This window comes from Rattus rattus, chromosome 4 (genome assembly GCF_011064425.1).
Source record: "Rattus rattus isolate New Zealand chromosome 4, Rrattus_CSIRO_v1, whole genome shotgun sequence".
NCBI lineage: Eukaryota > Metazoa > Chordata > Mammalia > Rodentia > Muridae > Rattus > Rattus rattus.
Genome location: NC_046157.1, coordinates 3,370,072 through 3,440,900, shown reverse-complemented (window position 1 = coordinate 3,440,900; position 70,829 = coordinate 3,370,072). Strand labels below are relative to the sequence as shown.

The 70,829-nt window shown below is 54.0% G+C and overlaps 1 protein-coding gene and 1 long non-coding RNA gene across 2 annotated transcripts; one reads left to right on the top strand and one right to left on the bottom strand.

The window, feature by feature from the left end:
- Window positions 1–27,483: 27,483 nt before the first annotated feature.
- Window positions 27,484–52,338, bottom strand: Rtn4r (reticulon 4 receptor). The gene is made up of 2 exons (XM_032899897.1): window positions 52,096–52,338; window positions 27,484–29,160 (listed from the first exon to the last, which is right to left on the bottom strand). Exons 1-2 carry the CDS (start codon window positions 52,115–52,117, stop codon window positions 27,761–27,763), a joined length of 1,422 nt encoding a protein of 473 aa, XP_032755788.1. The 5' UTR covers window positions 52,118–52,338; the 3' UTR covers window positions 27,484–27,760.
- Window positions 52,339–52,437: 99 nt separating this feature from the next.
- Window positions 52,438–57,889, top strand: LOC116898661. Its single transcript, XR_004387652.1, has 3 exons — window positions 52,438–52,491; window positions 56,684–56,873; window positions 57,250–57,889. It is a non-coding gene; the product is annotated as an uncharacterized LOC116898661 (long non-coding RNA).
- Window positions 57,890–70,829: the final 12,940 nt, after the last annotated feature.

The following is a 70,829-nucleotide window of genomic DNA, read 5'->3' as shown; positions in this document are numbered from 1 at the left end:
AACCTTGTGTGGGCTACACGGAGCAGGGAGGCCACACTCCCATCTTAGCGCATGATGTGCCCAGGGGTTCCACAGGCATTGCAGTTCCCCGGCTGTGAGCTGTGCATAACGGCTCCTAGGCAGCCAGAGTGTGGCCCCACTGTGCTCACCTTCTAGCCTGTCTCTGTGACGGTTTGCTTTAGTGGATTTGCGAGGAAGAGCAGGTAAGCCAGTGCCAAGCCTAGTCTCTGTCAAAGGATGCATTCAGCTTGACCCAGTGACCCAGGGTTTTTTTCAGGTTCATGGAGGCCCCTGGTCATTCAAGACATGGAAGCGCTGAGCTGGAGAAGCAAAGGGCACTGGGGCCTGAAGCAGTAACTGCTAGGAGCTGTAGCTTTGGGGTGCTGGGAAGGAGGACCCACCTCCCATGTCTACTCAAGACACAGGCCAGACAGTGTCAGGTGGGAGCTGAGGGGGGTCCAGATGTAACCCATCTTTGCATGAGCTCTGAGCACTGAGAGGGAGAGAGAGAGAGAGGGAGAGGGAGAGAGAGAGAGAGAGAGAGAGAGAGAGAGAGAGATTTTCTCACATTCTGTCTGCCAACTGATGGTCTGTTTTCTCTTACGTCTTCATCCACAAAACCAGCATGGCTTCAACATCAGGGCAGATGGGCTCCTCTCCTGCCTCCTACTGGTGTGCTGTTGGTGGGCTTCAGTCTAGGTAGAAAGTGGCCTCTGGCACTAGCCCTTTCCTGGCAACTCTGGGCTGAGACAGCCATGGCCATGCCTGGTGCGTGGGCTCAGTGCAGGGAGATGGGCTGAGTTTGCAGGTGGGCTAGGCTGGGAGGCCCAGAGGCTGAGCAAACATAGCACAAACTTTGTAAATATGCCTGTTTGCTCTGCTAATCGATCGGCCTCTCCTGCCTGGCTAAGGATCGGCAGGGGCTGGGCCTGGAGTCAACTAACCCAGGAAGGGGCACATTCGGTAGAGGATGGGTTGAGGAGCCCCAGCGCTGCAGCTGGCTTGTCCAGGTGCTTTTTTTTCCTGGGCCCAGCTGAACCCACAGCTGCCGTTCTGGGATGAGGTGGGGACTAGGAACTTCTTGGCTTGCCACTGCTCTCTTCCCCTGCTTGCTTTCCACGGACCATCTGTCCCTGCCCACTAAAGGTCTCTGCCCAGAAGGCTCTGGCCAAGTGGAGGCTGGGCTGCCCTGGCAAAAGAGAAAAACCTTAAGGCTGAGCCTCTGTTCATGGTCATACCTTCTGCAAGCCAGCCAGCTTAGAGCCAGCAGGCTCATGCCTCCCTTGAGAGAGCCTGGGTCCAGCAATCTTCCAGGTCACATGAAGCTGGCAGCCAGCAATGCAGAACATCTAGTGCCTGTGACTGAAGCTTGTGGGTATTTGTGAATGCACGGCTATAGCTCAGATAACGTCTTTCCCTTCCCTTCCTGGCCTTTGCAGGCATCATAGTCTCCTAAGCTGCCTGTGAGGTCAATGAGGCAGAGGGCGGGGATGGAGCGTCCTCCCCTGCCTGGGCTTACTGGACATCCTGACGCCGTCTGAAGTCTGTGAAGGCCTGCATGTCCCTCCGTTGGATGACCAGGGAAGCCTGCCCGATGAACTCCTTGGTCTGGCTCTGGAGTGTTGGGGTCCCGGGGACCAATCCTAGTTGTGGGTACCATTCAGTTTTGCCGGCTGGGGGCCAGAGGTTGGGGAGGGATCTCTAGAGAGAAGTTTTCAGAGGGCCCAGTTCGTGTCCTCCACCTATGTCAGCCCCTTCCCATCTGGATGCCTGGCCTGCATTGCTCCATGAAGCCTCTCCTAATGAGGTCGCCTCTGTACATTCTCCTGTGGAGATCTCAGGGATGTGTTTCCTGTGGGAGGGGACATTGCCCACTCTTGCTGATTTCTTTCTTTCCTCCCACAGCGGAACCCCACCTTGGAGCCTTTCTAGTTTGTGTCTTGTCGTCCTGCACCAGCAATGGGCTCAGGGGCAGTCAGGCCCCAGGGTCTGGTTCCCACTGCTGTGTGGCTGTCCTCCTGACTCCCACCCATGTCCACCTGGGGCCCCAGGAAGGGAAGGCTGCTGAGAGCCCAGCCTCTTGGGGCCCAGTCGCTGCAGCACTGAGCCAATAGACAGCAGAACAGAACCCTGGCCAGTTATCGTCCTCCTGCTCCTGGGTCAGCTCCAGGGTCCTTTAGATAATCAAGCAGATTTGTATCCTGGGGAACAGGGGAGGGTCCCGAGCAATGATCTGAGCTGCAGGAGGAGGCATTTGGCAGCAGTGACAGGCCAGGGTGTGGCCTCTGAATATCAGCGAGGGATCTGTGCAAATGAGAAAACAGCACGTGTGAGTGTGAGAATTGCGAGTGGGCATATGTGTGAATGTTAGTGCTGGTACGTGTGTGCGTATGTGAGAAGGTGGGGTAATCACGTGAAAGCATGTAGTATATGAGTGGTCATGTGGACAAATGGGAGTAGCCAGGAGAACACAAGTGAGCATTCAGTGTGTTGTGAGTGTACCGGGGTAAAATTGCAGCTGTGTCTATGAGAGCTACATACGTCGATGGACACACAAGTGTACATGACCACGAAAGTGCATGAGCATATGTTGAATGCTTGTGCACATGTGTTTGCATGTATCTGAATGCCGTGTGTGTGTGTGTGTGTGGTGTGTGTGTGTGTGTGTGTGTGTGTGTGTGTGTGTGTGTGTGTGTGCAGATGTTTGAATGCACACCCTTGTGAAGGTTTGTGGGCTTAGCACCTAAGACGCTCCAGCATCAGTTCAGTGGTAGTTGGGCTGGAAATGCTTGCTAAACCCGGGGAATTTTTTTTTTAATTTTTGAAATTATGACATAATTACATCATTTCTCCCTCTCTTTTCTCCCTTCTGCTTCACCATGTACCCCACCTTCTTTCTCAAATTCATGACCTCTTTTTCTTTGTATATATATACACACACCTCTATTCAGGGCAGTCTTAAGGCAGGAGCCCTACCCTGCTTCCACAGCCTGGGCAGCCAGCCAAGGTCCTCAGACTGGAATCTTGGACATCCTGGAAAGGTCATTACTAGCTCAGGCGCTAGACTGGAGCTCTGGGGGTAGAGGACAAGATACCTCATGGTAGCCTGCAACTTTACTGAGACAGGAACCAGAGTGAAAATTGCATGTTGCTTATGAAATGCAACCCCACAGAACTTGCAGCCATAATCTCCTTCTGCCGACCCTGACCTCTGCTGGCCAATGTCCCACTGCTGGCTGCAGCACATGGGCGCTGCTCTGTGTCCTTGTAAACCAGGAGGTGAGAACAGCTCACAAGACGCTGGTGTTTCACATGCACGGCACGTGTTCCTCACACCCGTGGGTGTGCAGGGCTGTTTGCAGTTCCATGACGATTTCAGATTCAATGTGCTGAGCTGCGGCTGAGCAGTGCTCAGGAGGAGGGTCCTGGCCAGGAAAACAGGGCATGGGCAGTCCTGAACCAGTTTGATTGTTGGGAGAGCTGGGTCACACATCACGGTCCTGTGCACACGTGGCTTGGATGTTTGGTTCTGAGGCATCGCCCATGGCAGCCTGGAAGAACGCAGGGGTGGGGGTGGTGGAGGGTGGGGAGGATTGTAACTTCTAGAGATACATTGTACCCTTCCTGACAGCAGAAGTCTAGGCCCACCTGGCCATACCCCTGACGTTCTTTCCATTGAGGAGAACTCTTGTCTCTCTCCAATTTAGATAGCCCCCGGCGCTGCACCCCAGTCCACCTCCTTCACAGCTATTCCAGCATCTCTGGGTGGGAGTGGGAAGCCGGATGCAGCCAGCTCTGTTGCTGTTTTAGGAAAAGAGGGATTGAGGCAGGGAGGGCCTAGCCCATGTTCTAGTGAGGTTGTCTGTCTGAGGGACTGCACCTCGCCCCTGCACCCCTCCTCAGGTTCTTGGCTCCCTGCCTCGTGCATGAGGTCCTCTTTTCCTGGCAGGCCCAGCACCCCCAGCCACCTCCCGCCCTGCTGTGGGTGTGATTTCACAGTGGCGTTCTCCTCGCCAGCTTGTGTCTCACATAGGGGATGTTTCCATTTTTACAGCAAAAAGAAGATGATTCCAGGCGCCTTAGCCACAGCCAGAGCACAGCGCCCTCCCCCAAACCCCCAGAGCTGTGCAATGTCAGGTGCTTTGGGGGGTGTGTGTGTGCAGGCTCCTCATTGCCAGTCTTGGCACTAATTGCTGTCACTCAGAGAGCCACCTCTAGCCCGGGATGGGCAAGAGCAGGGTCTCCAGCGGAATCAGAACTTCTGTCAGAGTCTAAGAGCCCATCCCAGGTCCTAGCAGCACCTCTGTGCCCAGTGGGGTGGGTCTGTGACTACAGGACAGGGGTTTCGTCTGAGGGGCTTAAAACATGTGCACAGGGGTATCCAGGGCAGGCATTAGCCCAGGTAAGTCTGGATCCCAGCACTCTTCCTTGCATAGTCTACCATGGCCAGAATAGGACAGATACTGCCTCCACTTCTGGCATGGGGTGTGCTCATGGTGATTTTGCTGCCAAGAGCACTCAAGGGCCATTCCAAGGGTCGGGGGAGAGGACAGTGTCCATTGTCACCCAAGTTTGCTCTCAGGACTGGTCTGCAGAATGCACGAACAAGGCTTCCTCGGAAGGGAATGTACACTGTTCAGGGTGCAGTGCAGGCCCATGAGCTTGACATCCAACATGATCACAAACCAGCCCATGTGCAGCTCTGCTCCCAAATCTCGGGAGAACGAGCGGGACAGACAGCAAGGACACGTGCAGCAATCTACAGAGAACACAGTAGGAACTCTTGGGCAGCAACACTGAGAAAACAGGGTGCCGTTTGGCTCATCACATTGCCACCAGGGGGCACACTGCTGCTGGGGGTGGCAATGCTACAGCATCAGACTTATGGCCCCAGGAAAGTGGAGCAAATTCTGGATTAGATCATCTCTTGCTCATTTGTTCATGGGCTCTGAGAGGAAGAGAGGGTAAACTGAGGCACATAGTGCCTAGGGTAGGCATGGACTATGGGCTCAGCTGTGGAGAATCATCTGACTCGAGCCCTAACAGTCTCCCATGACCTATCCCTGGGGCCCAGACTCTGGGTGGATGGCCAAAGGTCTTTTGTGGTTAGGACAGTATAGACGTGGACATAGTGGGACCTGTGGACTTTGACACGGAATAAGGCACAGAGGAGGCCTGGAGCCTTGGATGGGCTGTGGTACCCTCTCATGGAACTTGGATGGTGGGAATTTGGCACAAGTTCATCTTCTTAGAGCTCCTATACACCTAAGGCACGTTCCCTCTCTGTCTTGTCTCCCTGCCCCCGTTCTCCCTGGGCGCAGCTGTGGTCGGGCACCCATGCTCCTCTCGATGGCAGCCTCCATTACTGTGTGAGGCTTCTATTTGGATGGACCCCCTCCTAACTCACCTGACCCTTCTCTGCCAGGAGGATATTTTTCTTCCCCAGAGAGCCCAGCAGAACGCGGTGAACAAGAGACATGACAGGGACCAAGGGACTGGCAGCTTTTCCTTCCCCACGTGGGCCTAGGTGACAGGGGCTCATCTCTATTCACGAGAGGAATGTGAAGAGGTAGGGACAGAGACGGAGACAAGCATAACAGGACCTCCCACACAGAGTGGCTGAAGTCTCACATGGAAGGGACAAGGGGAAACGTGACCCTGCCAGGGCCACATGCCATACTTGGATTTCTTCCCAGAAAGTCCCCTTCGGTGTTCCCCCTCATCTTCATGGGGAACAAGCATCATACCCAGAGCACTGCTGGGGGCAAGAGTCCCCCAGGCTCTCCCTGGGCATTCAGAGTCAGCGTTCCAGAGATGAGCTGAAATGCTTGAAGTCTTGGCCAGAGCCTCAGTTTCTCCTTGTTAAGTGGAGGGCGGCCTCCAGCTGGGGCAGGAGAAACCATCTGTTCTCCAAGCCCAGGCTTATCTCAGACCTTAGCAGGCACGTGCTTCTCTAGCTATGCTTTCCTGCTGGGCTGGCAGCTCCAAAGCCAGGTCCTGTCCTCAGGCGTCTTGGCTCTGTCACTCATGAAACAAAGGATATGTCCTTTGTGTCCAGACTTGGGGCACTACCTGGCTTTGGTCTTCCTGAAACCTGCTCTGGGCACAGATTCGGTGGAAGGTCAGCCTTGGCCCTGCCCACTTGGCAATCAGGTCTCATGACGTTCCCGGTACAAAATGATACAAGAGCTTCAAGCACGATGTTCTTCTACAGTCCATCCTTGGGGAGACCGCCACCTACAGGCAGAACTGCATGTGCAGGAACATGCTTCATACACACCCATATGCAATACATACACACGTGAATGCATGTACAGCTGCACACGCAGGTACACACACACACATGAGAGTGGCACTGAGGGCAGGCAGGGCCGGTAGAAAACCTTAGCTAGCTGAGCTTCAAGCTGCTTCGGCACACATGGGTGCTCTCTGGAGGCATGGGATCTAGACCTGAGTGAGGGAGTCTGGATGACGCCTGGTGCCACCACCTGAACTACAGGGTCATGGAGGAGGTGTGTCAACCCACTGAAACCAGCTTGGAGTCCTGCCTGTGCTGTACTGTACCACCCTGGCTGGCTAGAAGTCCGTGTGTGTGATGGGGTAAGCCTTGCCTGTGATGAGAACATTCACAGCAGCGGGGGACCACAGTCAGAGTCCCCAAAGTGCTCCTGAACACGATTCAGACTGTAAGTCTGTCTAGGAGTTGGTCCTGCATGGGATTCTAAGCTAGGACCACTCTAGCTCCCTTGATACCTTGCTGATATCCATCCAGACTCTGTCTGTGTCTCCAAGAGCTATCATCCCAGGCTTGGCTTTCCGGCTATGCTCCTCCTGCGTGTGGGGCTGAGTCCAAATGCCCCACCTGCTGGAAATGCCCCTCCACCAAAGACTGAGAACCAAAAACCCTCTGAGAAGCCATGGGCAGGGTGCAGGGCTAGGCTACTACCGCCCAGCCGGCCTATCCCCAGACTTCGACTACACGCTCTCGTCGTGTTGCTGGTGCAGCCAGAAGCACATGTTCATACCCCACGCCTTACCCTGTCCTCACATCTCTCTGTGCGTCTCTCTGGCCCACCTGTTTGCGGTCTGCCTGCAGCCTATGCTCCTAGCTTGCTCTCTGGACATTCGGGCAGTAGGTAGGCTTGCCCTCTAACCCGTATGTTTATTGCCAGTCTGCTAGTCACCTTCCTATCGGTGGCTTTCTGCCCGTCTCCTATGCAGAGACAAATTCTCCCATCTACTGGGCCCATGTTGGGGTGATCCTTGGGGAAATTGAGGCTGTAACTGTTGTCTGGCCGATGATCACCCTTTTTAGCCTACTCACCTGCTTGGCCTTGGAGATAGCACCTGTCACCTGGACAGATGTACCCAGAGAAGGGCCCATAGTACATCTGGGGCTGAAGTTACAGAAGTTCTGTGTCACAGCACAACACAGGAAATCCTCAGGAAGCCCAGCAGTCGCAAGTGTTCAGTCTATGACCAGTGCCGCTGGTCTGAGGCCATGCTCTCCCTGAGCACCCCATAGGTGATAAAGGGATTGGGTATCGAGGCCCGGAATGAGATGGGTGGCTGCAGTGCCCCTGCCTGGCCCTGTGCTGCCCAGCCCCGCGCCTGGCTAGCATCATTGCCCTGGACGTGCCTCATGCTTCCTCAGCCCTTTTGCTGCTCTGTGGTGTCATCCTGGACACTTGGAGCCGGTGATGAGGTTGCCTGTTTTAAAATAGATTTTATTGTTATTCAGGTAGGAGGAGGGCGACAGATCAGAAGGCAACTGCCCTTGAAAAAATTCGTTCATTACTCACAGTTCCCAAGAGGGGCGCACATACCACAGGCACATGGACAGTATTAGAGCCGGTCTGGGGGGCAGAGGGGGCAAGGGGACCATATGGGCAACAGTCTTTATGTGGCGTATGTTGGCAGCAATGGAAGAAACGGGGTAGGGGTGGGGTTTAAGCAATTGCACCAGGCTTGTGTCCCAGGGCCTGTTCCTAGTTGCTAAGTGCCTGGCTCTGGCATGATCAGGCAGGGGCTGGTGGCCTGGGGTGTGAGAATCCAATAAAGAAACGGGATTGCTTTGTGGGTTCTGGGTCAGGTGACTTACACATTCAGAAGTGCTTCCAGTGAGCCCCTTACTGTCAACGCAAGTGTTCAGCAAAGCCACAGGATGGCAGAGTGTCAGAAATAGACGAGGAAAGGACTATGCTGTTGCTTCTTGTCAAAGGGATGGGGCACAACCCCAGCCGGTCTGACAACCCAGCCTCCAGGTGGCAGGGCAGCTCTGAGGTCTGCCCTTGAAGTCCTGGAGTCAGTGGAAAACCCCAAGATACTGAGAATTACGGGGCGGGGGGGGGAGGGGAGCGTGTGGCCAGATCTCCTGTTCCTCCCTACCCCAGACCTAACTTTATTCTGGTTCTTGTGTCTTTTCTTTACCATAGTTGCTTGGAGAACTCAGAAATATAAGTAAAGGCATCCAAAATGCACAGCTCTCCCACCTACAGACATACTCGATAGTTAGTGGCCAGCATCTATTTCCTGAGCCCCTGGATCCTTACCTGCCTATGATCTCTGGCTGAACCTGACTGCAGTGCCAGGCTGTTCAGTGGGCCGGGACAGACTGTCCCAGGGGTGATGGAGCTCCTGTCCAGGAAGGGCTTCTTTGACACTAGTCCTTTGTGACTCTTGCTTCCTGTGTGTGGCTATGGCTCTTTGAGAACGCCCAGTCCCTTACAGTAGCCACCGTATGCACAGGCCCAGCACCAGCCCCGCATGCAGAGGCCTCCCAGTACAGTAAAGAGATGAGCACGTTGCCCGTCTGCCTCCCTGTGGGCCTTACTTGGTGCTCTGGCCTGGTCTTGGTTTCCAGTGAGGCCTCTTAGAGGGCGTCTCAGTGCTTTGACTGGGCCGTGGCATCTGTCTTCTACAGGGTGACCAGAAACCTTTCATCCCAACGGGACTGCAGCCATGTCCTGCTTCAGTCCTTTGGTTTTGTGTGTCCCATTTTATGCTTATTTCCTTCTTGTGTGTTTCCCCCCCTTTTAACTAAAATGGCTGTTTATTGTACTAAAGGTTGTCTATTCAGGACACCCACCCCGCAAGTAAGCCCGCATCATAAGCAATAACACGAAACAAAGAGCCCAGCTTCTTCATACGCTAGAATATTTAACAGCATAAAGGCTGCGGTGAACTTTGGGGGTTATCCATTCTTTGGCTGTGGTACCATGGCCTTAATGCAAAACTCATCATCCTAACCCTTTTAAAAGTGTGCCGTTCAGTGCCGTTGTGTGGCCCTGCATTATTGTGTCCGTAGGTCTTTTCATCTTCTCAAACTGAAACCTTGTGCCCTTCAAACATCTGCTCCAGCCTCTGGCCACTCTGCGTTCTGCCCCCATGAATGTGCCCGGCTGGGGAAGGTGAGATCATACAGCCTTGTCCTTTTGTGACTGGCCTATTTCGCCCTCCTGTCATCTACCTCTCTGCTGAATGATGTTTGGGCTCTCCATGTTCTATAGCTGTGGGATGTAAAGTGGATGTCCTGCTTTTAATTCTGAGAGCTCACTTCTCGGTTCTCAATAACACACTTTAATCCCTGGTTCTCCACTTATCAAGCGTTCGGTATGAAATGATACCGGTGGTCTCCAATATTGTAGACCTTGCCAGGGTGCAGTCAGGTAGGTGGCCCTGAATTCCTCCTACACTCCTGTCACTCGGCAGGAAAGTCCGTGCTAGAAAGATGGCTCGACAGGTAAGAACACTTGCTGTCCCTGCAGAGGACCAGGTTCAGCTCCCAGCACCTCTAACTCCAGCTCCAGACGATCTGACACAATACCATCTTCTGAGCTCCAAGAGCACTGCACATATGTGACGCACAGATATGTGTACATGCTAAACGTCCATACAAATAAATCTTTTTTTTTTTAAAAAAGTAATGTTGAGCTATTAGTACGTTTGTATTAATTGCACGTCCCTAGATCCCCCTCCCTAGAACATCCACACTGTGCTGTAAGCCCCCACATTTGTACAGGGGAGTGTTGGATGGATGTTAAAGTCACAGGCCTGACCTTAACCTTGCAAGGATTGTGATGAGATTGGATAAAAAAATTCAAAAGAAGCATTCTTACTGCTTTAGCTTAGGTCATGTGACTCCTTCCATCTACTCAGTGTGGGCAGGAGTTAAGGTGCTGTGATTGGCTAAGTGTGGGCTATTAGCCTGGCCCTGGTTGTCTGCTGCAGGGTGACCCTCCTATAGCCATTACAACCCTGCAGAGCTGGCAGTTCTGCTTTGGAGAGGAAACAGGTGTCCATGCGAAGTGGCCTAAGATACAACTTCATGGTGACACTCTCCGACCTTAGCTTGAGAGAGCAAAGGTTCTGCTGGTTCACTTTCAGTGGCTTTAGTTCTTGGATTCTTGGCCCCATGAGCTTGGGCAGAGCAGGAGGGCTTGGAAGTAGGAGGTAGAGGGCAGTTCATTTCCTGACCAACTAGGAAGCAGAGAAGGGATGATACAGGCAGAGACCAGACCAAGATTTGGCCTCAAGGCCGGACCTCCCTCCACTGATTGTTTCCTCTGAGCAGACCTTCTCACCCACCAACACCGTCCTATGAATCCGTCAAGCCTTATCCTTACTAAGTCAGGGCTCTGGTGAGTGAATTGCCTCAAATGCCCTCATACATCCAAACAGAACTGGTTTCACTTCCTCTAGATAGTTCTTGAGCCAATGACACCTATCACCACACCCTGTGATTCTGGGTGTCGAAGCTGAGGCCCAGAGTAGAAGCGGCTTCACTGTGTCCTATTGTGAACTGTTGGTACAAATGGGTGCCAACATGGTGGTCCTGGCCCGCTCAGCACCAACCCTTTCAGGAAGCCTTCCTGGCTTTGCCAAACCAGGCCCAGGTTTGGTGGTGGCTGGCCATATATCTGAGAGTGGGGTGATGGCCTTGTCTTTGGTGTGCAGGGCAGGGTCTCCGGCAGGTGCTTGGAAAATAGGTCCTGGATTCAGCTAGTAGGGCATGCCAGTGGAACGGGACTGGCGCATTCAGCCGCCACCCTCCTGTGGACGTCCCTGGCCAAGTCTTTGCTTTGTGTCTGAGTCTTCTGGAGCCTGTGGAAGGGCTAGGCGGGTGGTGCCTTGCCAAAGCCAACACTGTCGGTGTAAATGACCGGCATGTCTAATTCCTAACGGAGCCCTGGAGGGCTGCGGCACACAGAGCTGGGGAGTCAGGGCCATACGAGGAAAGGACACCCTGAGTTGAGACGCCCCGTTACAGAGATTTATGCCCATCCTTAAATATTAGAGATTAATTTTTGAAAACATCTATAAAATAAGAAATTATATCTAAGGCGATGCCATACGTGGTGACAGGAAGGGATTAGAACCAATTTATTCACGTATTAGTCAAAGAGTCGATTTCATATATTGTGCAGAAAAATTAAAATCCTTTCTGCATTTTATTACAAATTATGCATTCCCCATATATGGAGATAAATAATTGATAGCATTACAAATACTTAATCTAGAAAATATTTATTAGGAACAGACAACTCATTTTTTAATGTGTTTTGTTGAGGACGATATTGCACACTTTAAAAAATTAATGACTTCTTTTTCGCAAGAAAAAGAATAAACACCCTAATTCTTTTGTTTAGTCTCTTGCCCAGGCCCAGGATAAGCTGGGCAGAAGGACACCCACATGGTTGCTGTTGGCCTCAGATGAGCTGCAGGGCTCTGGGACCTGGCTCTCTGCCAGCCCCTTGGCTGCAGCCTAGGAGAGGCCTTGGAGAACACCACCATATTTTCTTCTTCAAACTCTCTGTGGCTTGCAATTTTAGAATAAGTGTTTCTGACTTAATCTTTGAGAAAGCACCAGGCAATCTGATTTGTGAATGTGCTCGAAGCGCCAAGAAATCAACGCTTCACAGCTCCCAGACAAGAGTGTTGTGAGGCTGTAGATGATCGGGCTGGGCTCAGGCTGCACTTCAGAGACAGGTAGCACCGATGCTCCTTGCCTTTGGTGGCCCTGTGAGGGGACCCTCAGCATCCTCCTCAAACCTGTCCGTGCCCTGGGCTCACCCAGGCCTCCCATCTCAGGCCTGCCTGTCATGAGGGAGATTGAGAAGCCAGGTGGGCTCTCTGCACCTCAGTCTCTTTACACCTACGCCATGCTTTGGAGTGGGCCTGTCCCTGCTCCCTGCGCTCTGTGCTTGCCGTGGGTATTGGTGCCTGGGCTGGTGGTTAGTGAGGTCCGATGGCAGCGCCTTGCTGCCCCATGCCAGCCCACCCAGGGGAGCACCTGAGACTGAAGAAATAACTACCATGTTTATTAAAGAATAAATTTTGTGCCTAACAGAAGTGCTGCTTCTATACATAGAAAAATGTTTAAAATAAAAATCAAAACAGTTTTCAAAGGCCCCATGGCATTAATAATTCATCTTTCACTAATGAAAACACGCCTTTGCGGGAGGCAGGCTCCATTTACTCCACATGGGGGCTTACGGGGTCCTGGGAAGGCTGGCTTGGGAAAGGGTGGCTGAGGAACTTGGGTGAGGGCTCTGTATGGCAGGAGCCAGGACCCCGGGAGGGAGTAGGTGGCTTTGAGTTCCAGTGTCCTTTGAGTGAGGAAGGAGCAACCACATTGCCCTCCTGTGTCTACTTGGTGAGTGTGGGGGCCGGGCCTGCCGTGAGGTGAGGGTCCCTTTAGAGGCTGGTTCAGAACCTTGGATCCAGAAGGACGAAGGAGACAGCCTGACCAGCAAGAATGGACACTGGCCGCCACACAGGCCAGGAAAGGGACAAAGGCTTTTGATCTGATCAAACTTTTCAGTACGGGGACAGCTAAGTGGCACACCTGGAATGGCCGTTTCTTCTCAGCAGTGTGGCCCTAAGTCCTGAGGGCTGACTGAGACTGAGCAGTTACTTTTCAGCCTCACTGTTATGGGACTCAAGTCTACAGGAATTGGTTGGTCCTCCCCCCTCCCCACCCCCGTGGCCTTTCTGCCTGAGTGTCCTGGCAGCCCTACATCCTTCCTCTGCCTCCATTTCTGGGTTCATTGACATCTCTTATGTCTCTAGGTGTCAGAATGGGACACCTCCAAATCAGGGAGCAACAGAGAAAGGTCCCAGACTAACTCGGTGTTGTTTGTTCCATGTCATTGGATTTCTAGAAATTCTAGAATCTTCTAGGTTGGAAGTAGAAGGAGCCTGTAGTTCATACATGGCATGCCATACTCTTACCCAACTCTAAGGCCTAAACTACTACACACACACACACACACACACACACACACACACTCACATACACACACGTGTGCACACATACACACACATGCACTCACACACACGCATTCACATATGCACACACACACACTCACATACACACACACTCACACATTCACATATACACACATTCAAACACACTCACATACACACACACTCACACACATACACACACATACATACACTCAAACACACTCACACACATATACACACATGTGCACACACACTCAAACACACATACACACACCACACACACACTCTCACACATTCACATATACACACACTCAAACACACTCACATACACTCACACACATACACACACACATACATACACAAACGCGCACACACACACTTAAACACACTCACACACACACACACTCACATACACACACGTGTGCACACATACTCACACACACATGCACTCACACACACACTCACATATACACACACATACACTCACACACACACTCACACATTCACATATACACACATTCAAACACACTCACATACACACACACTCACACACATATATACACACATACATACACTCACACACATATACACACACATGTGCACACACACAAACACACGTACACACACACACACACACACAGTGCTGGTCTTAGAGGGCTGGCGGGGCAGTCTTAAAGTGCTTTAAGAGCAGCAGCAGGTGTTTCTATGACCATCTGGGTCCCCTCTCCTCAGAGCTTACAGCGCCCCTGGCCCACCACCAGCAGGTGCACCTGGCCATAGACATCCCAACCTGTTGCTCCATCATCCGGTCTTCAAGGCTGGGGCTGGGGCTGCAAGTCACAAGGTGCTAAACCTCTTTGTCTCATGCCTGGGGCAGTTCTAGGTTGTGTGCAGACTTGGGACACCTGTTCTTTCTCATTCATTCATTCATTCATTCACTCATTCACTCATTCATTCATTCATTCATTCATTCATTCACTTATTTCTACACCCATTCACTTACAAACACTACCCAACACCTCAGACATGCTCTGGCAAGCAGGTCTCCTGGGAAGGAAAGATGCTGAGCCTATCAGTCATCCTCAGCTCAGGGGCCTGGGGAGCCAGAGGAAGCCTCTCTGATCTGTACTGACAGCCAAGGGTGGGGGTGCAGGTGGTATCCAGGGCAACGGATCCCCTGGGAAGAAGATGAGCTGTGCCCTCAGGCAGCGGCAGCAGCAGGGAAGGGCCCCCGTAAGGGGCCTTTGAAGCCCTGTCTGCCTGTGGGGTGAGGGGCAGAGAAGGAAAACTCTGGGTAGGGCCAAAAGGGGAGACTCTGCTTGGTTAGAGAGGTGTCCCTTGTTATGGCCTCCTGTGGTAATGCCTGCCAGGGTGTGGATAGAGCCTGAGTTTCTTCCAGCTCCAGCCAGGACCTGAGCTCCTGGTGCTGTGCCAGGTGTCTCTTGGGAGTGGAAGTAGCCAGGAGGAGCCTGGCCATGTGTTGGCCCAGCATAGCTCACTCAGAAGATATGCGGGGCTAGGAGCCACTTTTCAAGCTCCCCTGGTTCCCCTCCCACCCACTAGCAGGTCTGACCTCCCTGGAAGCATCCCTTGGCCTGGTATGGATTTTCTGTCTTGCTGAGGCAGCTGCACCAGCCAGAAAAGGGAGCCAACGTGTTGGCCAGGCCTGGCTGAGGGCAGAGGCTTCAAGGACCCTTCTAGAGCCTCCTCTTCCTGGATGTTGCTCTGACTCCTGGGCATAGTGTGCACTGTGTGGTCTAGTCTACAGCATGGGCATTTGTCTAGCCCAGACCCCACCTTTCACCACAAGGTGGGGGTCTCTACTCACCCCCAGAACGAGAGAGGAATGACCCAGCACCAGCTCAGAGCCCCTTTCAAGGCCAGAGTGACAGGAACCTAACCTCTGAGCTCAGCTGCTGTGTCAGGCACACATGGTTTCCACAGGAGGTGTGGGACTCAGCATGGTCATCCGGCAGATGACAGAGTTACATGCACTGTGTCTGAGTCAGACGAGCACAGCTCTGCATTCTAGGGGCGACTCTCTGGGTGGAAAAGAGGAATGGCAGAAGGGGAAAACCTGGAGCGCAGAGCAACATGGAGATGAGGGTGCAGATGTGAGCTCAGAAAGGTAGACACATGGAACGGCAGGCAGCTGTGCACACACATGCTCACACGCGTTCACTTGTACACATTTGCAGCATCCTCATAGACACGTGTGCCTATGAGCATCAAAACAGTGTAAACAGATACATATGTAATAAATATGTATAAAAGCAGCTTGTTCACAGACATACTGCATATATGTAAAGCCAGAGCCTGTGCATGCCCTCCACGGTGAGCACATTTCCATATACATATATGCTTAGAACACGATGCACAGCCCGCAGCAGACATGTTAGATGAAGGGCTGGCTGTGGAATGCTAAAAACATTGGTTCCTGGTAGATGCACCTGACTTATCGTACCTAAAGCCAAAAGGTGGCTTCTAGTCCCTGATTCTGGGAAGGGGTCTGTGAGCTCCCATACACAATATGTAGTTGGCAGGAGGTGTGGGACATAATGGGGCTCTGCAGTGTGGGCTTCACCTGGCCAGGTAAGCCCAGACTCTGAAAAGGCCTGACTTCCCACAGTGAGAGACCTGGGTCCAGAAACTGTAAGTAGAAGGGCTTAGGCACCCCAGGGGGCCTGTTTGGCGTTCCAGTAAGGGATGAGTGGGACCTGTCATGCCCTGAGGGAAAACCCCTCCTATTGTGACACTTTATTTCAACACTTTTATCTCTACAGCCTGTGGTTTCCATAGCTGTCCAGGCTAGAAGAGCTTCGGGCCTCTAGCATGGCGTGGGAGCTCCTGGAGTGCAGCCTCTGGCTGTACGCAGAAGAAAACTGCTTTGCTGTTTACAGTCAGCATCGGGGGTTACCTCTGGGTTGATGGACACAGGCAGCCTTTGGTTGCCAGTGAGGAATGGCCAGTGCGAGGCAGGCAGAGCAGGCCACAATCTTCCTAACCACATCCATGTCCCATCAGCCTCCATCACCGCCACGCTGGGAGAGAACAGCAATTTGCAAAGTGTGATGGCGTCTTATGAGACTGCAGCAGAGTGAACTGGGGCTGCAGGGTGAGGACCACTGTAAGGAGGGGATGGAAAGGAAGGTGCTGAGGAGACCGTGTGGCGACGAACTGAAGGAGGCCCAGAGGTGGGTTCTGGAGACGCCAATGGAGACAGGGTTCAGGCACCCTGGCTTGCTCCAGCTCAGACAGGTTCCAGGAAGACAGCGTAAAGTCTCCCTTAGCTGAATGCATATGCAGTAAGCACTAAACACTTGCTCCTTTTGGAAAATGTCACTGGGGCCTGCAAGATGGCTCAGCTGGTAACAGCATTGTTCCTAAGCCCGACAGCCTGAATTTGCTCCCCGGGACCCACACGGTGGCAAAAGAGAAACAATTATTTCAAGTTGTCCTCTGACCTCCATACATATGCACACACACACACACACACACACACACACACACACACACACACACACACGAGACAGAGGGGAAGGAGGAAGAGGGGGGAGGGAAGGAGGGAGGGAGAGAAAGGAGGGGGAAGGAGGGAGAGTGGGAGGGAGGGAAGGAAGGAAAGATTATAAAACAAGAACGGTGTGATACAGTAGAATCAAGAACACTGAGGCCCAGGTCATGCACACAGGAGGCTCTCCTGCAATTTTTCCAGCTGTGGGGTGGTTTCCAAGTACAGAAGGAGGAATTTCCAGGAGTAGAGCTCAAAGATCCCAAGATATAGACAGAGGGAAAAACACCCATTTCAGAACACCTCTGAGATTCAAAGTCCCCAGCCTGCTACAGAACTCCAGAGGGGCTGACTGGGACTGGCCTTTGTTTCCCTGGTGTATACCCTTTGCTTCAAAAGTACACCCTGGATTTCAGGGGAGGTCAAAGTCAAGGAGCGAAGTTTGGTCTGGGGGCATCTTCCGGGCAGCAGTGAGCTGGGTAGCTCGTGCCAGGATACCCAGAGATTTTCTAAGGGATCTGTTGAGGTCAGAAAGACTGGAGTACAGTGAGGACCAGTCAGAGACTCTCCTCGAAGTCCTGCCATTGAGAATCCAGCCGTTTTCTCTTAGCCAGCATGTTACCTACACATCCTGGCCAGGCCATTGTGCTGACTTGAAAAAGTTCCCAGGGTCTAAGCCTGCAGACTGGAAAGATGGAGGCCAGGGCCTTCAGCTACTCATTGCACCAAGACCCACTTTTCTGGTGAAAAGAAGTCAGGTCCTTGCTTTGGATGGGAGAAGAAACTGTCAGGAGGGACAGCTGTGGCCCCCTGACCTGACATTCTTCACTATGCACACTCGTCTCATCCCCAGGAGGCCCGTATGGGTTAGAAAGAGGACAGCCAGACTTCTGTGAGTCCCTTGAGGCACAGCTGTTCCTGTTCTGTCGGTGAGTCCTAGATACCCTGTAGATTCTCATGATCACAGCTGGTCCCCTCCTGCTACATCACAAGGTGTCCATCTCCAGGTTGGCTATTTCTGGATGGTTTTGCCCCGAATCCCAGCAGGGTGCCCCCTTGGGGCAGGAGCCTTGTTTCCAGGTTCCTTCTCATGTGTTGTAGGGCCAGCATGGTGGTCACTGCTCACTTCCCAAGTCTGCCTCAATGTGGCTGCTCCTTCAGGCCAGGCCTGCACTCCTCTAGAACCCACAGAGCTTGAGAAAGGTACTGTCCGGTAGGCTGGGATTTGCCGAACAGCGACAGTGTGTCACACAGAGGAAGTGATGTTTGAGGGTGGGGCCTGCTGCCTGAGCCTTCTGATTCTAGGGACCCCAAGGCCAGATTGGCTACTACCAGGAAAGATGTCTGAAGTCACTGCTTCCTCATCAGAGGGTGGCCGGCTGCTGGGATGAAACTCACCCACGGCCCTGTAGATGGGAGGCTGCAAAAGTGGGGTCTGTCTTGGAGCTGGTATGCCGGGAATACCTCCTCATGTAGCTAGGTACCAAGAAAGGAGCTGAGGTCCTAGAACTGGGACCCATCACAGGGACACCAGCAAGGAGTTATGACTAAATGAGGGGTGGGGCTGGATTTAGTACAGACTGCTTGGCATGAGAATGAAGCCTGTCCAGGGGACACCTGCTAGGGGAGACCTCAAAATAGGTCAAATATGTTGAAATCAGGCTGGTAAGACAGCTTAGCGAGTACTGCTGTCCAGAGGACATGGGTTCGATTCCTGCATACAACTACCTGTAACTTCTGGCATCCTTGGCTACCTGTATTACACACACACACACACACACACACACACACACACACACACACACACACACACACACAAATCTTTAAAACTATGTTGAAATCTCAGTCTCAAGAGAGGAGAAGCTTGGCAACATGGAGGCTGGTACTAGGATTGCCCAAGCATGGCATGCATGCCTGGGCCTGGACCTACCCTTTATGGATGACCACTAGAGCCCAGTGTTCCATCACTGTGGGTCCCAGGGCCTCAGCAAGTATATGAACTTCTCAACCTCAGGGCTCTGTCCTTGCTGGTTTCACTGAGACTGTCATATTGCCTTGTGCTAAAAGGGTGACCAACCAGAGGTCCTTGTCTCTACTGCACCTCTCCTCTTGGCCTTGATTACTCTCCGAGTAATGTTGAATGTGTCTGAAGCTTGCATCCCATATGTACCCCGCATAGGAGCCACCCAGGGCATTAGCTTTCTGCCAGACCTCTAACAAAGTAGGCTGGATTCGTATGTTAACAGGAAACCAGAGTCTGTGTGAACCAGGTTGGTGGGGTTGGGAGAAGGCACTCAGAAGTGCAAGAAATCTTGTGACGTTCTACAACTTCCAAAGGTAGGTGATTTGGGTCCCTTGAATTCTGCCACCCAGGCTGTCCCAGTCCGAGCTGGCAACATACACTGGATTGGTCCCATGTTGACTCTCTGGGGCTGGACTCTGAGCGGGGGGAACTGCAGGGTCTGGCCAAGTCTTGGCCCGAGTTAGCGAGGCCATATCCATCTGCCACCCGATCTGCCCAGGAACAATCCTTACTGTACCTACTGGAGGGCTCCCAGGGGCTGGGAGCTATTTCAGTTGCTCTAGCCTCTTTATAACCACTAGGATTCAAAGAGTAGATTGTGCCAACGTCAACAGAATGAGAATGAGAACAAGACAGCCTCGTGGTACTCTGTCAGGGAGAATGCCCAATTAGGAGGGTAGCTGTGGGGGCAGGGCATGCTGGGCCTATGACACAGGGAATGCTTGGGTCCAGGAAGGTTACGCACAGCCGTCAGCCATGGCTGTAGCACATGGGTTCCACAGCCCTGCACCGTGATGACAGTGAGGAGTGACTCAGGAGGTCCACCTACAGGTGCACTGGACACAGAACTCAGGACATAGAGAGCTTGCAGCCTGTGACACCAGTCAGCAGCAGTGTACACTGGCAGCTGCACCTCACCTGGGTTCTGAGGAGAAGCACATGGGTGAGTGTTAAGTGAAGATCCACGCGGTTGCAGATTTTGACAGACTCTGCCACAATCCAGGTAACCGTGGGGTTCTAGGGCACAAGTAAACCACAGAGATTCAGGGTTGATGATGTCTATGTTGTCCTAGGCAAGGCCTGGGAGCCCCTCAGCTCACCTACCCCAATTACAAGTGAATTTCATTCTTTTTTCAGGCTGAGTGTGCAGAGGAGAGACTGCATTTAGCCTGTAGCTTGGGAACTTGAAGGGAGACTTCAAGACAGATCTCTCAGTGACTAATGTCCCCTTCTGCCAGCTTAGTTCTCTAGAACTATCTGGAGATGCAGGGTAGTGAGGTGGGGGAAGGAAGCTACTCAGACATTGTCTGACCCTGACCCTGCCTTTCCCTGTCAGAGCTGGTCCCTAGGGTCTGAGAATCTGGCATGAGTCCCAGGAAGCAGGCTGTGGGGCCTCAAGAAACAGCACAGACCATAGGACCCTGTGGACCTCTGCTTCCGTAGGGATCAACATCTGGCCTGGGCCAAGTGTCCCTGGGGTGCTTAGCACAGAGCCAGCAGAGCTGCTTGGTGCTGTGTCTCTGGAGGACACAGCAAATCCTACAAGTGGCTACATGTAATGGCTCTACACGTAAAGGTTCTAACAGGTATCCACATGCCTGGGCATGTCTAGATTGGAGCCAGCTACAGAGGGGCAGTGGTAATAACGGACAGAGACAAGCGCCAAAGTTAACTTGTGGACAGTGGGGTCTAAGGAACAGAGGCTTCTGCTACTCCAAATCAGAGGTGAGGCGTGCAGGAGCGAGCCTGGCGGACACCAGCCCCCGGGTAACGTGAAGCTTCTCCTCGGGTTATGTCTCTGATATTGCAGAGCCAGAACTGGCTGCTTCCTGCCTCCGTGGACAGCTGGTCAAAACCTCCAGCCTGGGCTGCGCTCTCCAGGAGGAAGCAGAGGAGGGACACACTGCTAGGTGCTGCTGGCAATGAGATTCAGGCAAAGGCGGTCCTCACAGTAGATAGCCCCACACAGAGAAGATGCCCACCACAGGGTGTCACTTCCACAGGCTTCACACCTGGCTCTGCCCTGGTGCAAGGTCTGTCCAGTGAACTGGGCCTGCTCTACTCCTAGTGCAGCACTCTTTCCCCATGTGTCACGATGGGGTCACCCTACTCCAGGACAAGCCCAGCTCCTCCTAGTCCAGAGTCCTCAGCTGACTTGGAGCCTGGGCAGCCCTAGGGAGGTGAGGGACTGAAGGGCTGCTGAAACCTCTCTCCTTGGAGCTGAAGACCAGCAAGAGCAACACGCGGAGTCCCGTTGTGAGGGACAGCCAAGGCAGGAGGATATGGAAGACAAGATGGTGTTGGGGAAGGTCCAAGTGCTCTGAAGGCTCAGGGAAGGGAGGGGTGGGGTGGAACTCTCTGGATGGTTCTAGATATTCCAACCCCGGTTTTGTCCACCTAAAGCGATGGGCCTGACACATGTGGACTGTGTTCCATTTCCTGTTGGGGCCAGAGACCTCACAAAGCTGTGTCACATCACGGTAAGTGGGGAGGGGACCAGGGTGATGGGATCAGGGTCTCTGAGCACTGCCTCCTTCGCCCTTCTTTATACCGGGTAACCCTATGTTGTTTCCCAGTATTAATACGGCTTTATCCCTGGCCCCTCTGGCCCATCATTAAACACTGTTGTCCACTGACTCTGTAAGGAAATTCGACATCTTCAAGCTGCTCCTTCTTCATACACGGTGAGCCAGGGCTGGTGGAGGCAGAGAAGGGGCTGTGGTGTCTGGCACAGCTGCTGCTCAAGGAGACCCTGAGCCATAGGCATGCAAGACCCTGCCTTTCCACCTGGCCCACACACGCCTCCGTTCCACTGTCACCAAGAGCCCACTGAGGGTAAATGGTGTCATCATCAGCTCTCCGAGGATCAGAAAATCCTCTGCCCAGCCTGCCTCTTGGAGCCTCCAGGGGCTTTGCCAGTCTGATTCCCCTCACATTTCTTACTGTCTGTCCCCATAACCTCAGCCGGTTGTATTTCTGTCCCTCTGCTGGTCTAGGAGGGCCTGTAAATAGGCAAATGGGACCCCTTCAGGCCCCTGGTGGAGGTGGGAGTGGGGGTAGGGGTGGGGCAATAACTCTGAGTGGTGTTTGTATTGAATCTTCCATACTGGGCCCGAGGTTCAGGGCTGCCTCTGTAGTAAGTGGTGGGCACAGTGTGTGTGGCCCAACTTCTACTGTGTAGTGTGGAGCTCTAAGGTGTTTGTTCCCTGGGACTAACCTGTTCAGAGTAAACCCACTGTGGTGGTGACAGCTGCTGACCTGAATTCGGGAATGGTCTGGGCGTAGCTTTTCTCCTCCCAGCCAACCCCCTCTCTCACCTATGCAGGTGAGCTAACGTTTGCCTCACTTGAGCCTCTGAACAGGCTAGACCCAAATGTGAGGTCAAGAGAGACCCAGGGAACTAATGTCATAAGTTTTTTGAGGATAGCAGTAGGGACCACAGCACAACTTCCTAGGCTGGAACCCTACTGTGGGACAGGACTCATCGCCAACTTGTCCCTCTGCAGATCTGGGGGGTTTCATGGGTGGAACTGGGTAGGACAGAGTCCTGGAAGTTACTGGCTGAGGACGAAGCAGTAGGAAGGTCATGGTTGCTCCATGAGAAAGCAGAGCCTTTGAGGGAGAAATAGGAAAGGGCTGGTCAGTGGAATAGATGGCAGGTAGACAGACGGACAGGCCACCAGCTTACACAAGCTAGTCAGAGGTAGCAGACGGAGTGCTTAGCTGTACTGAGGCTGACAGTGATAGCAGTGGGATCCTGGGTAGAAGGGATGGGACTGGGAGCCAGGGAGAGCTGGCCAAAAAGTCTCAAGGGATAGGTCTGGCGAAGCAACCCCAGAGAGGAGACCTAAGAAGAGTCCTGCAAGCCTCTGTTGCCCAAACCTCACTGCCTAGCAGCACATGGACTGCTACCCAGAATCCCACAGTCCGACCGACCAGAGGCACACGTTCCATCCTCTCATATCTCCCTCCCTCTCTCCCCTCCTTCTCTCCCTCCTCCATCATTTTTCAGAAATAATTGTGAGGCAACTGTATCAGACAGTGGCTGGACCTTGCCCCGGAGCCCGGGGCCCCAGATCCTCTCAGGGTAGCCTGCCTGGTGGCTGGGTGTAGAGTTGGCCGTGCGAGCTCTTCATCCTTCTCTAATTGTCCACGCTTACTTCTCTCCTTTGTCAGCAGAGCTGCAAGCCTTGGCGGCATCATTAATGCAACTCTAGCGCTCTGGTGTGAGGAGGGGGCTGCCCGGCTGCCGCTCCTCTTCCCGCCCCGAGATGGATGTTCCTTTATTGCCCATAAATCTCTTCACTGTCTCTGTAAAGACAAATCGGAGGCCTGCTAGTCCCTGGTGTTTGTTGGGCCGGTAGGCTGTGGGTTTAATTAGGCCTCAGCACTCACAGGAGCAGCTCTGGAGAGTTGAGGGGGCAGGCTACGCCATGGTAGGTCTTCAAGAGAGCAGGATCTGCACGGGAGCAGAGTCTGACCTCTTGCTTTGTCTGGGGGAACTGAGGCTAGTCCACACGAGGGGATCATGTATCACTCCTCCTGCCAACATCTGTCAATGTGGGTACCACGTGCCTGACCCTGCAATGTGGTCAGCTCTTGCCCATGTAGCTCTGAAACAGCCCAGGCCTGGGATTGTCTGGGCAGCCTTCAAGAGTGACCGTCAGCCCTTAGAAGTCTTCCTTTCTGTGCCTTCTGCTGGAACACAGTCCGTATCTAGTGGATGTGTGCAGTAGATGAGTGGGGCCCTGCCTCTTTCTGCCTGTGCTGAAACATGAAGCATTTCTCCAAGCCCAGCCACAGTACTGGCTGGGAGGGCAGGGTCCAAATATTCCCAGCCTGCCAGCCTCCCTGTGTCATGTGCTATTTGAGGTAAGTAGGTAGGTGTAGCTTGGCCACCCTCTGTGTGTGTGTGTGTGTGTGTGTGTGTGTGTGTGTGTGTGTGTGTGCTTTGTTGGTGTGCCCACAGAAGTGAGGTTCAGTCCAGTTCCCATCTATCATTTGCTAGACCTTGGGGGCCCCTTGTCCTACCCAAACCTAGAGTGTGAGGGTCAAGAGGATGGGCCTTGGTGATGGCCTTGGTTTGTGTATGGTTCAGGGGAGAGGACTCGGGCACCACGAGATAGTAAAATCCACAATGGCTAGAAATGACTTGGGACCATCTGACAAGACAAGTAATCTTGGTGTTCACACATTTACCATGGCCTAGAGTGCTGTCTGCCCTCCCAGAGGACATCCCAGGCTGCCGAGCACAGGAGAGAGGTCCACACCTAGAATCCTATGACATTCCTGTGTTCCAGGGTATCTTAGGCAAGCCTCAGCTCATAGCCAATTATGTAAATAAGAATGACCTCAGGTACAACCCTAGTCAGACAAGTCTCTTCCTCACGTCAGGGACATCGGTAGTGTCCCAGTGGGCCCTTGAATGTAAGGTTCCTACCCCATGCTGAGGAGGCTGAGCACCGGAGCATGGTTCATGGCTAAGGCAGAGTTCTCCTACTGTGAGGAGGGGCTCTCCGCCTGGTTAGAGCTGTGAGTAGCTCTGTGTCCAGCTCGTCTGAGAAAGTCTCACTTCTCTGAACATGCATGCTCTCAGTCTCACCAGACATCTACTGCCGGACATTCTGCTGCTTCTAATATTTTAGAACTAATTTAAGGATTAAAAAATGATTCTCCCAACTCTGTGCTAAAGCCCCACCCACAAGATAAACAGGGCTGATCTTCCTTGAAGTCCAGATATGAAGCCCTGATGCAGATTCTGGGACATGGGGACCTTCGAGGGGTCCTGAGTGACCTTAGGAGATGCCAGCTCTGAGCCCAGTGCTTCCAGGGCCGCTTGCTACAGACAAGTTTCCCAGAGCACCTACCTACCCACTGTGAGTCAGGTTCCAGCCATCAATCTCCAGAAATTAGGCTCAATGGTGTGGCCTTGGCAGGGCTTGGGATACTGGGCCAGGCCTGTGAACAGGGAAGGATTATATCACAGGGAGCCCTGTGGTTGGCCTAGAATCCTTGGAAGGGAGCCAGGTGTGTCTATGGTAAACCAGCAGTGGACACGGGGGTGGGGGGAGGGTTGGGGGGGTGACATACTCCACAGTGCTTTGCATGGCTTTAATTAGCTTCCTGCACAGCCTCAGGGTCCCAGAGACCCTGGTTGGACACTAGCCAGAGGCCAAACTGATGCCCAGAACCTGACCTAAAGGATCCTGCTGAGCCAAAACCAGGTGGGTAGAGATAAAGAGAGGTTAGGGTGGGCCAGAGCTTCGGCCCAACCCCCCAACCCCTTCCAGGTCCCTCCCCATCACCGGCCGGTGATCTCATCCATTCCTGGGCTGTAAATATCACCCAAATGCTCACGACTCCCAAATGTGTCCTCCAGCCGGGCCCCTCTCCCGAGCTCAGCCTGCACAGCCCACGCGACACCCCCGCCCAGATGTCTCCTGGGCCTCAACAAGCGCTCCTCCTGGCACCCCCTCCTTGGGGACAGGCGCCCCTTGCCGGCTGCTTAGGGCAGACGCCTGGGAGCCCTGCCCACCGCCTCCAACCATCCTGTCAAGTCCAACTTGAAACACATCCCCTGCCTTCTGGATCCGCCACCCCTAAGGTCTGGCCAGAAAGTGGCAATTCCATAGTCTCTGCCTGTGTGCAGACCCCACACTGCGCGCCGCTGCCAGAAGAGCCGTCTTGGAAAATTAGACCCTGCCCACTCCCTCTTGAGACAGCCTAAAAGGATGCACACCCTCACACATACATACCTCTGGCCATTGCTTCTGCCCCCCGCCCCGTACCCCACCCTTAGCTTCGACACTACCTTCACTGGCAGCCTGGCTAGACCATTTTCCCCACTCTGTAACATGCCCCTAGACTCCTCTCCCTGGAGAGGGGAGTGTGCAGAGCCTCGAGGTACAGGGCCGGGTCTGTAGGATCCAAGGTTTGCATCTCAGGCCGTTAGCCTGGTTACGATACAGCATGTGGCCCGGAAGCCTTCTCTGCCATCACCAGGGGCTGACTTCCAGTTCCCACCTGTGGGCCAGCTGTTGGTAACAGAAACAGAAAGTGGCCTGAGGCCAGACAGTGCCTGTCAATGAGGAGCAAGCTCAGCAGAGGTAGTGAACACTGTTCCTAAGGCATGTGGACGAAGACGGGACCCTCTGTCCTATAGGCCACCAAAAGCACCAATATCTGCTGCAGATAGCCAGCTCAGGAACCCTAAGGTTCTTTGTCAATGGAAGCTTCTGGGTCCTGAATTATATTTGGGAAGACCTAGCCTTAGCCCTCAGCACTGCCCCTCCTGCAGACTCAGCAGGCTGCCTTGATCCTCTCAAATAGGCGGAGCTCCTTGTTGTAAGCGGTGGGGATGGTCCATGAAGATCCCTGTCCTGTCCACCAGGTGCAGGCCAGGGCCTCCTAGGACGCTGGGGAGGCCTGTGCAGGCCGTCTTCTTGATGGGTGGTGCACCGAGCTCCTCAGAGGGCTGTGAGGGTGAACAGGGTGGTGGAGAATATCTCCTAAGGAGAAGGGGCTGGGTGAAGCAGTCCTCTCACCCATGAGACCTATTCCAATCGCAGCATCCCCAGATTTCGGACAAGCAACGGTGCCCTGGCCTGGAGCACCGGCTGGAGGTCCCTCTGCAGAGGAACGAACTGCAAATGTAAATGTGCACAGCCAGGTGGGTGTGTGAGGTGGCACAGCAGGCCCAGGCCCAGGAGCAACCCCGGGGGGCTTCCTGGAAGAGGTTCCCTGGTAAGGAAGGACCAGGCCAGACCAGGACCTCAGACTCCAACTCTGCCCTAGGTCTCTCCTTGGCTGCCGAGCACATTCCCCCACTCAGCCTCCTCCCCGAGTTTCCGGATCCCTGGCCGCCCCCATGGCCATCTGGCTCCCCCAATTCCCTCCCCCAGGTCCCTGAATTTTTTTCCTTTCTCCCAGCTCTTGCCCCGGTGGGGGAGGCAGACCCCTTCCAGTTCCCCTCACAACGACTCTCTCGCTGTTTTCTGTCCAAGTGGTTCTTTCCCTCCTGTGTCTGAGGCCTTTTCAGCCTTCTCAGCTCAGGCCTCAGAGAAACCATACATGCATCTTCTTGCCTGTGCTGTTTTAAGCACATGCACGCAAACGTGTTGTCTGTGTGGCTCCTGCTCTGCCATGTGTGTCTGCTCTGTGCTCACGTGGATTCGTGGCCACACGTATCCTCAAGGGCTGTGGGGTGGCACGAGGCACCTAGGCATGAGGGTTGTGACCTGGGGCGCTTGCACGAGCTTGAGCTCCCCTTTGGAGTTAGCCCATTCCTGGTCGCTCCCAAGCAGGGGAAGCACGGTCTTTACACCTCACTCTCAGCCTCCTCTAGGCTGGACAAACCTAGAGTAGATGTCTCCACAAAACCCAGTTTGTTCAGAACCATATACTGCTGAGTATGAAGCCAGCCCAGCTCCCACTTCTCAGAGAAGTTGGCTGAGCCCAAGGATGTCAGCTCTGGGGCAAGCTCACTGGTGCAGCTGGAGGATGGTGAGAATGTCACCTCACTCCCATATGTGAGCCCCCCACCCCCACCCCACCCCACCCCCGCTCAGCCCAAACTGCCCCACCGGTGAGGGTGGGCAGTTCTATCTCCTCTCAGGCCTTCTGTGCAGTGTCTGAAGGAGATGCTATGCTGGGACCCACCCTCGTTTCTCACCACCCACAGTGCCGCAGCCCAAGAGGCCACAGCTTAAGAAAAGAGCTCTTTATTCCACGTCATCCGATATTTTACACAAGTAAAATAAAATTCATATCTCTATATACCGCGATCCGGGTGGGAGGCGGCGTTCTGGAACAAACGCCACCCCCGCAACCCTGTAAACATGATGGGTTGGGGATGGGGGTGGGCTGGTGGGGAGGCATCTGTCAGGGAGGGCCTGGCCTGCCCCTCAGAGCCTGTCCCTGGCTCTGGATGGCGGCGTGGAGGGAGACCCCATATGTACACACACCTGGTGGCTGGTGGCTGGTCAGCAGGGCCCGAGCACTGTCCAAAGTACCAGTGCAAGGCCCAGAGGAGCAAGGCTGCAGGCCAGGGCAGGCAGGGCCCCCGAACCTTCTGCATCCCCAGTTCCACTGCTCCCACTTCCTGCCTGGCCCAGACGGCAGTGGCTACGGGTGCGGTTCTTTCTGGAACAACCTGGCCTCCTGCGGGGACCGGTGGTGGGCAGTCCCGGGGGCTCGGAACCCCCAGGCCGCAGGGCAGTCAGTGGGGGCTCTGCAGAGCCGGGCAAAGTCCCAAATGGGGAGTCATTGATGTGCCGTGGGCCTGAGCCATTGCCTGGTGGAGTGTCACCAGGAGGCACGCGTCCCTTGAGTGCGTTTCCAGCAGACGCCGGCCTCCCGGGTTCCAGTACTGAGGCCTTGTCTGCAGCGTCCGGCTGGCAGCACTTGGGGAGGCCCAGCAGCTCCTCGTCAGTGAGCTGACTGGTCTGGAAGGGACGGAAGGGCCCCGAAGCCACAGCACAACCCTCTAAGTCACTGGCAGCCAGGCGCTTCAGATCACGGCCTGCCAGGCGTTGGGGTAGGTTGCAGGGCACCTCGGATGAGGAACCTCGGAACTTCTGCAGCCAGGCCCAGAGCGGACGTGCCCTGCAGTCACACACCCAGGGGTTGTCATTGAGTCGCAGGTACTGCAGAGACCTCAGGGGCACTAGGACCTCTGCGGGGAGCATGGAGAGGTTGTTGGCAAACAGGTAGAGGGTCATGAGTCGGCCAAGGTCCCGGAAGGCATGTGGGTGCACACGAGCCACATGGTTCTGGTGCAAGAGGAGACGGTCAAGACTGTGCAAGCCACGGAAAGCGTGCTCAGGAACACTGGGGATACGGTTGCCATGCAGAAAGAGATGCGTGAGGTTGCCCAGGTCTCGGAAGGTGTTGTCAGGAAGCGCCTGCAGGTTGTTGTCTTGTAGGTAGAGGTACTGCAGAGCTGCCAGCCCACGGAATAGGCCAGGCCCCAGCTCCTGCAGGCCGCATCGGTCTAGGTGCAGCGTGTGCAGGTGGCCCAGGCCACGGAACGTGGTGGGGTCCACGACACGGAGCTGTGCATTGTCACTAAGATCTAGTTGCTCCAAGAGGGTCAGGCCAGTGAAGGCCGCGGCATCAATCCCGGCCAGCGCATTGGAGTGCAGCCACAGGATGGTGAGATTCCGGCATGACTGGAAGCTGGCGGCGGGCACGTAAGAGATTCGGTTGCCGTGCAGGAAGATTCTCTGGCTGGAGGCTGGGATGCCAGTGGGCACAGCCTGCAGGCCCTGCTGGGGGCAGCTTGTCGTGACCTTGGGCTCATTGTAGCACACACAGGCACCAGGGCAGGGCGTTGCTACCCTCCAGGCCTGGAGCCATAACACCCATGCCAGCAGCCGGCTTCCTGTGGGCAGAGAAGAAGGTGATCAGACAGGAGCCCTGAGAGGTGGGAGTTGATGCTGGAACCAATTCTCCTTGAGTGGGGTCTCCGGGGGGACTGGGCAGACCAAAGGCTGCCAGCCCTGGGAACGGGGATGGAGGACCTCTACTGGGTTGTAAGTTGTCTTTGGAGACACTTCTATACGAGTGATCATGTCTGAACCTCCCCCTCCCCCTGCAGCATACCAACCTGTCTTATACCTGCTGACATGACTATGGCTTTACCCCTCGGTGATAGCCCAGTTGGTCACCAAAACCACACATTTTCTGGGGTAGCATAAATACTAGCTCAGGACTCCAACCCACGGAAGAAACCCGGGACCTGTTTGTTATTTGCCTCCGCTGGCCTTAACTTCATGCTCGGTCCTATTAGGCTACAGGTTAAGATGAAGAGGGGCAGTCTAGCTCTTGGGGAAACACTGTGGGAGCTGCCTGAGGTGCACCCCTAGACCTGTCATGTTCCTTGGCCCAGCCTGTGTGTGTGTGTGTTGGGGGGGCGTGTCTGAGGCTCACAGTCTATGCCCAGCCCATTCCCCTATAGCTCTCGATGACCTCTGACTACGGGGATTCTAGGAGACCCCCTCGTGCTAAAATGGGAGACATGCTTGAATGGGGAATCTGCAGCCCCCGGAGGGCTGCCTTTTCCTGTGGAGGTCTCCTGAGGAGCCTCCTGACGGTAGGTCTTCTCACTAGCACCTCAGCTAACCAAGGAAGAGGAGTCTTGGGAAGGCTGGGAGGGAGGGAGGGCACAGGATCCTACCCCAGGAGCCTCTCTCAGGCCCCCAGGGCAGGCTGCTCCTCCTCCACACAGCCTCCCTTTTAAGCACTTCCTGACTTGGCTGTGAACACTTTCTGCAGCCTCCTCCCCTGGCCTCATTCTCAGCTCCATCCCTTTCCAGCCTTCCTGCCCATCCCTGTTGCCACCCCACTTCTCTCAGTGGCCCCAAGGCACCGTGCCCCATCCTAGTCTCTGGGCCAGATATACCTGGGTGTGGCCAAGGACTGCAGCTAGGGATGGGGTGCCACATCCCTAGGAAACAGCTTCTTGGCCTGTCACTAGAGCCCCATCCTTTCGAATGCCTGCCGAAGGCTCTTTCAGGAGTGAGTCTATTAAAATGTGAATCCCCCTGGGAGGGTTATGGCTTATCAGCTAACACCTCCATTGACAGCTAACACCTGTGCTGGCAGCTAGCTAAGCGCAGGATTCTGCAGACAGGAGGCCGAGGCTGGCTAACGGCTTGGAGTCGGCTTGGAGTCGAAGCTTGAAGTCGGAGGGAGGAGGGGCAGTTCAGAAGCCAGCTTTCCTCACCAAGCCTTGGCCTCTGGGGACTTCTCACTGGACCCCTTACCACAAAGGGTCCTCTTCTAAGTGTGCCAACTACTGCTCTAAATCCTGAGCCCCACAGGCCAGGCAAGCTTAACAGCTGAGCAAGATGGGAGCCTCACTTCTAATACTCAGTAGCCCTCTTTGAAGAGCTTGGGTTTGCTGGGCCTCTGGTCATTTGCGGGCAACCAAGGTGGCAAGCTAGGCCCAGAAGCCCCCAATCCACAGATGCCCCTCCCTGGGCTAGCCATGCGTGGGATGCAGATGAGCCTGAGGCTCTGTCTAGGCAGCTAGCTCCCTCTCACATTCTCCTCTTACACAGCCTTTCTGGGACAGTGGGGCTTGGCCTTGTCAGCACCCCACGATGCCCTATCTGCTGTCACAAGAGGACACTCTACCATGTGTACAGTGCTTCCCGGTCTTGAACTCAGGCTGCGTAAGTGGGGGGCTTTCATGTCCCTATGGCCAGCCTAGAGATTTTACTGCCATGGGTGACAGCTAGGTCACATTATAGCCCAGTTGTGCTAAAGACTGCCCGTCACCTACAATGCCATGCTACTGACTAGACCTCTCCTACACCCAAGGCACCACCGATCTCTTCGTGCCAACCACCACCAGTGGTTGGCTGAGACAGGCTGTAGCCCCAAGGCCTGAGGCTGCCCAATGCTAACTCAGCTGGGCTCAGGGTTCCCCGGGGCTGAGCCACAGTAGGGGGTGGGCAACCAGAGGCCTGGCTATGCTCAGCTTCACCAGGCATAGGAAGGTAAGAGACACAGCTGTGTTTCTGATGGAAATCAACTTCTGAGAGGCGGCCCTTCTCACCTACCCTGTCAGCACAGGGGCTGGGGTAGGCTCTTCTGCCGTAGCCACAGTAATTGGCTCCAGCCTGGCCACCCTTGGGGCCTGCCCACTGGTCTCCATGGCAACTCCTGCGCTGAGCAAGCATGAGGGGGCATCTTTTTATGAGCTAATCAAACCCAACTTTGCGGCATTGCGTGTGTTCACAGCAGGGCTTTGGGGAAATACCCAGACACCTGAGCAGGCGTTGTGAGGGTGTTCCTGACCCCAGCCCTGGGCTGCCCTATTCAGTCTCTCTCTGCCACCTTGCAGGCCTTCCTGGCTCATTCTATGGTTTCTGCAGTGCCCCGCGCTACAAGGCTTCTGCACTTCTGGACCCCTGTATTCCCCGTTTCTTTTTCATTCCCAAGCCTGCCCACTAATTCTCATGGGAGAGGGCCTTCCTTCTGAGGAGCAGCCTAGCCCTCTGGCCTCCCTGTGGCCTCCACCTGACATTCCCAGCCAGTCTTGTTCATGGCCCCATTCTCAGAAAGCCCCTGGCATGCACGCGTGGGCAGAAAGTGGTCCTGGGAGGTCCATCTCTCTCACATGGCATCCACGCAGACTCCTTCAGAACCCCATGTCCGCTTGAGCCACCCTTGTGAGCTGTGCATATAGCTTTTCACATCTCTCTGTCTACACTTAAGTCAGTTTTCATCAGGCCTGTGTGTGGGTCTCCTCCAGGGCTTTCCCATGGGGAGCTCACTGGCTGTTGAACTAGGTCAAGTCAGTGGCTTCTGGCTCAGCTCAGGTCACCTAGGGAGTCACAGGAACAAGCAGGTGACAGTGCAAAAGGACTGGCTTCCTAGTGCACATGGATCTGAGGTTCCCCAGACCCTGGGTTCCTTCTCCACCTGGGGCAGCCAGATCAGGCAGGATACAGCCACCGGGCTACTCATCTGGTACCCACAGCTCTTTTTGAGTCAGGAGCCCATATTCACGTTCATGGATGAGGGAACAGGGAGGGGGAAGAAGAGAGAGATGGGGAGATAGGAGAGTAGGAATGGAAGATGGAGGAAGAGGAAAGAGGAGGGGGGAGGAAAAAGGCAAGGAGAGGGCAGAGGCAAAGGGAAGGAAACCAGGGAAGAGCCGGTGTGAACAGGGAGAAAGGGAGGGGAGGGGCCAGGTAGGGTGAGAGGCTTCTGGGGCCTTGCCCAGCAGCCACTCGAGCCAGCAGGCAGGCACTGCTGAGGTCAGCAGCTCACCTCAGCAGTGAACGGCCAAGCTGAGACTGCCTTCTTTAGCATCTTCCCATCCCACTGCAGTCTTGCGTATACTCCGCCTGCCACCCTAGCCTAGCCTGACATCCCATGGGGATGTCCTCTTGGCCTCACCTGATGAGGTGCAGGCAAACAGACTCCAGACGCTGGCTTTCATCCTTCTACCAGCTGGGTGCCCATGGGTCTCTCAAAGTGCAAATATCTACACCATGGGCTTTGGAGGAGCCTGCTGGATATACCACTTGGGGTAGGAAAGCCTCAGTGCCACCAAGGAATCCGTTCCTTACCATCAGCAGCAGTCCGTTTCACAGACCAGGACACCAAGGAAGTGGGTAGCGAAGCCCTGCTCACATACCAAGGCGGTTTAAAAGGAAGGGAGTGGGAGACAGAGCTACCCGAAGGGCTGTCAAGGAGAGTCTAGCCAGTTCATGAAGGACAACTGCTACGTGAACAGGGCAGCCGATGGGTGCTAGGCTGCTGACTGTTGATAGGCACTGGGACATGGTTCCCATGCTGTCTAGGGCTGGGAGGCTAGCTCCATGGATATACAGAACTGGGGTTGGAAGGACGTAGAAGGGGCTGAAGCAGTCTAGAGGAGACCACAGTATAAGGCAGAACAGCTCAGCATGCAAGACCAGAAATAGCTCCAGGAGAGGTTGGACGGACCGAGGTCATCCCCACACTGCAGAGTCACTCTGCCATCATATCTCCACTGACCCCACCCCCTCTGTACCCCACACATCCACTCACTTCTCACACACACGCCCTCCTTTCATCCCTCATCAGCCACAGACACCCACGGTGACAGCTTGTATCCACACTCCTGGGCCCTCCCCAGAGCACAGTAAGTGGGGGAAGCAGGAAGGTGGTCGAAGCTTCCAGAGGACAGCCCACCCTGTGTCTCCTGAGGGTGTGGTCACCAGCCTCTGCTGCCCTGTCCGGATCCCTTGAGACCTTGTTCCTTATTGATCCTGACTATAGGGCAGAACAAGGCCAGGTCGATAACGGGCAAGGTCACTTGCCATGGTTGGCAGCTATAAGACCCACGCCGATGCACCTCAGGCCAGGACACAGCAGTGGGGAAACTGAGGCCTGGTATGTGTTCTGGCTGCTTGACATATTGCAACCGGAGCAGAGCTGGAGCAGAAGTGGCTTTGACTATGTCAGGTCATCCTCCTGTCCTCAGAGGACCCACAGGAAACCCCCTGCCTCTGCCTCTCCAGTGCTGCATTAAAGGCATGCACCACCATGCCCAGCTTTTTCATCTTCATTTCTGGGACAGAGGGGCATGAAGCTGCCCAGCTTGGCCTTTAACTTGCGGTGCTCCTCTCTCAGTCTCCCCAGTAGCTGGGATTACAAGTGTGTACTACCAGACTCTCCTAGGAGTCCATTTCTTGTCCCTGTCCATCCTTACTTAAGGGGTTCCTGAGCCTCACAGGATACTCACCTCCTTGACCCCGCCCTGTGAGCCCTGCTCTGCAGGCCTATGGCGTCGAGTACCTAGAGGTTCAGTCTGTCTGAAGCCCATCCAACTCAGTGTCCCTCTCCCTGACGGGCAGCTGCCGCCTAATTACCTGCCTCTCACCCCCAGGCCTCCTCTGTGGTCCTGCTGCTAATTCAATCCATCTTCCAGGCTCCGCTCCAGTCCCCAGAGACACTAATGTTAACTAAGCAATGGCTGGCATATCCCCACCATAGACATCCTATGAAACCTAAGCCCCTGCACTGCCACACAAATGCCCCCCACTCCTGCAGTCCTGACGCTGTCCAGGATGGAGTGCTCTGCCCGGCAGGGTCTTTAGTACTGGATTCTGCCTTCTGTGCCTCAAATCTACTTTCGTGACAAGTATCCTAGACAGAGCCCCGGATCACCCTATCCTATCCCTGAATCTGCTATTGATCTGTGAGGCCCTGAGTTTTAACGCACGGAGTAAGTGCAGGTCTCGGGGTGCGTGCGATACTTGTATATACTAGGCCTCGACTGGGAGATAAGAACATATACTAGGGGACAAGCAATTGGGGTGGGGAAGGGCAGGCTCAGGACTGTGTTGTCGATATGTCATTTGCAGTATGCAAAACAAGGTGACTATCTTATAGAAGCCAAGTAACCCTTGGGCACAAGGGCAGAAATGGGTTGTTATGGGGGCTGTGCAGATGTCAGGACCTAGAGGAGGCTCCGCTACCCTGTGGTGGGAGGAGGTAGGTGACACCTCTCTGTGGTTCCTGTGTTTGTAGAACATGATCAACCAAACAGGCAGGTGGCCTCTGCTGCAGCTAAACTCATTCTTCTGTAAAAACACAACGCAGGCCTAGAAGCTGTCATCAGCTCATGCCCTCTGGTTCCCACCCTCTGGGACCCACTGACTATGCCTCTTGGCCACTCCTCAGAACAAAACAAGGTAGACAGGATTCTACTAGAGACGGCCAGTTAATGAAGCCTCAGCACGCCCTCCTAAGCTGGGCCTCCCCAACCTCTAGAGACTTCTGTCACAGAGCCAGTGGTGGCAGCAGGACAGGCAGGGAGTCCCAGTGGGGACAAGGGATGCGAGAGGGAGTATACAATCCTCTTCAGCTAGATGTGCCCACTGGAATCACCCTCCAAGGTCAAAGCACTGAGTCCATGGAGCTAGAGGAAAGGCTGAGGGGGCCCAGGTACTCAAGAGCCTAAGAGTGGGCTGTTACATTAGCAATAAGCTGTCTCCTTGGCATGCAGCCACATCTATGTGCTTGCCCACGACCCAGGGTTGCTTTCGGCACAGTGACGCTGGCACCACACATGGTGTGGCCCACCATGCTGGGCCCTCTTACAGGAAGTTTGCCGACCTGCTTTGTGACTGATCACCTGCTGTGTGCAGTGTGTCTGTCTTAACACTCACAAGGGCTCAGCCAAGGGCACTCAACCTCCTGTCCAAGGCGAAGGAACCCTGCAGTCAGAGAAGACTATTCACTGCTCTGCCGAGCCCACATGGCTGGGTGGGCTGAGCACAGTGGTCTCTCCTTGGTGCAGGGTTAGCAGAGGGGAACACTGGGCAAGACTAGCATTCGGGGGATTGGAGGTAGCATGTGGAAGAGGAGTAGTGAAGTCCTGTTCGGGTTATGGAAAATCAGGTATCTTGCTAAGGACACTGTCAGGAGGCATATAACTAAGCATGCACAATAGAATACGACGTGGAAATCAAAGTGGTAAGCTGAAGCAGGAGAGAGGATCAGGAGCTGAAGGTCAATATAGCAAGACCTTGTCTCAAAAACCCCAACCAAGCTGGGGGTAGTAGGGAACACTTTACTCTTGCAATTGGGAGGTGGAAGCAGGAAGATCAGGAGTTCGAGACCATCCTGTCAAGAACAATCAGGCTCAGGAGAGGCAGCTCAGAAGTTCGGGGCCCTTGTTGCCCTCCCAGGGGGGCCACGTTGGTCCTCATCACTCACTTAGCAGCTCGCAATGATTTTAAATGTCGTTCCTGGGGAGCTCATGTCCCCTTCTGAGCTCTGAGGGCACAAGGCATGCATATGGGTCACACAATATGCATGTAGGCTTAAAGTTTTTAATCTACAAAAAAAAAATAAATAAATAAATAAACAAGCCAAAAGATCAAAACTGTTTTTAAGAAAGATGAACAGCTGTCCCAGGTATCAGGAGGAAGTAGTGAGGGTCACTCCTCTTCTGGAAGGGAAGGAAAAGGCCCTAACAGGGACACTAACCTGGGGGAGGTGGGTTTGGGGTTGGTAGTGACTTGCCTCAGGAGGGGTCTGCTGGTATGCCCGTCCTGTGTAATCACCTGCAGGATTCTGCAGGGCTCTGATGACCCTTTGCTGCAGACAGCTTCAGAAGCTCTGGCCAGGCTCCACGGAGCTGGCTCGAGACATTGGAGCAAGCCAGCACTGACAAACTTCCCAAGACATCAAGGGTCTAGCCTTGGCTAACAGACATTCACAGTTAAGAAAGCAGGATGTATTACGGGCGAGACGACTTAGCCCAGGGAAGGTGGAGGAAGTAACTTTTTGATAAACAGGAAGGTCTGGACCACTTCTGATGACCTCAGAGCCAGCTAATTACGCAGACCCACGGCCAGGATCACAAACCGAAAGTGGGCATCAGGTGTCTTCTGCTGTCATTATCAGGTCGGCATTTCTATCATCATCGCCGTCAACATTGCCGTCACCAGGGATGTCACCGTCACCACTGTCACTGTCGTTAGCATCAACACTCTCGTAATCACCATCGTTACTGGGCCTCGACCATCACTTAACAGTCACGGTCACGTGTTAGTCAGCTTTCTGTCACTGTGACAAAATCTGAGTCAGTTTTCGGAGAGGAAAGGTTCCTTTCGGATCACAGTTGGAGGTTCGGGCCCATAGCGTGGCCATGTTGGAGGAAGTGTGTCCCCTGGGGTGAGCTTTGAGGTGAGCCCATGCCAGGCCTAGTCACCCACTCTGCTTGGGGATCAGGATGTAGCTCTCAGCTACTCTCCAGTGCCGTGCCTGCCTGCCACCATGCTCCCTGCCATGAGGAAATGGACTAAATCCAAACTGAAAGCAAGGCCCCATTAAATGCTTTCTTTACAAAAGTTGCCTTGGTCATGAGTCTCTCCACAGCAATAGAACAGTGACTGAGAAGCCCTATCACACAGGGAGTAAGTGACCATTATTTCTAGTCCAAACAAGGCCCTGAGGCAAATCCCGATAGGATACCAAGGAGACAAGGCACACCCCTTGGGCCCCAGGATCCCTGCAAACTTACCCAAGCCCCCAAGGACCACAGGGCAGAAAGATACAGCTATTCTGGTCTCCTTGATCCCCCACAGCACCTCACTCTTTGTCCAAGCCTTCTTCCTTGGGCTGACTGAGGATTGAGGCTCAAATGTAGGTTCCACCCACTTTTAGAGTAGTTAGAGAAGAGACCGGGTCCCCTAAGCCTGTCACCAACACCAGCAATGTGAGGATCACGCTGGCCTGGCACCACCTCTCCAGGACCCTATAGATTGCCTATAGCCTTGAATTCACACTGAAGTGTCCCTAGCCAGGTCTGGGCTACAGTTAGTGTCCTGCCTTCCCAGAAGTTAGCCTATGGCTTGACACCCAGGACCAGTACCCAGCCTTTATGCCTGACTGTGGTCACTACGATTCAGATGTGGAGTTGGAGAAGATGAGGCACAGAACAACACAGAGGAGCCATGAGAACCCTTTGCTGGGCAGCCACGAAGCCACTCTGGCATGGCCCCTGCTCTGTGCAGAGAACGCTGTGCCTGTACTGAAGGACAGAGGCAGTCAGGCTGTGCCTTCAGCATATTTGGAGCTGTGTACTGCCTTCCCAAAAATGGTCTTAGCAGGCTCGCTGGCCTGTGTGTGTGTGTGTTGGGGGCGGGGTGAGCTGCACAGCACAGCCTGCCACACTCTTCGAGAGAGCCGAACTCAGGCAGCATCGGCCGCAGCAGCTTAGTAACCAGGTATAACTGTTCTTCCTACCCAGCCCATCACCATCACACTCTGTGGGCTACATACAGACCCCTGCTCACTCTCCTCCGGAATGACGGTGACCGAGGCGCATGCTCTGTGGAGAGTCGGGGACAGAGAGACATGCAGAGAAAGGGTCTCTGCTCTTGGCATATGGGGAAGCCCAGGGCAGCCCCTACTCGATGGCTCGGAACCTGCCAGTTCACATGTCCCATCTCAGCAGAACCCTGAACATGCTTCCCCTAAAAAGGTGACCAACAACTCTCACCGCTGTGGACAGGCACCGAGGCAGACAACGAGGAATTCGAGAGGTGGCAGGTGGAGGGTCAGGAACAGCCAGAAACTAGGGGGAAATTCTAATTGGTCCACCCAGGGACAGAAGTAGATTTAAAACAAGAACAGGGTGCTATGTCCAAGGAGTCACCAGAGAACAAGAAAGAGTGTCTAGAAATTAAAAATAGAATCGCTAAAATTAAAAGAATCAATAGAAGGGTTGGAAAACAAGGTCAAGGAAATCTTCCAGAAAGAAAAACAAAAAGAAAAACTGAATGAGATTCAATGGGCAAATGTAGGTCAACTGTGTTTTAGAGCATCTGTATGAAGGGAGAACAGAAAATGGAGGGTAAAAAAAAAAAATTATCCAAGAAATAATACCATTCCTAGAGCCAAGGACCTGGACCGGCACTGGGCATTCACAGCGAACTTGAAGTTCCTGGGCACTGAGAGATTCCAGGAGGAAAAGCTGGGCATGAGCAGTGCAAGGTAGTACTGAAGCTCCCCAGAGCAGCCTACATGTCAGTCGGGAAACTGCAGTGTGCAAGGCTCAGAAAGGCTTTTAAAATATGGGATTCTGGTCTCAGCCAGCCCGGCTTGAACACATTTGCAAACATGAGAGGGCTCAACGGCCCTTCGCTGTCCCTTCCTGACAGGTGCTTCAGCCAAAGCAAAAACAGTCACAGAAGTCAGTGTGCATCCCACGAAAGGAGAAAGCCTCAGGGTAGCAGGACAAGGTCCCGAATGGGACCCAGGGGACAATGGAACACACAGTGAAGAGCTTGCTCTCCCATGAGGTGGGACAAGAGGAGAAACAAATACTCTACCGTCGGCCGTAAGCCGAGGAGAGATGAAGGACGGTGAAAGAGAAGAGAGCAAGTCCTCCTGAGTGGCCAAGCGCAGGTTAGGAAGCAGAGCTGCAAAGCTGACATCTGAGCAGGGAAATGCTGGTCTCTGGGGCGGCCCTAGATCAGCCAAGGGTGGCTGAGGGTGGACCTGGGTCTCTGACCCACTCTACGTTCTCGACTGTGGGCTTCTGCAATGCAGAAGTGTCTCTTGAAGGGATACTCAGAGGTCCAGCTCTGTAGTCACTGTCCCTCAGCCAACCCTGATGCCCCCCACACACCCTCTTTACTGTGGGCCTATGACCCTGATGCTTCCCAGCCACCACTCTCTTCTCACTGGTGCTGCCACTGTACCACCCCGTTAGGTTTCAGCCTCCGTCTCAGGTTGTCTTGGGGTTGGGGAGGCAGTTGAAAGTCAGTAAGGGCCACCTTGCACTGGAGGTGGGACTCAAGCCCTGGGCGTCGGCTTCTCTATTTCTCAGAGCCCCAACCTGCGACAAAGCCCACAGCACACGGGCAGGGGCAATGAGAATAAGTAATTGCTCTTTTATTAACGAGTGATAAATTATTCCTATATGATTGTGTGTGATAACGCTTGCTTATTCGAAATCAATTTGGAATGGAAATTGCTGGCGGCTTCTCACCTGCGCGGGTGGAAGCCAGGCACTACTGCCTCATACAGAAAAGGAGGTCACTGGATTCTGGCTACATCCTGATGCCGCTGCATTTAGGATGCTCTGGCAGGCACGGGGCGGGGAGAAGCTAGGGAGACCAGGTACCTCTAACCTCACTTCTGGGCAGCACCTCAGCCTCTCGGTGGCCTTCCTGCTGTCCCTACCTAAAAACTGAAAATCTCCCTTGATAAAGTGCTTGCCGTGCAAATCTGAGGGCCTGAGTTAGGACCCACAGCACCCTCCGAATAGCCAGATGCTACCGGTAGTATGAGCCTCTAAATTCAGAAGACAGAGGAAAGACAAGGCCGGGAAGACTGGCGCTCACTGGTCAACCAGGCTAGACAAATTAGCAGGCTCCAGGTTTGGTGAGAGACCCTGTCTCAAAAGGAAGGTGGAAAGCTCCCACTACCAGTCAAGGACCCAGGTTCCTTTTGAGCTGAGGAAGGACCAGACTGGGGGGAACCGTGACACAGAACCATGCCTCGTGACAAGCATCCAGTAGGAGTTCCATGTCTGTCTGTCACAGGCAACTACATGCCCACTACAGGCAAATGGCAGACTTCCTGAGGATGCCCAGGGCTGGAGGGACACTGATCCTCTCCTGCTCTGCTCGGGGGAGGCTCCTGAACCCAAGATCTGAGTTTCTGTGAGTGGCCCTCAAGAGTGACTTCACTTCTGTTATGGACGGGTGTTTGTATTGTCCCCCAACACCACCACCTTTTTAAAAAATTTTTGAGACAGTGTCTTATACTGTAGGACACCCCGGGGTAGAATTTACTATGTAATCTAGGCTGGCCTCAAACTCTAGAGGATGCCCTGCTTCAGTCTCCCAAGTAGTGGGCATATGCCCAAAGCCCCAGTCCCCAGTGTGATTTTATTATTCATTCATCTCCTCATTCATTCATCTCCTCATTCATTCATTCATTCATTCATTTGCTCACTCATTAATTTACTCATTCATTCATTCATTCACTCATTTTGAGAGCACCAGAGGATCAGGTTCACTAATACCCTCTTGTATTGGGTTCCAGGGAGGAGAGAGAAGGGGGCCCAGTTTTGCAGAGTCATTAAGACTATGACCAGGAAAAAGGTAAACGCTTTTTGAAGCTTGAGATTGAGAGCCAGGTGTACGACCTGGGCCCTGGGTGTGACCTCTGTGAGGTGAGAGTCTAGAAATAGCCCGGGGCTCTTCGTTTTATCTTCCCGTTTATGTGTATGGGTACCCTGTCGACCACATGGGTACCATGCCCCCAGAGCCAGAAGAGGGCATTAGATTCCCCTGGGACCAGACGTACAGTATCATGTGGGTTCTGGGTACTGGGAGCCACACATGAGCCCTCTGGGAAGGGCATTCTGTGTCCTTACCTGCGGAGCCAGGCCTGGAACTGTTGATCTTTCTGCCTTGCCCCCAAATGTCGGGGCTTTAGGTGTGTAACCTGTACACCCTACCCCTCATATGAAGGCATTTGAAGGGAGTCAGTGGGAGGTGGTTAGGGTTGGATGAGGTCTTAAGGGTGAGGCTTTGAGATGGATCAGCGGCCTAGAAGAAACCCCAGAGAGGACATTTCCCACAGCACGAAAACCATCTGCCAGGCAGGAACAAGTGGCTCACTAGAATCCGACTGAAATGCTGGCGCTCTGATCTTGGAGTTCTAGCCTCTAGAACCGAGAGAAAATTAATTTCTGCTATTTGTGACGCCCAGTTCACGGTATTCCGTTACGGCGGGGTGAGCTACAACCTCCTTCTCAAAACTTTGGAGTATTCTCTTCAGGTTTTCAGAAACGAGCATGATTTGGTAAAATCCAAAAAAAATGTTTCCTGCCTGTTCTGTTTGGTGTCACGTTGATGCCAGAGTAGACAGAAAGAAATACATCAACAGCCCTGTTCCCTGAGGTCCCTGCACAGCACAGTCTATCTTGTAGGGCAGCCCTGAGTCTATCAGGGGTTGGGAGCCCTGGACCCACTTGTATTGGAGGGGTGCCAGGGGTCCCCAATCTCTGAGTTTATTCCTTCATCTGGAAAAAGAGATCAAGAACCATGATGGGGTTCACACCTGGTTTGTGAGGGGCGGCTGCAGTGATACTGCACAAGAAATGTCCAGCCTGCCAGCTCAGAACTGTCAGTGGCACTCCCTGAGGAATTGTCCCCACCCTGTGGAGGAGAAAGCCCAGCACTGCCCTGCCCACCCCTCCCGCAAGGCTTTGTTCAAGCAACTCCCCTTTGGGCAAAACTACATTGTTTCCAGGCCCATGGCCTTGAGGCCCCTCTCTGAGTACCCAGTCCTTCGACAGCCTGGCCTTCGCTCCTGCCCACCTTCAGACATTCAGGGGACTCTGTGCAGCCCTCCTGGGGTCAATGCCTACAAGCTCTATCTATGGGCTATAGGGTCCAGGTATCAGCAGGGCAAAGCAGGTCCTTACCACAGATGTTCCCAGGGGAAGCAAGGACAATGGGTGTCCACCCAGTCTGGCCTTAAGCAAGATCTGGGCTGGGAGCCTTCTCCCCCTGACTATCTGTCACCACAGAACCACATTAGCAAACCCTGCCTCCCTAGGACTGTGGTCACAGCTGATAAAGGTGGTCATAGGATGTGAGGACCTGGGGATCCCTGGGAGTTCATCCCCTGAGGCTTTGGGTCTGGGGAGCTGTTTTGGGAGGGGGGAGTGTGGTGGAGATGCTGGGGCCACCAGAGACTCAGGGGTATATGCCACTGCTCCTGGAGCTGCTAGCTGTCACTGAGGCCCTAGGGAAGAGCTGGGAATGAAGCAGCCTTCAGTGGAAGGGAGGGTTATGAAGAGGTCTGATACCCACCCCCCACCTCGAGGACACTTTGAGCCACCATGTAGCCAGGCTGTGGCTCCAGCAGCAGGTGAAGGATGAAGTACGTTAGGGCCACCATCTGTCTCGGCTGTGACGGGCTCTCTACTGACATCCAGGAGGGATGTAGATGGAATATCTTTATGGGAAGAGTTTTTCTTTTGCCAATTTTCGAACAGGAAGCCAGACACTTGTCACACCTGTCCTCGTGTCAGCCTTGCCTGACATAAATTGGGGCCGAGGCAGGGAGATGAAAGACAGCCCGGACACGGCCCAGTGTGCAGAGACCACGTGTCAGGCCGCGGAACACACAGAGCCACGAGGACATCCTGCTGGGGCCGTGCACAGTGAGTTCCTCCCCTGACCCCTTTCTCCCCCCGGCCCAAAGGCCAGCCTACCCTGTTACCCCTGCCTCCTCTGGAGCAGAGGGACACCTGCTCTGACACCATAGCAGCCAGGGCCCCCTCCCCTTGGCCAGCTTGGCTAGGAAGGGAGAAACACTACAGGGAAGGTGGGCCTCGAGGGGGCGGGCCTCAAGAGGACTGGCCTCAGGGTCCTCTTGCCCCTCTGTTGATGCCCACACTGGACCCTTCTGTCTTGAGATTTGAGGACATCTCCTTGGAGCCCAGAACGGCTTAGGGAGAAAAGATGTTACAAAGATCTCAAGATCTCCACTGCCCAGGGCTAGCCTGTAACTGGTGGTACCAGGAAGACTGCTGAGAGGAAGGAGGAGGGAGAGGCCAATGCCAGGAGAGGCGTTCCTGCAATGGGAACCCACCCAAAGCCCAACCTCCTCACAGTGGGGGCCTGGTCAGTGCCCATCAGCCTTACCAAGGGCCCCAGAGGACCAGGCACACCTAAGACCATGCAGGTAGGCCAGGGATACTCGGTGGAGAACACCAACAGTCCTCAGACAGCGCTGACAGTTTGTGTCTACAGCTCTCAAGGAGCCCTAAAAGGTCAGCCCTGCCAGGCTCCCATGCCACCGTCATGCCCACTCCATACACGCTGAGGATGGGGGCACTGGACACATGTCAACTAGGGCAGATGAAGACTGAGAGCCCATCAGGGGGACAGGGGCAGAAGCAGCCATAGTCACGGCAAACGGCACATTCTGGGCTACCTGGGGTTGGCCCACAGCCCTTTCTGGACTGCTCTTCTAGAGGCTGGCCAGGCTCGGGACAGCAGCTACCCTGTCTCTCTATGGAATTCTGTTTCCATCTCTGCCTTTAGAGTCCACTGCCTGAACTGCTTCCAAGGACCAGGTATGAATACAAGCAGCCCCCATCGTGTCCCTGCAAGCTGGAGGGACAAAGGCCTCCAAGCTCCTGGATCAGCCAAGTTCAGGAAGTCAGGCCCCTTCCCAGGGGTCACACTGCACCTCCTATTTCTCAAAGGTATGGAGACCCTACTTCCCAGCTGCATTTCCCAGATGCTGGGCCTGCCTGGACCCTCCCTCACCCTCCATGCCCTCTCAGTCCAGTGACCATGAGCTAGAACATCACTCCATTCAAGACAGCTGCCAAGGGCTCTCTCGGCAGAAAGGCTGCTGGGGAAGCAGGACAGCTCCAGCACGGGCTCTTCCTGTACCCTCAGTGCTTCGCAGGGGATTGTTATCAGGGCCCCCACACCTACACCCATTTTCTATACAGAGGTGGGGCAAGGGTAGTGGGACTGACCAAGAGTTAGAGGAAGTACAGGAATTGGGGGTTTTGTCTCCCACCAAGGGCTCCAAAGCCATCCCAACCTCAGTTTTCAAGGCCAGTTCCCTCGGTCTATGCTGGAGGAGTCCCATCATTCGGATGACCAGGAACTGGCCAGCATAGCCAGATCAAGCTCCCTGTGGCCAGCTGGCTCTCACCGGCACTTCCACCTTCCCACTATCCACGCCAACAGGGAAGTCAGGAGCCAGTATCCGCCTTTGGGCCCCGAAGCTCTCACCTGCCCCATCTTGGCCAACCAGGCTTCCTAGTGCCATGAGCTTGGGTACTTCCCAACAGATATAGGGGCAAGCAGGTGTCCGGGGAAAGTGTTTCAGCTTTCTGGACCTCCCTCTGCAGAGGAATGCAGAGATGGGGTGACTCTGGAAGCCAGGTGGCAAGAGGTTCCCTATCAAGGGTGGAAGGGACAGTTCCTACACATGGGGCTTCTAGCCCGATCTGAGAAAAAGTGAGCAAGGCTTTACTCCTTGCAGGGGCAGCCAGGGTGGACTTCAGGCAGGCTCAGAGGCTAACAGGGACGATGATAGAGCAGGCACAGAGCCTGCTGTGGAATGGAGGACATCTATGCCTATGGACCAGGGACGGGTGGCTCTGATGGGTGTGCAGTGAGGGCTAGAGGGGATAGCTGGGAGGTCAGAAGGGAGATTGGACTTTCTTCGGGGGGACAGGAGGAGGCACAGATGCCAGGCTTGGAAGATGGATGCAGAGGATATGACACCATCTGGCTGAATCTGGGGAACCCAGGATGCTCAGTGGCACACAGCTGGGGAACTGTGGTATCAGTTGGGAAGTGGCTGGGTGTCAGCGAAGACAAGAGACCTCGCTGGTGTGAGCAGCACCCAGATGCACGCCACTGGTGTGAGCAGTACCCAGATGCATGCCACCGGTGTGAGCAGTACCCAGATGCATGCCACCGGTGTGAGCAGTACCCAGATGCATGCCACTGGTGTGAGCAGTACCCAGATGCATGCCACCGGTGTGAGCAGTACCCAGATGCATGCCACCGGTGTGAGCAGTACCCAGATGCATGCCATGCTGCCACTGGTGTGAGCAGCACCCAGATGCATGCCACCGTTGTGAGCAGCACCCAGATGCATGCCACCGGTGTGAGCAGCACCCAGATGCATGTCACTGGTGTGAGTAGTACCCAGATGTACGTCACTGGTGTGAGTAGTACCAAGATGCATGTCACTGGTGTGGGCAGCACCCAGATGCATGCCACTGGTGTGAGCAGTACCCAGATGCATGTCACTGGTGTGGGCAGCACCCAGATGCATGCCACTGGTGTGAGCAGTACCCAGATGCATGTCACTGGTGTGGGCAGCACCCAGATGCACACCACTGGTGTGAGCAGCACCCAGATGCATGCCACTGGTGTGAGTAGTACCAAGATGCATGTCACTGGTGTGGGCAGCACCCAGATACATGCCACTGGTGTGAGCAGTACCCAGATGCATGTCACTGGTGTGGGCAGCACCCAGATGCACGCCATCGGTGTGAGCAGCGCCCAGATGCATGTCACTGGTGTGGGCAGCACCCAGATGCACACCACTGGTGTGAGTAGTACCCAGATGCATGCCACTGGTGTGAGTAGTACCAAGATGCATGTCAGTGGTGTGGGCAGCACCCAGATGCATGTTACCAGTGTGAGCAGCACCCAGATGCATGTCACTGGTGTGAGCAGCACCCAGACGCAGGTCTACCCCTGCATCACCTGGGTGATGCTCAAGCTGGTGATCCTAAGGGGCAGCCTAGCGCTAAGGTGGCTGCAGGTTGAGTGGTTGGGGGAACTAAAGGCCTCTAATTGGCCATGCTGGCCTGGCACACTAGCCTGGCACTTGGCAGGGAGGCAGTTATTACTCATTAACCACTGCCAGGCCGGGCGGAGCTGGACATGGCAAAGGGACATACGGGTAGGGGTTGTGGATTCTTAGAAGGATGGAACTTCTTCTTCTCCACTCTCTGTCCATGTTTCCTGTGTACCTACAGCATGCAAAGCCTGCTCCTGGCTCATGTGCCAAAAGGCACCCCCACCATTACTGTGCATAGCTTCCATAATCTCTTCCAGAGAACCCTGCTTTTCTGGTTCTCAGGGCACTAATCTGGAAGCACAAGGATTACAGGTGACACCTTCAGTGACCAGCAAAGGCTGGTGAGATCCAAGGTCACACAGCAAGTCAGTACTGCATGAGCTGATCCTATGGCCGGCTGGACTCGGGGGAAGGGGAACTTCTGGAAGGTTCCCAAGCTGGCCCCATCTGGGCCCTGGCAGGAGGGTGAAGAAAGCCAACATCTTAACAAGGTCATAATAGCTGGGACAAGTTGAGGACACTGTGTAGGGGACTGCAGACTGGACAGAGACAATCTGAGAGGGCTCCCAGGAGGCAGTGAGCACTCTGGAGCCTCACTCTGGTTTGAGACCCTGAGCACTCTAACACGTTCAGCCCCACTCCCTACCTCAGTGGGCCCCTCACCCAGCTTCAGCCTTTGCCTGACATTTCCCGTGACATTTGCTGCAAAGAAATAGAGTCATAAATCCAAAGGTTAAATTTGCACATTGCCTTACAACACCAGGAGAAACCTGTCCCTCCATCCACCAGGTGCCCATGGGTGCAGCTTGGTGTGGGGTGGGCCTACTCATCCCCCTGACCCTCCACCCATCACTATTTCCCAAAATGGCATCGTGAATACACCAGGCCACGGAGTTGGTGGCATCGTTTGGAGATGCCCGCCCCATCTGAAACCAAGCTTTCCAGGTGCTCTGTGGCAAAGGTGCTGTGTCAGCAGCTTAACCCGGCCCACCCCAAAGCTGATCATGGAACCTCGGTTTGATATCCAACAATGGCCGGGCAGCGGTGGCACACACCTTTATCCCCAGTACTCGGGAGGCAGAGGCAGGCAGAGCTCTAAGTTCGAGGCCAGACTGTTCTACAGAATGAGTTCTAGGACAGCCAGGGCTACACAGAGAAACTCTGTCCAAAAAAGAAAAAAAAGAAAGAAAGAAGAAAAGGAAGAGGAGGAGGAAGAAGAAGAAGGTGAGAAGGAGGAGGAGGAAGAGGAAGAGGAAGGAGAGGAAGGGGAGGAGGAGGAGAAAAGTGTAAAGGAAAGAAATCCAACCGTATTCTATGAAACTCCAATTCCCAATTCCCAGGAGGGCCAAAGAGCACCCCTGGGCAACCTGCTCCCCGTGAAGCTGGATCAGCTCCTGAGACGTTTGCATACCACCTCTGCCAACCTCCATGTGCCAAGCTGCTGCATGGGTCACCTGGGACACCACAGGGAAGCTGGCTTCTGCCTACTCAGCACCTCCCTAAGGATGCTTGGGAAACCGTACCAATAGCCCTTGCCTCTTGACCTCCACTTCCAGGGTCTGGCTCCCCTGGGGAAAGACTATGGGGGCTGCCATGGGGACACCTCAGTCACCTCAGCCTCCAACCTTCCACAGCAGACACAGTACCCAGGAGTTCTGAGAACAGAGAGAGGACCCCCCCACCCCCTGCAAAGGGCCAGTTGAACAGATGGCCCTCCTTACAGCTGGAACCCTGGTCCACTTACCATGTCACCCACCTGATGTGTATAAAAAGACTCAGATGGCTGGGGGTGGGGTGGGGCAGCCGTAGGCCCTGGCTGGAAGTTGGCCCAAGTGTAGGAAGGGGTACACATCCTGGCCCTGATGCTCTTCACTGAGGACTTGTAGGGAAGTGCAAGAGGGTAGGGGAGTGAGCATGGCTGAAGGCAATGCAAGAGGCCAAGAAAGGTTTGAACAAGTACATCTTGGTGCTTTCTCAGGAAGGGATTCCACACTCCCCAGCTAAGCATGATTCACAAGAATAGTTCCCAATGTGCAAAGTGTTTAAAATACAGTGACAAAAGAAGAAGCCGCAGTACCAAACACCGGGTGTGATGGGACCCAGCGAGGCCCACGCACTCTGGGGACAGGCGGGGAGAGGGGAGGCATGTCCCCTACATCCACTGCTAGGCTCCCACTGACGGCTGTGTGGTCAGTCACCTGTCCCTGAATACATTTAACCCTGGAATCGATGAGGTGAGGATTCACCCCCTTTACTGTCTGATCAGAGGAGGATCTGCAGGCCACAAAGGAGCGGGTGAGCGACAGAGGGTGGAAAGCAAATACAGCATCTGCTATTTAGCCACGTGGCTGGCACAGGTGACCTTGGCTGGGTGTAGCCAGGCCACAGGGCAGGCACACAGAAGGGTGCAGAGGGTGCCAGGCCCTGAAAAGAAACAAAAACAGCCACGCCGGCTCTTATGCATCTGAGGGTCCAGGCTCGGGCTGGCCGCCTCTGCACCCGGGCTGGCGGAGAGTCTCAGGCAGCCCTGCCTGGGGTTGAAAGTCAAAACTCACAGAATGGGGGCAGGGCACATCAACTTCACTGACCAGGCACAGCCCAGTGCCAGGAGCACTGTAACTCTATGACAGTCAGGTCCTTCTCATATACGCCATATCCTTCCATTGCACACGTGCATGCACGCACACACACACACCCTACACACCACACACCACACACACACACACACACACACAGAGAGAGAGAGAGAGAGAGAGAGAGAGAGCGCACCCTTTCTTGAATGCACAGCTTGATGTTTCTGGGAGACTTTCTGGACTTTCTGGGCCCTGGGCCCAGGATTGCAGAAGGGCTCCTTCTGCCTTCACTCCCAGCTGGACCCTTTCTCTCCAAAGGAAGGCATGGTGCCAGGAGCGTGGCAAGTAAAGGGTGCTAAAGCCAGGCCTGGATGGCAAGAGGTAGGCATGACCCTGCCGACCCTGCCCCTCACAACTTACCGCTTGCAATATGTGACAGCACCAAACCCTGGCTTCTTCACAACCAAGGAGTCAGTCCTTAGCCTTCCAGAATAGCAGGCTACTGAGTGCCTCCCCCAGGGCCCTTGGGCCAGCCTTGGGGAGGGGGTGTTCCTCCTCTTGGTTGCTGTCCTTTTACTAGATGACCCCCACTAGCCGACTCTAACTGTAACTACCGGTCAGTCCTGCCCGAAAGAACCACAGGCTCACTTCTGCCCCTCTCCCAGCTCACCACTTCCCTCATTACCCCAACATTTCTTCCAGGAGGAAGGAGGGGCCTAAATTGGCAGGAGTCCCAGGAAAACCCCTATTGACTAGGAGTTGAAAAAAAGCACATTCGGGGAATTTTAAAGCAGAAATGCTGGGGGCAAACCTTGGAAGCAAAGTTTAGTGGCTTAGACGGGTACGTCCAATACTCGGGGCCAGCCTAGGCTATATGGTTACACCTGCCTCAAAGCAAAACAATAAAAACCCCTTGGGAGCCAGGCATTGCTAACCCAGCACACGGCAGGTTTCTGAGATCAAGGGCACCTATCTGTTCTACATAGAGGTCCCAGGCCAGGGCCACCCGGAGACCCTGTCTCAATTCAGGAAAGGCCCCATGCCCGGTGTAACTGGCCAACACAAAATGGACTGTTTTGTTTTGTTCATTTTTTGTCTTACTGATTCTCTTTCTTTCTCTAGTTTGTCTATTTTGAGGTTGGTTTTTTTTTTTTCTTTTTTTCTTTTCGGTTTTGCTATTTTTCTTGGCTTTGTTTTATTTTGTTTGAAAGAGAGAACATGGAGTTGGTTGTTAGGGAGGAGATCTGGGAGGAGTCGAGGAGGGGAAAGAATATAATCAAAACATATTGCATGAAAAAATTAAAACAAACAGAGCCACCTCCTTGGGAAAATTGGACTGACCCTACTGGGCATCAGCTTAGAAATGCCGCCAGCAATTCCAGATTGCCGGCCTAGTCACAGATAAGGAAGGCTGAGACAGGGAGATGGCTCTTTAAGAAAACACAGCAGCAGGCTCCGTGAGCTCCCCTTTGCCAGGTGGGATCTGGTGCAGACCACACCTGGCAGGGTCTTGCCTTGGAAATCCACCTTCCTCCCGGGGACTGCAGAAGGACAAGAGACAATGCAGCTTCCGGGATGGAAGACAGGCCTGGGGCTCAGTGAAGGGAGTGGCCAGGTGTTACCCCACACAACACCTGAGCTAGGTGAGCACCACAGAGCCACTCACCAGAAGGTCACCGGGGTAGAATAACTAATGTGCTAAAGGCAGGGCCTCTCCGAGGCCATGCTGGGTTGGATGCCCTAGTTGAAACTGCAGAGGCAGCCAAGTGTGCCCAGGGTCAGACCCTTTGTCATGGTAGTGACCTCAAGCTGGGATAATGGATCTTTCCTGCCCAGGTAGATTCCAGCCCACCATACACCACCCCTGGCCCAACCCTGGCTGGTGGAAGAGAATGCACCCCCCAGTTTGGGCTGGAGATACTGAACAAAACCCCTAAATACATTCGGAAGGCTTTTGGTCCAGATCTGGGCAGGGTATACACATAGCCCTCCTAGGAACACAGACGCACCCACACCCTGAGACAAACGGAAACATGAAGATATGCTTAAAGGTACTCATGGTCATGCACAATCACATATGTGCAGACACACACCATGTTACACACACGTACTTGCACACACAGACTCAAGCACTGTGAAGGAGACTCCAGGACTTTCCCCTCTGTCTGGGGGTCCAGCTGTCCAGAGTATCCCTACTCAAAGCCCAAGCATGTCTCCATGTGAGTGGATCCTGTTAAGGGACCCCAGCATGTGCTAAGCATGAAGATCGCAGCAGGCAGGCTGCATAGATACATGTATGGTCATAGGTGTGTAGGCAGGAGTGAGAACAGGGATATGCACCCAAGTACAGGGTTGTGCCTATAGCATTTATGTGCATGGGCACACTAGGGTAGATTTGGTATGAGTGTGCACTGGAGGTGTGCAAGACTGTATGTAGCCCACGTAGACACGTGCAAAGAAACGTGTGTGCAGCCTGCGGCACCATGGACATCAGCAGGGTAGATAGGGTGGGCACCTGGGGAAGGCAATGTGTTCACTCCCGATTCTCCAGGTAAGGAATGTCTAACCTGCACGAAGCCCATCCTCCCTTGCCCCTACTGTGGGGGCTTCGCACCCGGATGGGAGGAGGGAATCCCACAGGGCTGCCAGGGAGGGGGTGTTTCGAGCACCAACGCCCCTCAATGGAGCCTCTCACTCTCAGGAGCCCTCCCGATCACCGAGAAGGAGACAGTCCTCTCTCTGCGTGTGTGTGTGTGTGTGTGTGTGTGTGTGTGTGTGTGTGTGTGTGTGTGTGTGTGTGTGTGTGTGTGTGTGTGTGTGTGTGTTTCTCCTCCTCCCTACCTGCTCCAGGGACAGCTCTGGGATCGCCCTGTCCCCCACGCCCTCTGCTGCTGCCGACACCCCTATTTATCCCCACTCCGTTTGACCCCCAAAGAAACAGCTTCTCCTGAGCAGGATTCGCTGGGCAGACAAGATACCCCATCTCGGTCCGGTGCCCACGTTTCTGCAAACCCGCTCATTAACCCATTCGCCGCCTTTGCGCTCGTAGGTGGGACCCCGCCCTTCTAGCCCTTAGTTTCCAACCGGCCCTGGTCCAACATCTGGAACCTCGGACCCGCCATCCCTGGCCCCGTCGTCGCTGTCAACTTTCCCGCAAAGCCGCAACTTTTGCGGCTGCCGCGGGCTCCGCCCTCCCAGGGCCCAGTTACTAGCGGCCAGCGCGCGGCGTGGCACTGCGGTGGCCCTCGGGAGCGACCGGCGACCCGGCTCCAGCTCCGGCAGCGCGAAACATGCCCTGTGCCTCCCCGCCCCGCCCCGCTGCAGCCCGGCTCGGGAGCGGCGCGGACACTCACCTCCGGAGGACGCCCTCTTCATCTTCGGGGTCGAGCGGGGCGCGTCGGGCACTGGAAGCGGCTTCGGGGCGGGCGCCCGTCTGCGCGCGGCCGGGTCCGCATCCAGGCGCCGCCGCTCCGGCCCGGTCCCGGCCCGGCCGCGGACGAGGCTCGCGCGCTCCGCTCTACCGGGCCGGGCTGGGCTCACGGGCTGCGGGCACACAGGGCGAGGGCGGCGGCGCGGACTGGCGGGGCGCTCGCAGCGCGGGCCGGGAGCGGATGAATGTTTTATGGGATCATGTGGTTTGACGCGCGGAATCCGCCCGGTCTCCCCACCGGCCCGGGCGGGGCGGGGCCGGGGCGGGGCCTGGCGCCGGGCGGGGCGCTCACCTGGGCGCGCGGCGCGGACCCGAACCGGTGGGTATGGGGTGCAGGGCTAGCGGGCGGGCGACGGGAGGGGACGCGAGGGTGCCCGAAGCACGGTCCAGGTGGCAAGAGTCGCTCAGCCACCCAGTGCACGGGCCACGCGCGGTCCCAGACAAAGGCGGCGCATTCCTGAAGAGGCGGCGGCCCCTGCAGGCGGCCGCGGGCACCGCGTCCCGGAACCGGCTGTGGGCGCGGGCTCGAGGGCGTGGCGGCATAACCTAACCGCGTCCCGAAGGGAGTCCTGGACATCGGACGATTGCAGCAAGCCTGTGCGTGGCTCGCCTCCTGCTTGCCCCTTAAAGCCCTTTGCTCGAGGACTGTCTGTCCTAGGCGGCTCGGTAAGAAAACTGAGAGGCAAGGTGTAGTAGTTCAGTCGTGCTCTCCTCCCTAGCTTTGTAGCCCTCTCTACCTCCCTGTCCCAAGGAGGACACTCAGGCCTTGTGTGACCCTGCCTCTGCACAAGCGCCTCTTTGCAAAGGAGATCACCACGTCCGAAGACTCCTCTGGATCCAACGTCCACCAAGCCAGACCAATATAAGGCCAATATTCCTAATGGCATCAATCCAACATGTCCCATCTCCCATTCCTACTCGGGTGCTCTACCTGGAGTTCTTAAGTGCATTCTGGGGAGGGGAGGTGGGAGTGGTGTTGCTTCTCTGGCTGCCAGGCTGGTGGCTGTGTCTGTCCTGCACATGATAGACAGAAAACTGGATAGGACCCATGGTCTGCCTGCCTCAGTAGGAAAAGCAAACACCAAGGATGGCATGAGCTTCAGGGCTGGAGACCACTGAGGAGCCTGCAATGGAATGGCCTTCTGGCTAGATGTGGAGGCTACACTGCTCGCTCCTGACCTGACTGTGTCCTCAACCACACCTCTGTGTGTGTCTTGTCTCAGCTGCCCTTGTCTGTTTTACTTGGATTTTCAGGTCACTGAAATGTGGGAGATGAGGTTGAGGCAGGGTGGGCACTCACAGCCACTTCTTCATTGCATACTGGTCACTAAGTGCCACCAGGCTGACCCCTTATGTGCCTCAGTACATTCTTGTCCTCACTCCCTACTGCATGGGAGGTTTGCCTCCCGATGACAGATGGATAACCAAAAGCCAACTTCAACAGCCTGCAGAAGGCCATGCCTATAGCCTGGACCAACACCTTTCTCACAGTATCCTTGAATCCAGCAGTGCCCAAACCAGTGGTTGTTGTGGCACGAAGATCACTTCATGTCATGGGACATGGCTGAAAATCTGAGGACAAGGCTAGAGTCCCGGGCTAGAGGTTTAGAGAAGGCATTTCCCCATCGACTGTTTTTAACATTGGCCAGGCTGCCCATCAGAGAGGTAATGACTGAGGCGCCTCCTTCCAATGCTGGGGCACAGTTTAGTTGTGGGAGGGAAAGAAAAGGCATTGCTACCATGGGGGTGTCTGGTGCCACAATTCTCGCCAGCTCAAAAATGGCTGTTCCTGGATGCTCTGCTGGGGCAGGGCCTGGATACACCTGCTCACGAGTCTATGAGGTAGGGTCAGGGCTGAGGTCTACGGTGTAAACTGGGCACCCATAGTCTTAGGCAGCTTCTCTGTGGTCTGCAAACCATGCTGTCGTATGTGTACCCATTCCAGTCAGCACTTTGGTGCTCCTCTCTAGAGACCGACCCTGCAGGACGCCTGGATGCAGACTAAGGTCCAGGCCAGCTCTGAAGAGGATCAGATAGGGAGCAAAGTGAGCTGCATGCTGGCCATTCTGCCTCCAGGAGGACATTGCTCTCTTCTTAAGCAGGAGATGTGGGAGGTCTGGAGAGGCGTATTTATCAGGCTGCAGACAGGTATCGGGCAATTTGAGCGACAGAGCCCTTCCCCAGTGGCAGGCACAGCACCCATGGCCCTAAGGATGAGGGAAGGAGGGCAGCTGACTGAACGTGAGTGGAGGACTTTACTAGGGACTGAAGTTAGGCTAAGACACACAAACAGCCTTAGCTGGTCCCTTGGGGGAAGAATCAGAGGTCCAGTTGGGGAAGCCAGGGCATTCATTGTCCTTTTCATGCAGTCTACAAGGATTGGTTTGTGTGAAATCCCAGCAGAGGTGCTGACATGGTAGGCCTATTTGGACTGGCAGATACGAATTCTCCCAGCCTTGTGCACATATGGCCCTGGGAATCAAAGGAGGATGTGAAGCCTGCAGACAGCTCTCCCACAGTCTTGAATATATCAGTCATTCCTACTGGGCCAGGCCTGTTGGACCAGACTAGAGGTCTGTCTGAATTGTCCCCCACCCCCATGGGTCACTTGCCCAGGCACTGCCTCCTGCAGTGAGGCCTGACAGACACTGCAGTGCCCCAGATCTGCACCACCTTCCTCCGCTGGCCTCAGATTCAGCTCAGTGATCTGTACAAGACATGGAAGTTCCCTGTCTGTGTGACTTCAGCCCAGCTCTTTGTGTGAGTGGATAGATGCTCTGGGGTGTGGTCAGATCACTGTCCTTTCTGTGTCTGCCTCTTCTGCCCCCTGAGAGAACTACGTGGGATCCTAGCAGGTACGATCAAACCTGCAGGTCCAATCAGAATCCAGCATGAGGCTAGCCAGGGCTGAAAGGGATGTGGTGCAGCCTTGGAAGGTGGTCACTGTTGCAAGGGCTTGAGAGCTTATGGGCACAAGCCCTACTGGGGCATCCTTGTAGGACACCCACACACCCTCAGGCTATTGGTTCTCTTGGAAAGGAGGAAGAAATAAGGGAACTTGGGTTTTGCTGTATATGCTCTGGGCCACTCTGGGACAGTAAGAGGAGGAACTAGGGAAGGAGGGAGAAGGTCAAGCTGTATGGTTGCACCTGCTGCCTGAGCATGCCAAGGCCACCAACCTGAGTGGGTGGCTGGGGATGAGATCTCGGTGCCAGGGAGCTGGGGGCCATCTGCTCTCACCACAGAAGATGGCACCATGCCCGAGCCTGAGAGGACTCTGTGCCAGGCCTGCTAAATGCATGGTGCTATTGGTCCTGTGATGGCAACGACACTACCTATTTTTCCAGACAGGAAAACAGGGCTGAAGAGTTTAGGCAGACGAACCCTGGTAGCCCCTCTTGGATCGCCCAGACCTCTGCTTCTACAGAAGAAGCATCTTGCCACCCTCCACCTTGAGTTCTGGACCCTCTGCCTCATCAGCTCTGAACCCCTGAGGAGCCCCACCCTGAGTCCCCTGCCCAACTTTGGTGCATATTAAGCCATAATTAAACAGCGTCCTCATCTCTTATTCATCAAAGGCACACAGCAGCAACCGGGGACTGGCGCAGGGAAGGGGCCTGGCACACCCCAGAATCCCACTGGGCCTGCCCGTCTCCCAACACTTCTGGACTCTGCTCTGAGCCAGGGCCTCCTACAGGGCACCATCCTGGATTCTGCTGTGCTGAACACACCTCCCGAAACATCATGTGTGCACCCCACCTCTGAGAGATTCCTGAGGAGATTGGGTAGGGTTTGTGCAGTGCAGGATCAGCTCTCACTGTGGTCACTGTGACCCCTCTCTAGGATGAGAACCTGAGCGGGGAGGGAGGTAGAGCCTCAGGCCAGGCAGCATGCTGACACTTGGGCCCAAAGGTTGGCTCTGTTTCTTCTTCTTCCAGCTCCTATAAAGATTAGTGAGTCCCTGGAACTTCAGGTCTTGGATGTGCTGCTTGGGACTCTGAGAGTTGCTGGAGGACAGTCTCAGGGTTGTCTCCTCATGTCCGCTGCTGAGTCGGTGATCTTGGAGTAGGCACAGCTAGCCCACTTGAGAGCTGGATATGAATCCAATGGCCCAGGGGTCCAAATCTGGTATAGGGCTGGGTCCCGGGAAAGCACAGTCCCAGGGTTACCCCACATCATCGCTGTGGCCTCTGGCCCCTTCTCGACCCCTGTGGGGAATGGCAATCCTTCTCTAGAACCATTCATCTAGAGTGATGGCTAAACTGGGAGCTATTGCTCGGGCTAGGAGCCCAGAGGGCAGTCAAAACTGGGTCAAACACTGTTTAAATGGACTCATGAGCTGTATATGCTGGGGCTGGAAGGCACCTCAGAGTCCTTTTTAGGCCCTCAGTGAAGAGTTTCTACTGGGCCATCTCACTGCTACCCACGTTCAGTACAGCAGGGTCCAAAGGTTGGCTCTGCCCCTGTTCAGGCTACTGCCACAGAGAGTGCAAATGTGCTTTGTTTTCCAGATGGGGAGGACATGGGATGGGCTAGCTTGACCCAGAACCTAGTGGTCCCATTCAAAGGACACAAAGGAGAACCATCTACTTTTCCTTATTGCTTTCAACATTTAGTCGTTCAGTAATCTAGGAGGTTGGTTCCCACCTCTGTTGGATCTTGACTCTTCTCATCCCTCATCCCTGGGATCTCCTCATCAAGGTACTTATGGGGAACCTGAGCCCAAGGGAAAGGCCTTGCTCTAGCCTTGCCTGGCTGCACCCTCACGACCTCTTCTTTTCTTTCTTTTTTGTTTTGTTTTTGTATTTTCTTTTTTTTTTTTTTTTTTTCAGAGCTGGGGACGGAACCCAGGGCCTTGCGCTTGCTAGGGCAAGCCTACCACTGAGCTAAATCCCCAACCCTTGTTTTTGTATTTTCAAGACAGAGTTCCTTCTTTATGTAGCCCTGGATGTCCTAGAACTCACTTTGTAGACTAAGCTGGCCTTGAACTCAGACATCTTCCTGCCGCTGCCTTTATAGCACTGGGATTAAGGGTGTGCCTAGCCATGCACCCCCATATTCTGTTCCCTCTCCACAGCAGTTCTGCATCCTGAGAACCATGGGACAACCCCACTGCCAAGATTGTCCAAGGCCAAACTTCCCTGGATTCCTGCCCAGGGTCACTGGACCCGGCTTTTACGTAAGACAGGGGTCCCAAAAGCTGGTTTTGAAGCTGGGGCCTGGGTTTGGTACTCAGTGAGTGTAGAATATGCAGTTTTTCACATTCCCTGTCCCCTGCCAGGGAAGTCAGAGGCACAGACGCTCCTACATGAAGATAGGTCTTAGAGGTGGAAGCTGCAGACAGGCTTCCGGGTCCAGAGTGGTTTTAGCCAGGATTATGCTGACAGTCCAAGACGACCAAGGTTTGCTGTCAGTGTTGTATGCATGTATCCCAGCTTGTGATGGACATACAGGGTCTACCCATCCTCTCCACTCCCCGCTCCACTCCTGCCTTTCAGCCCTGGCCCTTCCCAATCATGTGCTGGCTTAGCTCGGACAAGTCTCTCACCATGGGATCAGCTTGAGCCTTATGTGGCTGGAATTGGGTTAGTCAAGGAGTAGGCACAGAGCCTTGAGCTGTTGGTTGTCTTGGATTCCAAGATCCCAGCCAACGCTCTCGAGCAGTTGGTCTCAGTGTTAAGTTTCCAGAAGACTCCCATGCTTGGCTGGAGTGTCCACAGGCTACCATGTTCTACATGTCAGAAATACTGCTTTGGACCAAAAAGCTCATGGGGAAGCCTAGAACCATCTTTTCTTGGCTTGGACCTTTCTGTGACACCCTTGTCCAGAACTATCCACTGCTCTGGTAACTAGGTTTGGCATGGCTAGGTTGACCATACCCAGACACATGCATCTATGCAACAGAGGCCAAACCTCAACCCGCAGAGCTTTACAGGTTAGCCAGGAGCGTCCTCTCTTCCCAGGAGACTTCAGAGAGATCCTCTGCTAGGCTGTTCCTTAGGCTCCTTCTCTGTCCCCAGGGTGAGGCAGAGGCAGTGTCTAGCCCTGGAAACACCGTGCCAATGTCATGCATCTGAGGTCCAAGAGGGAAGGGCAATGTGATGAAGCCAGGGTACAGAGCTCAGCACTGGGGCCCACTCACCAAGTCCTGACCCCCTGTCCTTTGAATTCATGGGCATCTGTCAGAGCCATTCAGAAGATCCCAGGGAGAAGAGACAGAAGACATGGGCACGGGGAGAGAGGATAGAGGTAGCAGACATGAGTTATGGAAGAGCTTTGTCATAAAGCTGTTGTTTAAATTCTAACTCTGCCGTGAACTTTTTATTCTGGGGTTGGGGGTGAATAAGTGAATGGAGATACAAGAAATAGTAGTAAGAGCCAAGGAGACCCCGCAGCTTCTGCTCTGCTTCCGACTCTAATGGTGCAGAAGCTCGTTGATTAATTACAGCACGTGATTCTTTTATTTGTTCCATTGTTTGAGACAGGCTCTCCCTACCTAGCCCTGGCCCTGAAACTCACAGTGTAGACCAGGCTGTCCTTGAACTTACCTCCTGTCTCTGCCTCCCAAGGACCTGTCCGATCCATGAGCAGGGGACACGCTGATTTTAAGGCTACAACGATTAACACAGTTCATGGGCATCAGATGATGGGAAAGAAAATCCAGGGGAAAGGCTCAGCTACAAGTCTGAGAGAGAAAGAGAAAAATGTGGGAAAAACTAAATATACACTCCATACAGGGGTTTGGGACAACTCCATGAGCCAATTGGGAAGTTTGGGCCCCTGCCTCAGTCCTTCATATTAAAATAGATACCCGAAGGGCCAAAGGTTTAAGAAGTAAAAACAAAACAATAAAACAAACCACAACTCCCAGTGAAGTGGTGCGGAAGCAAAGGCAAGTGGGTCTCTGTGCTAGCCTGGTCTACATAGTTCCAGGACAGCCAGAGCTACATAGTGTGACCCTGTCTGAAACAAACAAACAAACAAACAAATAAACAAACACATCAGAGATAAAAAAAAACTCTATAATGTTAAATTACTCTACGGAATTATACAAAACTTAGAAGCTGTAAAGTGAGAGGCAGGCAGATACAAGCTCATAAAGATAAAACAGCTGCACAGGAGAAACAGAACCAACAGAAAAACGATAAAATGGGAAAGTATCAGCGATTCATTCCACAAAGGACTGTTCTGGGGCATGCAGAGAAAAGGGGGCACAGACATCAAAGAAACCCATCAGCGTACATCAAGCCTCTCCCAAACTAAGACAGAGGCGTGCACGTCGATGATACAACACGACGCAGTTTACATGTCTCTAGACGCTAACCCCTCCTATCACACACAGGGAGGTGAGGGTGGGGGCTCCTCCTGCTGGGCTGCTCCCTCTAGCGGTTGGCTAGGGATGCCAGAGAGGCGCTGAAGGGGACGTCTACAAAAGGAGGGGCACCTGCAGATCCAGTTGGCAGCAGGAGATTTCTGCTGGTGAGACAGGCTACGAGGTGGCTGGAGCAAGCTGTGAGAGAGTGTCCGTCCACAACAAGAAACCTTTGAAAAGGAGACACAGACACTTGGCCCTTGAAGTGTAGCTGCAGTGGCAGGGGACCCCTTGGCTGTCCCATCTGCTCTTAGGTCCATACTAAGCACTCACAGCTGCCTGCTCTGCCTCTTTGTCTTCATTAGTGCCCTGTTAGCAATGGCCTGTGTTAATTAATTAGCTCTTGTCCCGCTGTTCAGGAGCAGTGCCAGGCTCAGCTGAGGCCTTGCCTGGCCCCAGCCCTGAGTATAAACACCTCTGTCCTTCCCGATGTTCCAGTTACTCCTCTTCAGACCCCACATGTGTCTCCCAAAGACATGGCCTGGGCAGTGTCTCTGTCTTTCCAGCCTCAGTTTCTCTGATAGTGAAATGAGATGTATTATTTTTGCAGACTGTGACAAAGATACCTAACGTGTGTGTGTGTGTGTGTGTGTGTGTGTGTGTGTGAACGTGTGTGTGTGTGTGTGTGTGTGTGCGTGTGTTGAGACAAGATCTCCCTTGGTAGTCCAGGCTGGTCTTGTACTCCCAGCAATCCTCCTGCCTCAGCCTCCCAAGTGCTGAGGTTTTCCAGCATGTGCTATCATGCCTGGCCCTGATACTCCAGCTTCAGTAAGAGCAAGGATCTTGAGAGCCAGGCAGGTGGAGTATGTACAGCCTCTACAAATAGTCTTTACTTTTGTTTTAGAGATGCTGAGGGGGTTGGGGATTTAGCTCAGTGGTAGAGCGCTTGCCTAGGAAGCGCAAGGCCCTGGGTTCGATCCCCAGCTCCGAAAAAAAAAAAAAAGAGATGCTGAGGGCTTGAACCCAGATTTTCTTGCACGCTAATCAATGTCTACCACTGAGCAACAGTCCCAGTCCTGACAGAACGTAGAAAGAGGAAAGGTTTGCTTTGGCTCTGGGTCTTATCCTTCATGTCAGTTTACGAAGGACAGGAGACAGAGAAGTGGGAGATACAGGAAGTGGGTGGGGCAAGACACCATGCTCCCAGGATTCACTTCCTCCAGCCATGCCCCACCCCGTGCCTTTCACCACCCCCCCCAGAGTATTGTATGTGAATATTCCACAGGCACGTCTAGCTTGTGAACATCACTACGTGATGCTGCCATCTACAAAGTTCACACGAAAACAGTGAAAGAACTCGTAGCGTTTTAACTAACTTTACAGTTCTTGTTAGGCCACGGTCACTGAGATCCTATCTGGGACACCCCCACAGACACACACACCCAACACAGTCAAGGGTAACTAGGAAACCTTTCATTGGTCCATTGGGTGGTTGTCATTTCATAGAGTGAGACCTACTTCCTTTGAAGGAGACTCTTAAAAATGGAGAGGACCAGAAGAGAGATTCAGGAGAGGGGGCCTGGGGGCTGAGGTTGCTAGGCATTGGTTAAGAGAAGCACATTAGTTGGGATAGCTGACCCATGGTGACCAAGGTCATTGTCCACCCGTGCATGGAACAGGCCTCATCATAGCTTAATCCATATGTCCCTCTTGCTGGGCTCCATGTCAGCTGCCTTCCACAGGGCTAGAGGGTCCTGTGTATCTGGGACCTGGCTGAGGTCATCCCCCGCCTCGCGGTTGACCTGATGCACACAGACTTTACTATCGACATAGAAGATGAGGTGCCTGACAGGCCTGAATGCTGGGCAGCTACTGGAGTTGAGCCCCAGAGACTTAGCAAGATGAAGCTGTTCTTCCAGACCCATCAGTCGTGTGGCCCTGCCCAATCTGTGTCTTGAGTTCTGGATAAAAGTCACATTTTCAACTGAGGTTAATCTGGAGTCAGGAGGATAGCTGTGTGCACAGGAGGGGACGTTGGGCGTGAGAACTAGGGTTCTCACTTCTAGAAGTCACACCGTCCCTGAGGGAGCAGGCTTTGCCCCCCAACCTCACCCCATCTGGATGTAGGAAGAAGAGACAGCATTGAGGGTCCCTCAGGTTCCTGGGATCCTTCCCGTGATCACAACCCAAGTAAGGAAAGATCTCAGGCCATGTGTGGTGGCGCCATAGCAACAATCCAGACTCACCGCAAAGATGAAGGAACATGCTTGGTACGATGTCTCCAGCGCCTCTGGAGAAAGGGAGACATCCTGGTGTGCAGTGGGTTTCTTTACCGCCTTGGCAGCCCTGGCCCCCAGGGAAGGCCCTGCAAAGCACAGGAGGAGAGTTTCAGGTGTCCATGGAAGGCCCAGCTAGGCAAATGTGCGTCTGTCTCTGTTCTTGGGGAGTTTGTGACCAACAGTCAGATTGTGGAAAAGAAGAGAGAGAGAGAGAGAGAGAGAGAGAGAGAGAGAGAGAGAGAGAGAGAGAGAGAGAGAGAGAGTGGGTAAGAACTTAGAGAATCTGGAGAGGGACGATTTTGTTGCTAGGATTCTCAGTGTTGGCTCATCAGTAATGGCAGGAGTGTGGTATTAACAGCAGGAAACTGGGTATGTGGCATATGGGAGCTTTCTGTACTGTCTTTGCTGCAAATCTAGAACTATTCTCAAAGAAAAGCTTATTTTAAAATGACTTTATTAGCAATAGAAGCAAAATCTGCCCAGCCTCTGTCCAGGGCGGTTCTTGCCCCTAGTTTGGGTAGTCTGTGACCATTGCCTCCCGAGTCCTAGACGCCTCTCAGGGGAGCACCCATCCTAGCCTGAAGTACCCTGACGTGCTCTCCCTGGTGGTGAGAGACCTGGGGGTTGGATTCATATGTCTGTCTTGTTGGGTTCCATGTCAGGCCTTTCATGCTGCCGTCAGTCCCCGTGTGTCTAGAACCTGACTGAGGTCAGCCCCATTATGCACAGACGGTGAGTGTATGACCACAGCTTCCTCTGAGCTCATAAGAGGTCAAGGGCTTGAGGTTGGGCATCATCACAACAGGCCCTGTGGGTGTGGCTGTGTTGTAGACTTCTGGCCTCACTGACTTCATTCAGTTTTCTACAGCACAGAACAGAGAGGGACGATGTCTGAAGATCAGAACGGCCGAGTTCAACCCCATCCCTTGCACAACTGGAGCCCTGTATGGACTCGTCGCTCCAGGTTGGGGCTTCCCTCAATAGTGTAGCAACCTCTCTAACTCCCTCACAGAGGTGGGTAGGCATGTGGGCAACAGGCTTTATTCAGTTATGCTGACCCAAGGAGAGGCCAGATAGGACCCCACCTATGGAGGGGTTTCCCCTGCCAGCCCCTGTTAACATCTGGGAACTTGTTTGTGAAAGTACAGGGCAGAAGGTCAAGGAGGCTGCTGTGTTCCTGAATTGCTGTGGGCTGAACCTCAGGGATTAGCCTGTTAGGGTTTGGGGACAAGTTCCAGCCTCCGGGCCTCCAGACAGATCCATTTAGGTCTGCTGAAGCCTCACACAGCAAGAGAAAACCAGGCCCTAGTTCATTTGGGGCACTTATCTGGAGGCCACACATCTGCTCAGATCTCCTGACGTTTGTAGCTCCTTGTGGGGTTTTTGACAGTCCAGCCTTGCAGTGACAGGCCCTTCCTCTAGAAAGAGACAATAGTCTATCTCCAGGATCCTTGCAGAAGTGAGAACCAACTACTAGGGGATTTAGTGTAAAACACCAAACCAACCACTAGGCCTGTGCAACCACATCTCCCTAGGTCCACTTTGCATGTCTGCTCTCAAAGCCCAGGCTCAGGTCACCACCTGTGTAGCTAGTGAGAGCAAACCCTGTCCTGGGTCTGACTGCCGAGGTGGGACAGATGTCTAGGGTAGGTAAGGGCTGGTCACGGAGCTCGGATGCTATGGGTAAGGGTTGGTCACGGAGCTCGGATGCTGTGGGTAAGGGCTGGTCACAGAGCTCGGATGCTGTGGGTAAGGACTGGGCATGGAGCTCAGATGCTGTGAGTAAGGACTGGGCATGGAGCTCAGATGCTGTGGGTAAGGACTGGGCATGGAGCTCAGATGCTGTGGGTAAGGACTGGGCATGGAGCTCGGATGCTGTGGGTAAGGACTGGGCATGGAGCTCGGATGCTGTGGGTAAGGACTGGGCATGGAGCTCGGATGCTGTGGGTAAGGACTGGGCATGGAGCTCGGATGCTGTGGGTAAGGACTGGGCATGGAGCTCGGATGCTGTGGGTAAGGACTGGGCATGGAGCTCGGATGCAGCAATTTGCTCTTGCCTTTTTCCCTCCATGTGAACTCACAGGAAGTCTTTGATGGTCCCGGTGGAATGGTAGGCCTACCTTGGGACTGGAAAGCTCCTGGCTTGGAGCAAGAGAGTTAGATGTCCCTAAAGAAACACCCTGTTCCTTGGCACACCTCAGAGCTCAGCTCCCCAGACAGCCACATGGACTGAAGGATGGGAGAATCACTTTCATCACCCAAGAGGGGAAACTGAGACTGGGTGGTCCCAGACCTGCCCTGAAAGCCACTGGGAGAAGGCATCACACCCCTCTTCCCCTGCTACCTTAGGGCAGGGGGAGGAGCCAGCGGCACTCAGAAAATCCTGCTGTAGGCTTTTTCCTAGGGGCAAGAGTTGAGATGATTAAAGGGTGGCTCATGGGGAGATTAAAAAACTGTGAGCAGCGTACAGGATGGGGAAGATGGAGCGGAAGAGCCTCAAAGGCCCTGCTAGGCTCTCTACGGGTGACTCAGAGACACATGGAGAGGGGTAGCAACCAGCTCTGTTGCCAAGTTAGGTGTCTCTATGCAGTGCGGCTCACCCCCAAATCTTCCACAGGTCTGGTTCTAGGGCCTGGAAGAAGGACATGAAGATCCCAGAGCCACATCCTGGAGCCCAGAGGCCCAGCAGAAAGCTGTTTGGTATAGGGGTGGTACTTGGGCTCAGGGAAGGAAGGGTATCTCCATATCAGCTGGCTGCCTGTCAGCCACCCATTAGCATCAGCGACCTCTATGTGTCAAGACCTTTCACAGGCTTCAGAGTGAGCAGCAGAGCCAGCCTTCTTCAGAGACCAGATGTTTGTGTTTGCCTGTTCTGGTCACTTCAGGTTGACTCTGTAAAAGCACACCTGTTCTAAGGTAGGGCCAGAGTCAGCCACCCACACCAGGGTGAACATTACTGGGTGCAGTGTGCTTACCCGGGCAGGGTGTGGCATCCAAACGGACAAAGAGAAGATGGTTTCTGCTGGGGACTCAGGCCATCATGCCAGCTCCTACTCCTGAGCCCACCAGGGAATGTGGGAAGCCTTGAAGTGCCAGGCTTGTGAATGGCCCATCTCCATGACAACACATGGGTACAAAGGGCTGGGCCGCTGTGCAGGCACTGGCCATAAGGATGGGGAGAGGAAGAAATCTTATCTATGGGAAGCACAGTGAAACCGGGCTGAGGTCTGGCTCTGTTCTTGAGGTTATAGCCCCACCCCATAGCACAGGGATCTGAGCAGTCGCCCGCCAAGCACAGCACTGACCCACGGGCAGAACAGACTGGTGAAAGACGGGGCTGGTACTCAGTGGCCCTCAGACAGCTACTCCAAATGAAGGAACCTATGCACACCATCAGCCACACCAGTGCCTATGCACATACACCAGGATAGGGGCCATGACAGTTACTTGACCAGTGGGGAGGGAATGAGACCTCCCCAACCACAGGCTGGTACAGAAATGGCACCTCGTAAGGACCTGAGTGTGATTCTCAGCACACATTGGGCAGATCCTAACAGCCTATAATTCCTTCTCCAGGGACTCTAACGTGTGTGTGTGTGTGTGTGTGTGTGTGTGTGTGCCCACACACGCATACACACACTACATGACACATGCAATCTCACACACTACACACCACACATGCAGTCACACACATACACATATAAACACACACACACCACACATGCAGTCACACATATACACATAAACACACACATACCACACATGGAGTCACACACACACACTATACACCACACACTACTCACCCACACATACAGTCACATACACATACAGTCACACATATACACATAAACACACACATAACCACACATGGAGTCACACACACACACTATACACCACACACTACTCACCCACACATATAGTCACATACACACATAAACACACACACACACCACACATGCAGTCACACACACGCTACAATCACATACTACTCACCACACATACAGTCACACATATACACATAAACACACACATACCACACATGGAGTCACACACACACACTATACACCACACACTACTCACCCACACATACAGTCACATACACACATAAACACACACACACACACACACACCACACATGCAGTCACACATATACACACATAAACACAAACACACACACCACGAATGCAGTCACACATACACTACACACCACACACTACACCCCACATAAGCAGTCTCACACATACACACACACACACACACACACACACACACACACAAATAAAAATAAATGATTTTTAAAAGCAGGTTCTAAGAAAAAAATCTGAAACAAGAAAGCAATATGGGGGGGTGGGTCCAGGAGGAGTGAGAGGAATGGGGGTGGATATAATAAATAAGCCATTGTGTGCATACATGAAACTATCAAAAAAGTAATAAAGTAAATAAAGAGAGACTGGAAATAGCCAGACATGGACAGAAAGAGACACCTGTGCACACAAAGACCAGAGGCAGACAAGAGCTGGGGGGTCTGAGGGTGGTGGGAGCGAAAGGCTCAAGGGCAGAGGCTCCAGCACAGGTATCCTTGCCTCTGGATGCCACCCTAGCAACGCACACAGGGGACCTTGAGAGTTGACTGCAATGACCCCCCTGCTGCAGTGAGGCTGCAACCCACTCCTGTTTCTATGTCTCACGGTCCCCCCATGATCCTCCCCTCAAGGCTCACACCCTATATTCTCTGAGACCCCACAATATGGAAAACATCAACTCCTGGAGCAGATACCACGTATGAGAGGGGGTTCTGACCCCAGGTATAAAAGACAGTCAGAACTGCCACCCTGGAGTAGAAATAGCATTTCAGTTTTTAAACCCACTTAGTCCAGGTTGAAGGGAGGGAAGGAGAGAGAGGGAGAGTGTGTGTGTGTGGAGAGAGAGAGAGAGAGAGAGAGAGAGAGAGAGAGAGAGAGAGAGAGAGAGAGAACTTTATGAGAAGGAACCAACCACACTGGCAAGTCAAAGCCAGCGCTGTACTGAACCATTGGTTTGTTCTGTGTGCTCTGAGGAGGAGAAAGGGTGTGGGAGGTGACTCACTCTCAGGGTCCTCAGACTTGGAAAAACCCAGTCATGTGGGCTCTGGGGGGCGATAAAAGCTACAGCATCCTTTCCACCCCAGGCCAGAGCTCTGTTGCCTTTAGGAGCTTAGAGGCAGAGCCTAAGAGCCCCAAGCATCTCAGCCTGTCAGGCTGCATCCTGCACTGCCCCCTCCCTCCATCCTATGCCTGGCTTCACTGGTGTGGATGCCTTGCTCTCTAAGGCTACTGGCTGGGATCACTTGGTCTTCGACACACTAAGTTTTGGGATCTGAGGCCAGACTCAGAGGATCAGGGAGGGCTGAGAGGAAGGGACCTGAAAGGCAGGAAACAGACAGGGAACACAGCAGGTGAGAGCTACATACAGAGGGAGCTGCCAGGCAGGGCCCAATAGCGTTCAGAATTCTTTCTGTGTGGCCACTGTTCAGGAATTGCTCTTATCTCTCCATTCAATGAGAACCTTCCCCAGTCTGTGGTATCACACACACACACACACACACACACACACACACACACACGCACGCACGCACGCAAGCACGCACGCACGCACGCACGCACGCACGCACGCACGCACGCACACGCACACGCACACGCACACACCACATAGATCACCAGTGCCCACAGCAATGGGGTGTGAGCTCCAATAGGGCCCTGGCTCCTGGAGCTTGTGCTTCCTGTTGCTAAGGCTAAGGCTATGCCAGCCCTGCCCCGCCCCACTCAGGATTCCCTCCTGTCCCATCCCGTCCAGGCGGGGGATGTTTTCCCTTCGTCTCACTTCAACTCGTCCCAAAAATGAAGCTTCAACTCATTCCTGTGAAGCTTGGGGCCAGTAGGGAGAGGTAGTTCAGCCAGCCCTCAGATTACCAGACCATGTTTGCTCACAGAAATAATCAGGAACCCCCGAATCACCGGGGGTTTCCATGCCCTCATTGTCTGTGTGGACAGACTGTTCCCTGTATAGCCACAGACCCAGTGCTACATCTACGGGAGCCTACGGGGTTTCTCCATAAGGGTAGGGGTACCCAGTGGTGTGAGAGCTCGGAGCTTCCCTGCAGCCTTCCTGCTCCAAACTGCTCCCACTGGATGTAGGTGGTGGCTCTGTGCGTAGCCCAGATAGGAAGCTGACAGGGATCCCCCAGGAGTGCTTTCTACTTGAAAGAAGGTACACTGGGAGCTCCTTCCAGGACCGTAGAGACCAGGAAGCCCAGCCCATGCAGGAGTTGAGGGAACCACGAACCACCACGAACAGGGCCAGAATCATCTTCTTTAAGTCACCAGAAACCCAGCTAAGACTATAGGCCCCTGGCATGCATGCCTCCCGCTGCCGCACCGGCCCACGCAGGCCTCACCTAGCCTGTCTGGTGCACCCTGGCATAGGGAACTGTAGACGGCCAGTGCGGGCTTCTAAATGTTGAGAGGAAGAGCCCTGAGGACTGCAGGCAGTGGGGACAGGCTGGGGATGCTCAGCCCTGCTTGACTAGATTTCTAGTTCAGCCAGCCTTTCCTCCAGTGGCCCAGGGCTGAGCCAAGCTGCAGGGAGCCAATTATCCCCAAGGCAAAGCACTGCAGATAATTGGAAAGACAGCTTTTGACTACGGAGCCAAGCTCTGGGGGTACCTCTGCTACACTGGGACCTGGAGACTTGGAGGCCCACGGAACCGCTGCATAATTGGGGGCCCCTTGTGCCACCGTCTGTCTGGTGAGTGGTGACTTTTTCTTAGCAATGGACTGGGGAGAGCCAGGACTTTAGAAGAGAGATCTGGGCTCCTCGACTCTTCCGCTGCCTCCTTTTTCGAAACCACAAGGTACTTTACCACAAGTTTACGGCAGGTGCCGAGGCCAGCCCTTCTCAGCAGAGGCAATATTGGCGCTTCTCCCTGCTAGGCTAGGGCAGTGCCTACACCCAAACCTAGACTGCTGCCTCTGAACGAGGCAGGAAATTTAGGAAAACAAAAAGTGTTTCTTGGGGTGGAGAGATGTCTCATCAATCAGTCAAGAGCACTAAATGCTCTTCCAGTGGACCCAGGTTGGTTCCCAGAACCAACATTAGCGGCTCACAAGGATTTGAGACCCTCTTCTGAATACAGCAAGCACCAGGTACACACCAGGCACGGACATACCTGCAGGCAAAACACTCATATATAAAACATAAATATATCATCGTAAAATGTGTTTCTCATTAAAACAGGTGGGTGCCACTAGCCATAGTCACCTACATAGGAGGGCCACAACACACTCTACACCACAGATGTGAGAAAGACAGAGAGGTTCAGAAACAGCCAGAGCACTCATGGGCACAGAGAGGGCAAACCTTGTGTTAGCATCTCCTAGCCCTGGGTCAGGAGAATGGTACATCTTGGGAGTAAGATATGCAGGGTAAGCTGTGAAGCCCTGGCTTCAAACCTTGGTCTTTGAGGCAAGCGAGACTTCCCTGTGCGGTTTTCTCTAGAGTTGGGCAGCCTGAGGGAGGCAGCAGGGATCCTTCCCAGCTGACTGAATCACCCAATGAGAATTCCCAGACTGAAAGGAGCAAGGTTTGTGCTCAGCAGAGAGTGTCTGGGGTAGGGTGTGTCAGCGAGGAGGAGTAGAGCCCATCAGGTGTGGGCTCACCTGAGACAGAATGGCAGTGGTTCTTGGAAGTTGCCTCAGTGCCTCATGGAAACAGGAAGACACTTTGGACTGGTGTCAGAAGCGGGTATGACACATCAGTCAGTGTCTCTAAGCAACAGAGCTAAGTGAGGTAACTTATGGGAAGAGTCCGGCAGGGAGGTTTCAGGAGCACACCCTTCAGGGTTCAGCTCTGCACTTCAAAGTTTCCTTGGCCATACCACCCGTGGGTCAGGCAGGTCTCTGTAACCCCCAGCTGTGTTTTTCCCTCATTGTCCATCACCACCCCCTGGCTGCAATATCACCTTTGTGCTGCGACCTTCCCGGCCTGCGTTCTACATTAATGCACCAAGCTCTCCAGGCTCTGGCAGGGCTGGTCACTGCAGACAAGGGAGCCAGGTAGAGTAGGGAGCAGGGCAGGCTCTCAGTGCAGCGTACAGCTCCAGAAGTGTCCTGGTTGGTTTCTTGTCAACTTGACAAAACCTAGAGCCGTGTGAGAAGAGGGAGACCAGCCTGTTGGCAAACCAATAGAGCATTGTGTTTGCTTTCTTTTCCTCTTTCTTCCTTCCTCTGTTCCTTTTTTACTCTTTTTTTTTACTCTTTTTTTTCTTTTTTTTGGAGCTGGGGACCGAACCCAGGGCCTTGTGCTTGCTAGGCAAGCACTCTACCACTGAGCTAAATCCCCAACCCCCTCTGTTCCTTTTTTAAATTCATGATTAGTGTTGGAAGGCACGGTTCACTGGAGCAGTCTCTGTGGTCCTGGATGGTATGGAAGGCAGGCTGAACAAGCCATGTAGAGCAAGCCGGTAAGCAGCACCCCTCCATGGCCTCGGCATCAGCTCCTGCCTCTGTGTTCCTGCCTCTGTGTCTTGGGCTGGTTTCTTCTGATAATACCTCTGACGTAGAAGTGAAAGAAAAATAAACCCTTTCCCCCCCTAAGTTGCTTACGGTCATGGTATTTCATCAGAGCGATAGAAACCCTAACTAAGAAAAGAAGTCCGGGAATGGGACAGGTAAGGTCCTCAGGGCAGGAGGTTGTTGGAAAGGGAAGAAACAGGCAGAGCCACAGGGACAGGGTATGGCCAATGGTGAGGACTGGGTATGCCTGCTCTAGCCAGGCTGCGTGGGTCTGAGTGAGGGAGCAGGACTGAGGAGTGACCAGTCTGGAGCAAGGACTCATATCTATGGTCACCAGAGAACAATGGACAACAGCTTACATGAGGTCTCAGTGACAGACTGTGAGACCTCATCCTGGAGGCTAATGGGAAGGAACTAGAACCCTGTATCTGAGTGAGATGCTCATCTCTAGATAACAAGGGACTCAGCCCAGCTCAGGCCACAGTCCTCACGATCCCAAGTTCAAGATGACATGGTG

Bases quoted from the DNA above. Each gene is read 5' to 3' on its own strand.
- Rtn4r (XM_032899897.1), bottom strand. From the start codon at position 52,117: ATGAAGAGGGCGTCCTCCGGAG. The intron at 29,161-52,095 runs GTGAGTGTCCGC...CTCTGCCCACAG, and splicing joins GAAGAGGGCGTCCTCCGGAG to GAAGCCGGCTGCTGGCATGG.